Source organism: Microcebus murinus, chromosome 32 (genome assembly GCF_040939455.1).
Source record: "Microcebus murinus isolate Inina chromosome 32, M.murinus_Inina_mat1.0, whole genome shotgun sequence".
Classification (NCBI taxonomy): Eukaryota; Metazoa; Chordata; class Mammalia; order Primates; family Cheirogaleidae; genus Microcebus; species Microcebus murinus.
In genome coordinates this window covers 3,165,934-3,236,371 of record NC_134135.1, presented here as the reverse complement: position 1 = coordinate 3,236,371, position 70,438 = coordinate 3,165,934, and the positions used below count along the sequence as shown (strand labels likewise).

The 70,438-nt window shown below is 46.3% G+C and overlaps 3 protein-coding genes and 2 pseudogenes across 4 annotated transcripts; 4 read left to right on the top strand and 1 right to left on the bottom strand.

Moving 5' to 3' along the window:
- Positions 1-594: 594 nt before the first annotated feature.
- Positions 595-3,403, top strand: LOC105874732 (transformer-2 protein homolog beta pseudogene; annotated as a pseudogene).
- On the top strand, positions 595-13,910 carry ZNF331 (zinc finger protein 331). Of its 2 annotated transcripts, none has more exons than XM_075998920.1 (5): positions 595-663; positions 5,120-5,227; positions 5,626-5,674; positions 7,576-7,702; positions 10,191-13,910. In XM_075998920.1, exons 3-5 carry the CDS (start codon positions 5,666-5,668, stop codon positions 11,447-11,449), a joined length of 1,395 nt encoding a protein of 464 aa, XP_075855035.1. In that variant the 5' UTR covers positions 595-663; positions 5,120-5,227; positions 5,626-5,665; the 3' UTR covers positions 11,450-13,910. The 2 variants fall into 2 exon arrangements, with proteins under 2 accessions (XP_075855035.1, XP_012626310.1); XM_012770856.2 differs by having other exon boundaries at positions 5,594-5,674.
- A 9,425-nt stretch (positions 13,911-23,335) lies between these two features.
- Positions 23,336-24,102, top strand: LOC142865773 (DNA-directed RNA polymerase III subunit RPC7 pseudogene; annotated as a pseudogene).
- Positions 24,103-28,551: 4,449 nt separating this feature from the next.
- Positions 28,552-36,169, bottom strand: LOC105874730 (cationic amino acid transporter 3-like). Its single transcript, XM_075999039.1, has 11 exons — positions 35,797-36,169; positions 34,711-34,869; positions 33,866-34,043; positions 33,514-33,626; positions 32,762-32,984; positions 32,534-32,673; positions 31,311-31,413; positions 30,576-30,775; positions 29,880-30,046; positions 29,009-29,117; positions 28,552-28,848 (listed from the first exon to the last, which is right to left on the bottom strand). The coding sequence occupies exons 1-11, from the start codon at positions 36,167-36,169 to the stop codon at positions 28,727-28,729; spliced, it is 1,887 nt and encodes a 628-aa protein (XP_075855154.1). The 3' UTR covers positions 28,552-28,726.
- A 15,508-nt stretch (positions 36,170-51,677) lies between these two features.
- Positions 51,678-55,116, top strand: DPRX (divergent-paired related homeobox). Its single transcript, XM_075998983.1, has 3 exons — positions 51,678-51,705; positions 53,491-53,645; positions 54,691-55,116. The coding sequence occupies exons 1-3, from the start codon at positions 51,678-51,680 to the stop codon at positions 55,114-55,116; spliced, it is 609 nt and encodes a 202-aa protein (XP_075855098.1).
- Positions 55,117-70,438: the final 15,322 nt, after the last annotated feature.

The window sequence follows — 70,438 nt, the reverse complement described above, 5'->3', positions numbered from 1 at the left end:
GTGCGGTTGGCAGGGCAGGCGTGTGTTCGTGGCATTGTGTGTTTTCGCGAGGCCGTGAGGGGCGCAGGTTTGTGCTTGGGTGACCGAGCGACTAGGCGGACGGGCTTTTGTGTGAGCTCGGCTGCCTGCGGAGCTACAACCTGTGGCTCGAAAGTCTCTGCCGGTTTCTGTCCTCGCCTCGCGACCGCGCGGTACCTGCCTGAGACGAGTGGCTGCAAAGGGACGTGAGAGCCTGAATCCGGTGGTGAAAACGGTCAACAAGAAAGATACAGACATAGTCACCAGGGGACACTGTTACAGCCATGGAGCCACCTGCGTGACAGGAGGAAGTGGCCTCGGGTGGAATCCCTTTTGTAGGGAGAGAGGCCCCTGCGATGGGGGAGGTGGGAAGAAGGGGCAGCTACGCCTGTCGCAACCTCAGTTTCAGAGCTTAGTCTTCAGGAATCTCTCAGAGATTCGGGTCTTGTGGCCCTCTGACTTCTGATCTGGTTTAGATATGGCCTGGGGGCCAGTGTGGCTTAGAAGATATTCTAAGACTGCCTGTACTCCAGAAAGGCCCTATTGCATCATTTTTTATCTTCCTCTTTCCCTTAGGTCTGCATTCTTCAGAATAGGCACCTCTGCAGGGGAAGAATTGCTATACATCTTAAAATAGAGATACAGGTGAGTTTCCTTTTTTTTTTTTTTTTATGTGATTTGTGTTTATAGGACAACCCAGACTCAAGATGTAAATTACCAGGATTTCATTCCTATCTCTGCTTCTCGCTAGCTTATTGCACTCTCTGAAGAAGGGATTCAGATGTGAATGAAATGCATTACTAAATGTAAAACTCTTATAGAACAGTGCCCTGTAGCATAAGTGCTCAGTAAATGTTAGCTGTGGTTGTTAATGTCGCAAATCTGGATGCGTATACAGGAACAGCATACACACGAAGGTAGTTGTGATGGATATTTGCAAATTCACAAAATGAAGCTGAGTCTCAGTGGTCTACAACAGGAATATTTAACCTGAGGTCCTTTCTTTAACTCCATTTATTACTTTCCAAAAGAAATTGTATACACAGTTTATATGCCATGTGTGTTTTTTTATGTTTGTTTTTTTTTATTTTTAGTGAAGGGGTGCTCCATAATCGCAAGACATTAGAAGGGTGACATGCCATAATGAGATTTAGACCCATTAGTGTAAAATCAAAGATTATGTTACCTTAAGCACAGTTAGTGTTCAGGATGATGGAAATGTTTAAGTAATCATACCACATTTATTTTACGAGAACATGCAGGTACAAAGAAGTGTGTTTAGAGATAGTCATAAGAAATAAAAGTGCATGTGACATAATATTTAGCTCTACTAATGGTTGTTAACAGTAGCATCTGTGGAAAGTGTTTTAGTTACCTAGAAACCTCATTTAAGAATATATTTGGTGTATCACTCAAGGTCAGTCCCTAAAGAGCTATTATAGAAGAATCTCTAAATCTCTAAATTACCCATAATTGTAGCATCCAGGGATAATTACTGTTAACATTTTGGTGTGTATGTTTCCAGTCATGCTCTTTGCCTCCAAGCACGTGTGTTTTGTTTCTGGAGCATTGGATCTTGCTAATTAATCATGTAAAAGAGCCAAAGACTCTCTAAATCTTAGTTTATTAAAGGAATCGAACCCAGCCATGGATCACATTATACCTGTGTGCATTTTGGGAGGGCAAGGGCATGCCAGTGATCTTTGTCTTGCTTTGAAATGTCTCTCAAATATTTCTACTTTATAGGATTAGAGATGACACAGTAGAATCTAATCCATGCCAACAAATTATCAAGAAAGACAGCCTTTTAAAATTAGAGGCTAGGTGTGGAGGTTCACGCCTGTAATCCTAGCACTCTGGGAGGCCGAGGCAGGAAGTAGCTTGAGGCCAGGAGTTCAAGACCAGCCTGAGCAAGAGCAAGACTCCATCTCTACTAAAAACAGAAAGAAATTAGAGAGTTAGAGCCCGTGCGGAGGCGGCGCAGAGCGCTTCAGTTCTGAGCGGCTGGGAAACCTGTGCATCGTGTGAGGCTGTGGCGGAGCCTCTTTAAAGAAGGCACAACAGGTTGGCAGCTTCAATTGAAGCACATCGAGCGGCGACAGCAGCCAGAAGTCATGAGCAACAGCGGCGAACAGAACTACGGCGGCGAGCGGGAATCCTGTTATGCTTCCAGAAGTGGAAGTGCTCACGGATCGGGGAAATCTGCAAGGCATACCCCTGCAAGGTCTCGCTCCAAGGAAGATTCCAGGCGTTCCAGATCAAAGTCCAGGTCCAGATCTGAATCTAGGTCTAGGTCCAGAAGAAGCTCTCGAAGGCATACCAGGTCACGGTCTCGTTCCCGCTCCCATAGACGATCCCGGAGCAGGTCTTACAGTCACGATTATCGCAGACGGCACAGCCACAGTCATTCTCCCATGTCTACTCGCAGGCGTCATGTTGGGAATCGGGTGAATCCTGATCCCAACTGTTGTCTTGGAGTGTTTGGGTTGAGCTTGTACACCACAGAAAGAGATCTAAGAGAAGTGTTCTCTAAATACGGTACCATTGCGGATGTCTCTGTTGTATATCACCAGCAGTCTAGGCGTTCAAGAGGATTTGCCTTTGTATATTTTGAAAATGTAGATGATGCCAGGGAAGCTAGAGAACGTGCCAATGGAATGGAGCTTGATGGTCGGAGGATCAGAGTTGATTTCTCTATAACAAAAAGACCACATACCCCAACACCAGGAATTTACATGGGAAGGCCCACCTATGGCAGTTCACGCCGTCGGGATTATTATGACAGAGCATACGATCGAGGCCACGATGATCGGGACTACTATAGCAGATCATATAGAGGAGGAGGAAATGGAGGAGGAGGATGGAGAGCTGCTCAAGACAGGGATCAGATTTATAGAAGGCGGTCACCTTCCCCTTACTACAGTCGTGGAGGATACAGATCACGTTCCAGATCTTGATCATACTCACCTCGTTGCTATTAAAGCATGAAGTTGAAGACTTTCTGAAACCTGCCCTAGAGCTGGGATATTGTTTGTGGACAATATTTTTTTATTGTCTCGTTTAAAAAGTGAACAGTGCCTAGTGTAATTAGGTGACTTTTATACCTTTTATGACAACTACTTTTGGTGGAGTTGAAATGCTGTTTTCATTCTGTATTTGTGTAGTTCGGTGCTTTGTTCAAAGTTAAGTGTTTTCAGGAAAATATGTTTTGCATGTATTTCTTTACAGTCTAAATTTTGACTGCTAAGAAGTTTCTTTTGTACAAAACTTCATTTAAAGAGCTTTCTACTGAATCCAGGGTATTCTGAAGATTGAAGCCTATGTGTAAAATGCTACCAAATGGCAAAAAGCAACAATAAACAGTTTGATTTTAAAAAAAAAAAAATTAGTGGAACAACTCAATATATAGAAAAAATTAGCTGGGCATGGTGGTGCATGCCTGTAGTCCCCACTACTCTGGAGGCTGAGTCGGGAGGATCACTTGAGCCCAGGAGTTTGAGGTTGCTGTGAGCTAGGCTGATACCACGGCACTCTAACCTGGACAACAAAGTGAGACTGTGTCTCAAAAAAAAAAACTACTCTTTTCCAGGACTCAACACTTAGTCCTGTTCATGACTGATTTATTCCACTGTAAGGATACAAAGCAAAATTAGCAGATTTCGATGCATGGGACAAGTTGGGAGGAAACCAGGCTCAATCTTTCTCAGTCATTTCTCAGTGAAATCACACAGAATGTTCTTCATTCATCCAGCAATGCAATAAGACAACACCTGTTGCATGTTGCCTACCAGGGAAGCTCACCAATGTCTGGTGGTCCAAGGTTTTTATCAAGGTTCATTCAGTTACATACATACACTCTATTTAGCACAATCTGAACTTCTAGACTCCCAGAGGAAAGCAAGTATTCAGCATAAACCACATTATTTATACAAGCAGTTGAAGCACTGCAAGTCCCTCTTAAATTTTAAGGAATGGTGAGAACACTCTGGAATCTGATTCCCAGATGCCAAGGACCAGTTTGTGAATAGGCTTACAGAAAACATACTTAGTATGTTTTCTATGTAAGGGAAATACAACTTCCCAGACTGTTTCTTTCTGTTTCACTATTTCTGTTTTTATATCTGTTTTCTTTCTGCTGTTATCATATGGTTGGTTTGTCAGCATGTGTATGTCTGTCTGTGTCCTCCTCCCTCTCTTACTCCTTCCTTCCCTCCCTCCCTATCTCTTTCTCTCTCCATATACATACATGTATATGTGTGTATATACATATAAACATTTATAGTCATATATAGAATTTTACAAATGTATCCTGTTTGGGTAAGCTAACTTTTCTACTTACAGTGTATCTGAAATATGTCTCATGTCTTTAAGTATTTCTTTCAACTTAGAATTTGGTTACCATTTACTTTTTTACTTTGATATTCTACATGTAATTATGTAGTCAGCTTTTCTGGACTCAAGGGTACTGAACTCAGCCAGGGCAGTTCCTTTTCCACTCCATCCACCTGCTGTATTTTGAGTAACATCACTGCTCTAGAGGCAAGAGGAGGTCCAAGTTTGTATGATACAGACCCTCTTCACCCTGAAGGGTTATCTAGAGGGACCAGGATATGCTCAGAATGAGACTAAACATCCTAAGCACCCATTCTCAGATCTAGATCACAATCCCCCCTGCATACCGTTAGCTAATCTGCAAGATTTTAGGGTACCATCTCTACACAAGACCACAACAACAGCTGCTTGTTTGAAGGGTTCCCCAAACTACCCTCAGGTTCAACAGTTCACTAGAAGGACTCACAGAACCCTCACTGAGAGATGGTATACTCATGGTTATAGTCTGTTACGGGGAAAGGGTACAGATTAACAGCAGACAAGGAAAGAAGCACATCAGTTAAAGTCAAGCAGTATTCCAGACATGTAGTTTTTGGTGTCTTCCCCCTGTGGAATCAGGACTCGTTACTCTGCTGTGTGATGTGTGACAATAAGCACCAACTGTTGGCAACCAGGGAAGCGTACCCAAGTTCTGATGTCTAAATTTTTTATTGGGGCATCAACACACAAGCATGATTAATGGATTGATTGTCTACATGATGAATTTCAGACTCCACATCAGCTGCTAACCGCGTGACCCAAAGCCCTCAGCCTGAATCACCTGGTTGGTCTTTCTGGTGTGCTGAGCCCCCACCAAAAACGAAGACATTCCTATCAGGTATGATATGGATTACCTCTCAGAAGCTGAGGGCAAGGCCAGACCTCTTTTTGGACAAGTCCAAATTCTTTACTACATCCCATCCTCCAACTCTCAGTAGGTAGCTAGCCAGAAATCATCCTGCTGAAGTGTCTGGGTATGCCGTCAAGCCAAAAAGGGAAGGAAAAACAAAAGCCCCTCTGCTATAAGCAGCTGAGCTTCCTGGGGTTTTAGGAAGGTGTTTGGTTTTATCTAGAATCCTGTTAATCTTCCCCACATTTGTCATGTTTATGTTGGGAAGCCAAGATGGAGGAGCAAAAAGTCATATTAAGTCATTTTGGGAACCCAAGGTGCACCTGGTTTTAATGTCTGTTTTTCCATCCCTAGCTCTGGCCTCTTGGAATTTTTGTCTTCTGTAGGGACTCCAAGAAGACTGATCAATTCTTGAATTCTAAAACCATGGCCCAGGTAAGTGTGTATTTCTCTTTTTTTCTTGAAATGTGATTTTTGGGTTTTGTGGATATTTTTGTTAATTATACAAAGCCTTCTACCTAATCAAGCCCCATCTAATTACCATTTCCCCTTTCTTTCTATTCCAGTGAATGATAATGCCATTATAGACCAATGTCTATTTTTTTGGATAATGTTTACTTAATCATTGAGCACATTATTCAGTGTTACCTATTTGCTCACTTTTTTTTGTCAAGAGTAATGTTGGAGCAATGAAAGAACAAAGACCCTTGAGAGAAATATTTAAATTTGTTGTTTGATGAGTTAGATAAGTTGATTCTATTTGACCACATGAGAAAATAAATTTTCCACTGATGGTGTTTTCTAGCTAGATAAAAGGAAATGTTCCTACTTATTGGTCTCAGTGTGGTGAGACCTCAAGCATTATGGGCTTTTAGAATTGGATAAGGTTGTGATTAGGGCCTATGGACAGAGACCATGTTCTTGCTAGGGAAACTGGGGAATAAATTTTATTGTTGAATGAACAATAAAATTCCTGCCAGACCTCTGTGTGATTCTGAATCATTTGACAACCAATATCTTCTCAGTTATGAACAGGGAAAAGGCAGGAGTTATGAATAGTAACAAACACAAGGATCTTCTAGTATGGAAGCAGTAGGTGATCTTATACCTCCACTATTGGGGTTAACCTTAGATGCTTTGATCAACCTAAGTTTTTAATAGACTAAGAACATGCTTTTTTTCTCTTTTTTTTTTTTTTTTTTTGAGACACACACTCTGTTGCCCAGGCTAGAGTGCCATGGCATCAGCCTAGCTTACAGCAACCTCAAACTCCTGGGCTCAAGCAATCCTTTTGCCTTAGCCTCCTGAGTAGCTGGGACTACAAGCATGCACCACCAGCTAATTTTTTCTATATATTTTTAGTTGGCCAATTAATTTCTTTCTATTTTTAGTAGAGAGAGGATCTTGCTCTTGCTCAAGCTGGTTTCAAACTCCTGACCTTGAGCAATCCTCCCACCTTGGCCTCCCAGAGTTAGAACGTGTTTTTGTCATTACAAAGGAAAACAGCTTAAAGTGTAATTTGCCACATTGATGAACTTGAGGCTTGAAAATAGTCAAACATGCAAAACATGTTTTCTAAAATAAAATATATTAAACAAACAAAAATCTCAGGATTTTCTTTTCCCTTCAAAAAAAAAAAAGAGGCCCGGGTGCAGTGGCTCACGCCTGTAATCCTACCACTCTGGGAGGCCGAGGCTAGTGGATCATTTGAGCTCAGGAGTTCAAGACCAGCCTGAGCAAGAGCGAGACCCCATCTCTACTAAAAACAGAAAGAAATTACTTGGATAGTCAAAAGAAATATATAGAAAATATTAGCCAGGCATGGTGGCGCATGCCTGTAGTCCCAGCTACTTGGGAGGCAGAGGCAGAAGGATTGCTTGAGCCCAGGAGTTTGAGGTTGCAATGAGCTAGACTGACACCAAGGCACTCTAGCCCGGGGAACAAAGTGAGGCTCTGTGTCAAAAAAAAAAAAAAAAAAAAAGAATGCTATAGGAATCCATACTTGTTGAGAATTTGCAAGGCAGGCATGTAGCAGACTCTGTGCTTATAAACAAAAGGAAATGGTTGTTTTACCCACTTCCTGACAAGTCTGAATAATTAAGAATGCCACAGAGTGCAGGTCATTTTCTGTGCAGCAGTAGGGCTCTTCAGTAACATGTAGGTATTCTGCGTCAGTCACAGTTAAGATGTTCCCCCCTACCACCCTCTTCCCATATCACAGGCATTCGGTCTACTCACTGTATTTTTCTCTACCCAGATGGTAGCCTTTTGTCTTCTTTCCCTCATCTTGAAACTGTTTCCTTTCATCAGGAGTATGTGGATTTTTATGTTTTCAGGGTGTGGTGACATTCTCTGATGTAGCCATAGACTTCTCTCAGGAGGAATGGGCCTGTCTGACCTCTGCTCAGCGGGATCTGTACTGGGATGTGATGTTGGAGAACTACAGTAACTTGGTCTCACTGGGTAAGTTGTGTGCCTCAAATAACTTAGACTCTGCTTCCTGGAACATCAGCTCTCCACTGTGAATTCTGGCCCATCTTTCAAGAAACTCACTGAATTCCTTCTTCATGTTCCCACTATGGAAATGGGCATTACACACCTTCATCTCCCATCCATTAGTTGTCTTCCCACCTTTGTCTGGCCCTCCCTGTCATCATCTCTCTTCTTAGTGACTGAGGAATGAATTGGAATTCTGGGATATTTATTTCACAACCATCTTCAAAGAAACCAAGCCTCATCCTATGATACTATGTTTATATCCAAATTGCTATTGATGATCTGTGGTATTTTGGAGACCCACTGTTAGGGAAAACATCTGGACACATCACTCTGATTCGTTCCAATAAACCAGTTTGTGTGTTTGAAGTTTGTAAAAAACCAAAGTGAGCATATTTCATTTCTTACACACCATACCTGAAGTGAAGTTGACAGGTACAATCTATGAACTTTGAGTTAAACATTGAATGTTCAATCTGAGGAACAAGATTCTAAAAAAATAAAATAAAATAAATTTTTAAAATAACATTAAATGACAATATTTCATGTCTCAGGAAATTTTTTATTTTTCTCCTAGCAAAACAACAGTAATATTAGTAGCTAACATTATGCTTACTCTGTGCCATGCTCTGTTCTAAGCACTGTGTGTGTGTGTGTGTGTGTGTGTGTGTATAAAAATATTTAATTCTCACAAGTTGATGAGATAGGCACAATCATTGTCTATTTTGAAGATGGGTATACTGAGGCACAAAGTGATTTAGTTACAGGAGGCAGAAGCAAGAATTGAATCCAAAAATTCTGGCCCCCAGAATCCATCTGCAAACTACCATTTTATACTTGCCTCTGGGGATAATGCCTACAAAAATTTGAAATAAGACCTTTTCTTTACCTATCTGGTTTCTTGTTTGTTCTTTAATCATCCTTTCTGTTTATGAAGTCTCTATCACTATCATTTTGATTTTTAGGTTGGGTGCTGTTATGTTCTTCCATCATGAAGTACATAATATCTGGTTATGGCTTTCTCATGCTATTAGCAGTCATCGACACCCAGTGCCTACATTCATCATTTCATTGGGGGTTCAAAATGGTGCTAGTCTGTCATTGCTTCATTTATTAGCTATGATGATTTAAAGAGAAGCTTTGCTCTCTCTGCTAATTGCTTATGCAGTGGCTATTCAAATTGGATATAAAGGATAAAAACTTTGTTGTTTTTCTTTAATGATGGTTTTTATAATAAAGGACTGGTTTCCTAGCATGCTCCAAAGTTAGCCATTTAAAATTTTTTAGCATCATGAGCTCATAGATTTAATCGTTCTTCAGTCCTTTGCAATTAGTATCTTTATATTGATTGATGCTCAAGTTTTTCTAAAGTTTTCCTCGTAGCTCTTCTAAACTTTTTCACATTTTTTGTTAAATTAAGTCTTGCTTAATTTGCTTGCTAAATTTTGTTGCTTTTATCCAGAATTACTTTTTTTTTTTTTTCGGTTGGGGAGGAGACGGTCTCGCTGTGTTGTCCAGGACAGAGTGTAATAGTATCGTAGCTCACTACAACCTTGTGCTCCTGAGCTCAAGTGATCCTTCTGCCTCAGCCTCCTGAGGAACTGGGACTTACAGGTGTGCACCACCAGGGCCAGCTAATTTTTTCTATTTTTTGTAGAGATGGGGTCTTGCTCAGGCTCAGAATTACTTTTTTTTTTTTTTTTTGAGACAGAGTCTCACTTTGTTGCCCAGGCTAGAGTGAGTGCCGTGGCGTCAGCCTAGCTCACAGCAACCTCAAACTCCTGGGCTTAAGCAATCCTACTGCCTCAGCCTCCCGAGTAGCTGGGACTACAGGCACGTGCCACCATGCCCGGCTAATTTTTACATATATATATATTAGTTGGCCAATTAATTTCTTTCTATTTTTTTTTATAGTAGAGACGGGGTCTCGCTCAGGCTGGTTTTGAACTCCTGACCTTGAGCAATCCGCCCACCTCGGCCTCCCAGAGTGCTAGGATTACAAGCGTGAGCCACCTCGCCCGGCCTCAGAATTACTTTTAATTATATTATTAACATATACATTTCAGTCACAAAATATTCTTACTTACAGTAGTTATATATTTTCTTTAGTTTTCCAGGAATGTCATCATATCACCTACAGATTATATTTGTTTTCATCTTCATTTTTGAGATTTATCACCCTAATATCTTTTGGCTATTGTGTCAGCTGGTAGGAAATAATAGACTAATAGTTGGGACCTTTTTCATGTTTGACTTTAGAACAAATGCCTCCAATGTATCCTCATTAAGTATGTGATGCCAGAATTAAAATCTACATTTTAACAAGAACCCTAGGTGATTCACATTTATTCTACTGGAGACTTTTTATTTCTACTTGACAAGTTTTTGATTTGTGGCTAGGTTTGTTTGTTTTTGTTTCCCCTTAAAGGAAACAAAATATGTTATTTTTTTCCAGATTTGGAGTCATCATCATATGACCCTAAGGTTTTAGCGCCAGGAAGGAATATTCGTGAAAGAAATTTTCCCAAAAGGAAAGAAAACCGTGATGGAAAAAGTAAATCCCATAGCCTTAACCGGAGAAGTGAAGGTACACGTGAAGAACCACCACGCCCTCGAGTGAGATATATCAATCAAATGATAGTCACCTATGAAAAGAGGCCTAATAGAGAAGGTACACTTACTCGATCACATCACAGAATTCAAATTAAGGAGAGTTCCTTTGAATGTAAGGAATGTGGGAAGGCCTTTAGTCGAGGCTATCAACTTAGTCAACATCAGAAAATTCACACTGGCGAGAAACCTTATCAATGTAAAGAATGTAAGAAAGCCTTTCGCTGGGGTAATCAGCTTACTCAACATCAGAAAATTCATACTGGTGAGAAGCCTTATGAATGTAAAGACTGTGGGAAGGCCTTTCGATGGGGCTCAAGCCTTGTTATTCATAAGAGAATTCATACTGGTGAAAAACCCTATGAATGCAAAGACTGTGGAAAAGCCTTTAGACGTGGTGATGAACTCACTCAGCATCAGAGATTTCATACTGGTGAGAAAGACTATGAATGTAAAGACTGTGGGAAAACCTTTAGTCGTGTGTATAAACTTATTCAACATAAGAGAATTCATAGTGGGGAGAAACCTTATGAATGTAAAGACTGTGGGAAGGCCTTTATTTGTGGTTCAAGCCTCATTCAACATAAGCGAATTCACACAGGTGAGAAACCCTATGAATGTCAAGAGTGTGGGAAGGCTTTTACTCGAGTCAATTATCTTACTCAACATCAGAAAATTCATACTGGTGAAAAACCTCATGAATGTAAGGAGTGTGGGAAGGCCTTTCGTTGGGGTTCAAGCCTAGTTAAGCATGAGAGAATTCATACGGGTGAGAAGCCGTATAAATGTAACGAATGTGGGAAGGCCTTTAATTGTGGCTATCACCTTACTCAACATGAGAGAATTCACACTGGTGAAACCCCTTATAAATGTAAGGAATGTGGGAAGGCCTTTATTTATGGGTCAAGCCTTGTTAAACATGAGAGAATTCATACAGGGGAAAAACCCCATAGATGTAAAGAATGTGGGAAGTCCTTTAGCCATGGCCATCAGCTGACACAGCATCAGAAAACTCATTCCAAATCCTATGAGTGTAAGGAATGTGGAAAGAAATTTAATCATGTGAACCTTCTTAGAGAGCATCAGAAGACTCATAACAGTTGAAAAACCTTCTGAATACGATAGTCCCCTCTTACCAGGGGTTTCACTTTCCACAGTTTGAGTTACTTGCAGTCAACCGCAGTTTGAAAATATTAAATGGAAAATTACAGAAATAAACAATTTGTAAGTTTTAAACAGTTGAAAAACCTTTTGAATACGATAGTCCCCTCTTACTGGGGCTTTCACTTTCCACAGTTTGAGTTACCTGCGGTCAATTGCAGTTTGAAAATATTAAATGGAAAATTACAGAAACAAACAATTTGTAAGTTTTAAACAGTTGAAAAACCTTTTGAATACAGTAGTCCCCTCTTACTGAGGGTTTCGCATTCCACAGTTTGAGTTACCTGTGGTCAACCGCAGTTTGAAAATATTAAGTGGAAAATTCCAGAAATAAACAATTTGTAAGTTTTAAACAGTTGAAAAAACTTTTGAATATGATAGTCCCCTCTTACTGAGGGTTTCGCTTTCCACAGTTTGAGTTACCTGCGGTCAACCGCAGTTTGAAAATATTAAGTGGAAAATTCCAGAAATAAACAATTTGTAAATTTTAAACAGTTGAAAAATCTTTTGAATACGATAGTCCCCTCTTACTGAGGGTTTCGCTTTCCACAGTTTGAGTTACCTGCGGTCAACCGCAGTTTGAAAATATTAAGTGGAAAATTCCAGAAATAAAAAATTTGTGAGTTTTAAATTGCGCGCCCTTCTGAGTAGCATGATGAAATCTCATGAATCTCATGCTGTCCTGCTCCAACCAGCTGGGGACGTGCATCATCCCTTGGTCCGGCACATCCATCCTGTGCACTACCTGCCCTGTAGACTACCTGCCCCATTAATACTTAGTAGCCGTCTTGGTTATCGTTGTTGTGGTAGCACAGTGCTTGTGTTCAAGTAACCCTTATTTTACTTAATAGTCCCAAAGTGCAAGAGCAGTAATGCTGGCAAATCAAATATGCCAAAGAGAAGCCGTACAGTGCTTTTAAATGAAAAGGTAAAAGTTCTCAACTTAACAAAGGGAAAAAAATATGCTGAGGTTACTAAGGTCTACATTACAATAAGATATTTTGAGAGAGAGACTATGTTCACATAATTTTATTACAGTATATTGTTATAATTGTTCTATTTTATTAGTTATTGTTGGTAATCTCTTACTGTGCCTAATTTATAAATTAAACTTTAGATATGTATGTACAGGAAAAAACATAGTATATAGTATATATGTGCAAGAAAAAACTTAGTACTGCTATCCAGGGTTTCAAGCATCCACCAGGAGTCTGGGAACGTATCCCCCTCAGATAAAGGGACAGCTGTACAAAGAATGTATGAAGGCCTCTAAACTACATTCATTCCTTCCTCAGCATGAGAATTCATGATACAGTTTAACACAAGAAAGCCTTTAATAGTATTCTGCTTAAAAAATATCAAAAGTCATACTAGAGGCAAATTTGGAGAGTAGAAAAATCACTTTTTCTGAACAGTCATGACATTCTCAGTGTAAAAGTTTTACTGCATAGGTTAGTTTAACGGATGCATAGAACCCTACCAATACCATTCCATCTTTATCACATTACACATTCCTTCTAGGGAATAACCCTGCTAATATAAGTGTGGGAAAGCCTTTAGTCCTGGCACATACCCTACCAACTGTCATCACTGTCCCACTGCTTTACTCCTTGTGAGACACTGAGCAGACTGCTTATTACCTCTGTGCGTTCTCAAATGTACATTATGCGTGTTATTTGTACATAGGGATAATCACATCTACCTAAGATTGCTATTGTGGAAATTAAATGTTTGGTACATGTGTTTGAAAGTGTAACTGGAATATTGTGTAAGCTAAATAAATATTAGCTATTGTTCTTATGATCATTACCATTAGTGTTACTATTAGTGAACTATTACAAGAAAACCAGCTATGGATACAATGAGTTAGAAAAGATTATTGAATTTCTAGAAGAAAACATAGGAGATTATTGTCACAACCTTGGGATAGACACTGATTTCTTAGTACATAAAAGAAAAGGTCAAGTTAGATTTTATCCAAAAGTTCAAAGTTTTGCTCATCAAATGATACCATTAAGATATGGAAAAGGTAGGCTGGGTGTGGTGGTTCACGCCTGTAATCCTAGCACTCTGGGAAGCCAAGGCGGGCGGATTGCTCGAGGTCAGGAGTTCAAAACCAGCCTGAGCAAGAGCGAGACCCCGTCTCTACTATAAATAGAAAGAAATTAATTGGCCAACCAATATATAGAGAAAAAATTAGCCGGGCATGGTGGCGCATGCCTGTAGTCCCAGCTACTCGGGAGGCTGAGGCAGGAGGATCGCTTGAACCCAGGAGTTTGAGGTTGCTGTGAGCTAAGCTGACACCACAGCACTCACTCTAGTCTGGGCAACAAAGCGAGACCCTATCTCAAAAAAAAAAAAAAAAAAGATATGGTAAAAAAAAAGCAGACTGGAAGAAAATATTCACTTCACGTACATCTAACAAAGGAACTCACATAGAAAATGCAAAGAATTCTACAAGTTAATAAAATAGATCAATTAAAAGGAGGAAAGACTTAAGAACATTAAAAGAGGAGATCACCAAGTGGCCAATAGGAAGTGAAAATGTGTTGAACGCCATTACTCATCAAGGAAATGCAGAGTAAAACCACAATGTGCCGTTGTCACTAGACAGTCACCAGAATGGCTAAAATGAAAATCACAGAGTAAATTTCAGGTGTCTCACCGCAAAAAGTGAGGTGATGGTTATGTTAATTAGTTTGATTTAATCATTCCACATTGTGTACGTGTGTCAAAACATCAAATTGTATAAAGCGTTGATAGGTGTGATACAATTATTTGTCAATTTACTTAAAAATATTAATAAAGAAATAAAATCACATATGAGCTTGACTATTTGAACATTCAGACATGGCCTGTTCAGGACCTGGGCCAGCAAACTGGACCACTGCCAAATCCTGGAGGTCTTCCCCGGGAGGGACAGGGAAGAAGGGAAGCCCTTGGAGAAGGGGCAGGGCCAGGGAAGCACCCCAGGAGAGTTGAGGGCACAGTTAGACTCACAGGAGGGACCTGAGCTATCTTAAGATGGTTGTGGAGTGAGGGGAGGGTTATCTTAGGAAAAGGACTAGAGCCCATAGTAGGAATCTGAGAATACGGATGGGGGAGGGCTAGAGTCCATGGGAGTGAGTTTGGAAAAGGTGGAGGAGGGCTGATGGGCGCAGGAGGGCCTGGTGCATGGAAAGGAATGGCTGCAGCTCAGGGACATGTTCTGGGAGACTGAAGGAAGGGATGGAGTCCAGCACGGGAGCCTTTGGGAGCTGGGGTAGGGTTGACGTGCTCATGAGGACAGCCGTGGAGATGCAGGGCTGACGCTAAAGCCAGCGGGAGAGCCTCTGGCACGGGACAGCGACGTAGTTAGAGCCCGGAGTGACCCACAAAGCTGTGGTCCCCGCCTAACAGGAACCAGACCACAGCGGAAGGCTAGTGGCGGGGGTCACCGCGTCGCGGCTGGAGCCCCGTCCCGCCTACGCGGGCCAGGTCAGCGGCGGCATCAGACCCTCCCAGGAGCGCGGAGCCCGCTGCAAACTGCGCACGCGCGGGAGAACCCAACGCGGACGCCCTGGGGCGCGGCTGAGGCGGCGACCCCTCCGGCCCCAGAATGTGGAAAAACTGGCTCCCGCAAAACCGGTCGCTGGCGTCAAAAAGGTTGGGGACCGCTGCTATGAAGGCTGGCAAAGGATGCACAGTATCAGTTTGAAGTGGGGCTTTTGTTCGATTTACCTCAGAGGTAGGGCGACATCCCAGAGAAAGCCACTTTCCTCCAGTTACACACGCCTTAGCCTTAGCTTAAGAACTCAGATCTTCTGGGGAAGGAAGTCAGAGGACATGTTAGGGGAAGGAGTGCCAGACCCAGGTTTCAGGTCTGAGTATCTTTCTGGACTAGGCTTCAGTTCCTTTTTTTTTTTTTTTTTTTCCTGAGGCATGGTGTCACTCTGTCGCCCAGGCTGAAGTGCAGCGGCACAATCATAGCTCACTGTGACTCCGAACTGCTGGGCTCAAGCAGTTCTCCCACGTCAGCCTCCCAAATAGCTGGGACTACAGGTGCACGCCACCATCCCTGGCTAATTATTTTTATTTTTTATAGAGATAAGGTCGTCTTGCTACATTGCCCAAGCAAGTCTTGAACTCCTGGTCCCAAGTGATGATCCCATCTCGGCCTCCCAAAGTGCTGGGATGACAGGCATGAGCCGAACCAGGCCTTCAATATCCTCAATAATCATCCCCAGGCCCGGCGCGGTGGCTCACGCCTGTCGTCCCAGCACTCTGGGAGGTTGAAGCGGGAGGATCGTTTGAGCTCAGGAGTTGGAGACCAAACAGAGCAAGAGTGAGACCCCATTTCTACTAAAAAAAAAATAGAAATTAGCTGGACAACTAAAAAAAAATATATATATATATATATATATAAGAAAAATTAGCCAGCCATGGTGGCTCATGCCTGTAGTCCCAGCTACTTAGGAGGCTGAGGCAGGAGGATTGCTTGAGCCCAGGAGTTTGAGGTTGCTGTGAGCTGGGCTGATGCCACGGCACTCACTCTAGCCTGGACAACAGAGTGAGACTCTGTCTCAAAAATAATAATAATAATAATTCCCATAGGGCCAGGTGCAGTGGCTCACACCTATAATCTCAGCACTTCTGGAGGCCAAGGTGGGAGGATCCCATGAGACTAGGAATTTGAGACCAGCCTGGGCAACATAGTGAGACCGTTTCTACTTTAAAAAATTAAAAATAAAAGAGCACTCCGGGAGGCCAAGGCGGGCAGATTGTTTGAGCTCAGGAGTTTGAGACCAGCCTGAGCAAGATCAAGACCCCGTCTCTACTAAAAATAGAAAGAAAATAGCCAAGCAATTTAAAATAGAAAAAATTAGCTGGGCACGGTGGCATGTGTCTATAGTCCAAGCTACCCAGGAGGCCGAGACAGGAGGATCCCTTGAGCCCAGGAGTTTGAGGTTGCTGTGAGCTAAGCTGACGCCACAGCACTCTAGCCCGGGCAACAGAGCCAGACTATGTCTCAAGACAAAACAAAACAAAAATCAGAAAAAAAAAAAAAATTAGGCGTGGTGGCATGGGTCTGTAGTCCCAGCTACTCAGGAAGCTGAGGCAGGAGGATCGCTTGAGCCCACGAGTTCAAAGCTGTAGTGAGCTGTGATTGCACCACAGCGCTCCAGTCTGGGTGACAGAGCAAGACCCATCTCCAAAAAGTCATCTTCCTCATAGGAGTTGTCATCCTTACTGCCCCCTTCTCCTGTGGACCGCGTGCCGACATCAGCAGGAGAGACGCAGGGTCCCTTCCTCACAGCAAGAGCAGCAAGCGTGGGTGGCCACTGCCCTTCCGGACGTCCCTGCATAGACAGAGGAGATGGGAGGGGCAGGGAAGCCAGGGACAAGGCAGGGGAATGAGATGGGCGGAGAGCGAAGTGCGAGGAGGAGGAGGGACTGGAAGATTAGTGCCAGGAGGGGGAGAAGGCCCGTACAGGGGATGACAAGTGTGAGGAGGACTGTGGTGGAGACGGTGCTGAGCAATAGGAGAGCAGTGTAGACATGCAGTCCTGGGCAGGGCTCAGGTGACACAGCGCAGACGCCGGAAGACAGCCCAGACGGACGAGGGTAGCTGACAGAAAGAAATGCAGGAAGAATGGTATTAGGACTTTCCCAGAGCTGTTACTGGCGTTAGCCCCAGGAGGTCCAGGGCTGACACAAAACGTCAAGACGAGCCTTGAGTGGTGGCTCTGCTTTCTTACGAGGAACTTTTAGACTGGGGCTGCACTGAAGGGTCCGGTCACACAGAGCGTGAAGAAAAGAAACGTCCCTTAACATGTGCACAGATTTTTTACATAATGAGGTGTCCCTGGCCAAGTGGTGCAAGAGTCCATCCTGAAATCTGTCCCCATGGCGAGCTGGATTCAGTTCGTCTGAGGGGCCAGCCAAGCCTTATGACCACCTTGGAATCAACTGAGGCTACAGAGGCTGGAGCTGGGGTGTTTTTGAACAAAACATTGAACAAAACATTTCCAGATACCGGACGTGCAGAAGCAGCGCTATCCACCGCAGAGCAGGAGCCAGAACACTAACTCGGGTGAAACGAGGGCGTGCTTTCAGAAGGGGCTGCCACCACCCGGGAGGGTGTAGGATGGGACGAGGGTCTGAGACAGTGAAGGACAACATATTGAACCTCCCTGTTCTTTCTCACTTTTTTTTCTGAGACAGAGTCTCACCTTGTAGCCCCAGCTAGAGTGCTGTGTCATCAGCCTAGCTCACAGCAACCTCAAACTCCTGGTCTCAAGCGATCCTCCTGCCTCAGCCTCCCGGGTAGCTGGGACTACAGGCAGGAGCCACCATGCCCAGCTAATTTTTTCTATATATATTTAGTTGGCCAATTAATTTTTTTCTATTTATAGTAGAGATGGGTTCTCACTCTTGTCTCAGGCTGGTTTCGAACTCCTGACCTTGAGCAATCCACCCTCCTCGCCTCCCAGAGTGCTAGGATTGCAGGCCTGAGCCACCGTGCCTGGCCTCTTTTTCACTTTTTAAAGTCATACCCTTATGGCTGGGCACGGTGGCTCACACCGGTAATCCTAGCACTCTGGGAGGCTGAGTCGGGAGGATCGCTTGAGCTCATGAGTTTGAGACCAGCCTGCGCCAAGAGCGAGACCCGTCTCTACTAAAAAATAAAAAGAGGCCGGGTGTGGTGGCTCACGCCTGTAATCCTAGCTCTCTGGGAGGCTGAGGCGGGCGGATTGCTCAAGATCAGGAGTTTGAAACCAGCCTGAGCAAGAACGAGACCCTGTCTCTACTATAAGTAGAAAGAAATTAATTGGCCAACTAATATATATAGAAAAAATTAGCTGGGCATGGTGGCACATGCCTGTAGTCCCAGCTACTCAGAAGACTGAGGCAGGAGGGTTGCTAGAACCTAGGAGTTTGAGGTTGCTGTGAGCTAGGCTGACACCATGGCACTCTAGCCTGGACAACAAAGTGAAACTGTCTCAAAAAAAAAAAAAATAGCTGAACAACTAAAAATATATAGAAAAAATTAGCTGGGCATGGTGGCGCATGCCTATAGTCCCAGCTAATTGGGAGGCTGAGGCAGGAGGATCGCTTGAGCCCAGGAGTTTGAGGTTGCTGTGAGCTAGGCTGATGCCACAGCACTCTAGCCCAGAGAACAGAGCGAGACTCTGCCCCCCCCCATCCAAATGATACTCTTACAAAGAGAAATAAAATCCTGGATGGGGTAAAGGGTGGCCAAGAAATCAAAGAGAGCTTTGTTAATATAAGTCGTAAGTGACAAGTTTCAACCTGGCCTGGCTTGCAGGGTCTTGCTTTGTCACCCTAGGCTGGAGTATAGTGTGCAGTCACAGCTCTCTGTGACCTCCAGCTCTCAGGCTCAAGTGATCATCCTTGCTCAACTTAGTAGCTAGGACTAAGGACTTCAGGCATGCACCACCATGCCTGGCCAGTGAACAGATAACAATATCTGTTTTTAAAATATTTTGTGGAGATAGGGTCTCACCATATTGCCCAGGCTGGTCTTGAACTCCAGGCCTGAAGTGATCCTCCAGCTTAAGCTTCCCAAATGCTGGGGTTATAGACATGAGCTGCCACCATGCCCCACCTGCCATTTTAACAATTATTGTTATCTGTTTACTAGTGCTCAGAAATTTGTCATAAAAATTCTCTGAAACCACTTTTTTTTTTGAGACAGAGTCCCACTCTGTTGCCCAGGCTAGAGTGCCGTGGCGTCAGCCTAGCTCACAGCAACCTCAAACTCTTGGGCTCAAGCAATCCTCCTGCCTCAGCCTCCTGGGTAGCTACAACTACAGGCATACGCCATGATGTCGGGCTAATTTTTTCTATTTTTGGTAGAGATGGGATCTCACTCTTGCTCAGGCTGGTCTCGAACTCCTGAGCTCAAGCAATCCTCCCACCTCGACCTCCCAGAGTGCTAGGATTATGGCCATGAGCCACTGTGCTGAGCCAGAAACCACATTTTTATAAAACAATTCATCTGTTCTCTGTTATTTGATCAAAAAGGAGTATTTTCTACTCTGATACCATGTATAATTTCTAATGCAAGACTTTATACCTATGTTTTAAGTGTCTGGGCCCCATTTCTAGGGCTTCACCGTGTTACACTATGTCATTGGCATTCTATGCAAAATTCAGACCATTTTTTGAATTGCGGTTTTACTCTATTGCTCAGACAGGGGTGCAGTGGCTATTCACAGATGCAATCATAACTCACTGCATCCTCCAATTCCTGGGCTCAAGCAATCCTCCCCCCAACAGCCTCCTGAGTAGCTGGGACTACAGGCACCTGCCACCACCCTGGCTGAATTCAGATTCTTTCCTCCAGTACTTTGTGTTGCTTCCCGGGCCATCGTTGTGGTGTCCAGTGCCGCGCTGCACGGCCAGTGCTGCACCTCTCCCATGGCAGCCAGCCCCTCCCCCCCCCGCCCCCACCCCCCACTCCCCCTGCATTTCTCCCCCACACCTCCCCGCCCTTACCAGAAACGTTCCCTTTGTTCCACAATTTAAAAATGTAAGACCTTCTATTAGTAACTCTGCTGTCTTTGCATGATCATCTTAATCTTCCAATTTTGAATAAATGGCAACCACACTCTAGTATCAGAGCAGTTCTGGTAAGTTCCTTCTCACTGCCCAAGAAAGCTCCAGCACATAATCCTTGTTTCAGGTTTCACGTTTGAGAGAGTAAGGCTGAGGTCACCTCCATGCAGTTCTCCCTGTCACATCACTGTCTATTTGCTTCTGGTGCATTTGTCAAAACTGAAATTTCTGTTTTTTACTGTTATCTGTGTACTCCATTGTAGTGTGAGGATATTGAATCCTGTGGCCTTTTTAGGCTTGCTCACTTCTGCATCCTGACCCCTCAAAATAGTACCTTGTACATTGTAGGCAGCCGAGAAATGTCCGTCACATAAATGAATTGTATCGAAACACCGATTCTAATGATCAGTATACCAGCATAGAATACTTTTTCATATTTATATTATGTTTTATATTTTATACATTTAAGGTGCTCAAAGAAAAAAGCTATCAGCCCAACAATTATATATCTGGCAAAACTATCCTTCAAAAAAGAAATTAAGGTATTCCCAGATAAATAAAAAGTGAGGCAGTTCATTCCTAGCAGATATCCCTTACCACCAATGCTAAAGGGAGTCCTCCAGGATGAAATGAAAAAATACTAGACAGTAACCTGAAGCAAGACAAAGAATCGGTAAGTACCTAGGTAAATATGCTATAGTATTTTTTATCTCTGTTTTTTATTTTCTTTTTTTTTTATTTTTTATGCTTTCTTTTTTAATATTTTTATTTCTTTTTTTTTTTGCCTCAGTGAAGAATCAACATTAGTCAGAATCTGCTTTTTATTTGCTATGTTTAAAAAGATAAATATATTAAAAATCATAAATCTATGTTAATAGACATGAGATATAAAGATGTAATTTGTGACAAAAATACAACGGGTAAAACTATATAAGAATTAAGTTTTTATAACCATTAATAAAATATCTAAAATATATACACAAAAGGAAATCAAAACAGTTCACTACAAAAAATCTGTTAAACACAAAAGAAGGCAGTTAATAGAGGAAATGAAGAGCAACCAAAAAGTATGACATACAGAAAACAAATCTCGAAATGGCAGAACTCCTTTCTCATCAGTAATTATTTTAAGTGTAAACAGATGAAACTCCTCAACCAAAACAAAGAATGACACAGTGGATTTTTAAAAAAAAAAAAAACTTTAATCAGTAGGATGACTGTGGTTAATAATCTATTATATATTTCAAAATTGCTAGAAGAGAATAATTTGAATGTTTCTAGCATAGAGAAAAAATAAATATTTATGGTGATGGATATGTCAATTACCCTGATTTGATTTTGAAACATTATATGAATGTATCAAAATATCACATGTACCCCCAAAATATGTACATCTGTTATGTATCAATTTAAAACATTCCAAAAATTCCAGCTATATGCTGCCTACAAGATACTTTAGATTCAAAGACACAAATTGGTTGAAAGTGAAAGGATGGAAAAAGATATTCTATGCAAATGTAACTCAAAAAAAGGGGGCTGAGATAGCTATAATGACAACAGACAAAATAAGCTTTCAATTAGAAACCACTGCAAGAGACATATATTGATGAAAGGGGTCAATTCATTCAAGAAGATATAGGCTGGTCCAGGTGCAGTGATGTTTATAACTAATTGATCACAACCAGTGACAGATTCCTTTGTTCCTTCTCCACCCCCACTGCTCCTCTTGACTAGCCTTTAAAAAACTTTAAAAAATACAACATAGGCCGGGCACGGTGGCTCACGCCTGTAATCCCAGCACTCTGGGAGGCCGAGGCAGGCGGATCGCTCAAGGTCAGGAGTTCGAAACCAGCCTGAGCAAGAGTGAGACCCTGTCTCTACTATAAATAGAAAGAAATTAATTGGCCAACTAATACATATAGAAAAAATTAGCCGGGCATGGTGGTGTATGCCTGTAGTCCCAGCTACTCGGGAGGCTGAGGCAGCAGGATTGCTTGAGCCCAGGAGTTTGAGGTTGCTGTGAGCTAGGCTGATGCCAGGGCACTCACTCTAGCCTGGGCAACAAAGTGAGACTCTGTCTCAAAAATAAATAAATAAATAAAAAATGAAACATAGACATGACGTGGTGGCTCACGCCTGTAATCCTAGCACTCTGGGAGGCCGAGGAGGGCGGATTGCTCTAGGTTGGGAGTTCAAAAGCAACCTGAGATGTCGTCTCTACTAAAAATAGAAAGAAATTAATTGACCAACTAAAAAAATATATAGAAAAAATTAGCTGGGAATGGTGGTGCATGCCTGTAGTCCCAGCTACTCGGGAGGCTGAGGCAGGAGGATTGGCTGAGGCAGGAAGATTGAAGTTGCTGTGAGCTAGGCTGACGCCACGGCACTCACTCTAGCCTGGGCAACAAAGCAAGACTCTGTCTCAAAAAAAAAAAAAAAAAAAAAGAGTTTATAAAGAAGTCCCCAAAGGCAAGCACAGCAGAAACAAAAATAGATAAATGGGACATGATCAAGCTAAAAAGCTTCTGCACAGCCAAAGAAACAGTCATGAAAGTAAACAGACAACCTACAGAATGGGAGAAAATTTTTGCATCCTACGAATCTGATAAGGGGCTGATAACTAGAATAGACTTAGAACTCACGAAAATCAGCAAGAAAAAATCAAATAACCCTATTAAAAAGTGGGCGGGGGGAAAGGGCATTTAATGAAACCTTAAAATCTGTACCCCCATAATATGCCAAAATAAAAAAAAAAAAGTGGGCAAAGGACTTGAACAGAAACTTTTCTAAAGAAGACAGAAGAATGGCCAACAAACATATGAAAAAAATGCTCAACATCTCTAATCATCAGGGAAATGCAAATCAAAACCACAATGAGGTATCACTTAACTCCAGTGAGAATGGCCTTTATCAAAAAGTCTCCAAACAATAAATGCTGGCGTGGATGCGGAGAGAGAGGAACACTCCTACACTGCTGGTGGGACTGCAAACTAGTTCAACCTCTGTGGAAAGCAATATGGAGATACCTTAAAGTGATACAAGTGAATCTACCATTTGATCCAGCAATCCCATTGCTGGGCATCTACCCAAAAGATCCAATGACACTCTACAAAAAAGACACCTGCACTCGAATGTTTATAGCAGCACAATTCATAATTGCAAGGCTGTGGAAACAGCCCAGGTGCCCATCAATCCAAGAATGGATTAGTAAAATGGGGTATAGGAGCGGGGCTCTGGAGCCACGTGGAGGGCGGCGCGGTCTGCCAGCACCCCTTCCCCGCCGGCCGGCACGTGGGCTGCACACTTTTGCCCAAGCCACGAGACTAAGTGAGCAGAATTTGCCTGCTCTTCGAGTGTAACTAGTTCCGATGGCTGGGAATAAAGGAAGAGGACGTGCTGCTTATACCTTCAATATTGAGGCCGTTGGATTTAGCAGAGGAGATAAATTACCCGATGTAGTATTGAAACCACCCCCACTGTTTCCTGATACAGATTATAAGCCAGTGCCACTGAAAACTGGAGAAAGTGAAGATTATGTGCTGGCCTTGAAACAGGAGTTGAGAGAAACAATGAAAAGAATGCCTTATTTTATTGAAACACCAGAAGAAAAACAAGATATTGAAAGGTATAGTAAAAGATATAGGAAGGTCTACAAAGAAGAGTGGATACCAGATTGGAGAAGACTTCCAAGAGAGTTGATGCCAAGGAAAAAATGCAAAAAAGCAGGCCCAAAATCCAAACAGGCAAAAGATACAGGCAAAGGCACTCCCCTCACTAACACTGCAGATGTGTTGAAAAAAATCAAGGAATTGGAAAAGCCAGGTGATGGGGGAAAATCATATGAGGAAAATGAAGAGAAAGAAGGAAGCAAAGAGAAAAGTAAAGAAGGTGATGACAATGACGATGATGCTGCAGAACAGGACTATGATGAAGAAGAGCAAGAGGAGGAAAATGACTACATTCACTCATTCTTTGAAGATGGAGATGATTTTGGCGAAGACAGTGATGACAACATGGATGAAGCAACCTATTAGGCATGAAATTTCTCAAAAAATATTTCTATGATGCAACTTCTGAGCATTTGGACAGATTTACTTTCTATTTTATTTCTGATAAGGAATGAGTATTTTTTTTTTTTTTTTGAGACAGAGTCTCACTTTGTTGCCCAGGGTAGAGTGAGTGCCATGGCGTCAGCCTAGCTCACAGCAACCTCAAACTCCTGGGCTCAAGTGATCCTCCTGCCTCGGCCTCCCAAGTAGCTGGGACTACAGGCATGCACCACCATGCCTGGCTAATTTTTTTTGTATATATATTTTTAGTTGGTCAATTAATTTCTATTTTTTTTTTTTTGGTAGAGACGGGGTCTTGCTCAGGCTGGTTTCGAACTCCCGACCTCGAGCAATCCGCCCACCTCGGCCTCCCAGAGTGCTAGGATTACAGGCGTGAGCCACTGCACAGGGCCCCGAGTATTTTATTTTTGTTCCTGTTTTGTTGGACAAATATTTGTTACCTAAACACTCAGAACCACTTTGAGTTTACATACCAGTTACCTTACAAATTAGTCTCTGACATTCTGACATTCCTTCTAAACACCTCCGCTATCCCTCTTAGATGCTTTAGTCGTTGATTTTTTGTTTTTTTGGGGGTTTTTCTTTTTGTACCATTTGGATTTGAATGTGCCTAAAGAATTTTTGCATCTCGGTCTGTATATTCATACTTGAAAAAATCATTCTTCTTTAACTGCTGACCTTTTGTAAAACTATTACTAGTCATTAGTCATGGATTTCTATAATCTGAAACTTGATTTAATATAGCACATGGAGCACTTTAAATGCAAAAAAACTTGAAAATAATTTTATTTTTTACTTTTACATGGTATGTTCTATAGTACTACATTATGACTACATAAACCTACTTGAGCTCTTACAAGTGCAAATTTATGAAATTAGAGGTTTTGTGATCAAAAACATACAGGGAAAAAAGGCCTAACTGAGCTATATAAATTTCACAACTCACATCTCAACCAGTACAAAGAAACATTCATGTGGGATGAATATTATAAATACTTGAATTTGGGGCTAACCTAGTACATACAGTAGCTGAGTTAATGATCCCACTGTAATAAGCTTGAGTTCTTCAGATAGTTGGACTTATGAAAAATTAGGCCGAGACATCTTATTTTTGTACTTCACATAAGTATAGAATAAGTGGAATAGGTTCTGGTCATATAAATATCGTTGCAGAAGGCATGTGTGTGAGCTCTGTGAGTTGTATCAGCCTCTATTTCAGAGTACTCATAAGCTGTACAATTGATTTATATGATCATGTAGAATAAACTCATGTCATTTTGAACTTAAGAGTAATCTTTTTTGTTTAACTTAAAAGCTAGCTCCCCTGCCTCTTTATATTTTGGGGGAAAAATACCTAAAAACCTCAGCCTACAAAGACTCTCACAAATGCCAAAGATTTTTTTTTTTTTTTTTTTTGAGACAGAGTCTCGCTTTGTTGTCCAGGCCAGAGTGAGTGCCGTGGCGTCAGCCTAGCTCACAGCAACCTCAAACTCCTGGGCTCGAGTGATCCTCCTGCCTCAGCCTCCCGAGTAGCTGGGACTACAGGCATGCGCCACCATGCCCGGCTAATTTTTTATATATATATCAGTTGGCCAATTAATTTCTTTCGATTTATAGTAGAGACGGGGTCTCGCTCTTGCTCAGGCTGGTTTTGAACTCCTGACCTTGAGCAATCCGCCCGCCTCGGCCTCCCAAGAGCTAGGATTACAGGCGTGAGCCACAGCGCCCGGCCTTCAAAGATTTTTAAGAAAATTCATATTATATATTTCAAAAATTATGTGTTAATATTATCCACCAGAATAAGAAATTTTGTTTTTCCCCTTTGAGAAGATTTTGCCCATGACCCTCTAACCTGGGAATCAGATTCCTAGACTCTATTTCTACTTGTACTATTAAACTCAACCTTGAAACTGAGATTGGTTAAGTTTCTGTGCCTTAGTTTATCCACTTGTAAACAATTTCCTATAAAAATTGTTTAAACACCAACCAAAATTTACCATATGTATTCATTGTCTTACAGAAACAATCATTTCTTAATTTAAATTAAAAAACTTTCCAAACTAAAAAACTGTAGTTTGGAAAGTAACTGAAAATACACTTTTGAGAAACAAACATGTTTTCCTCACAAAATATATTGTAATCTGATTTTCCCATCTTGTTCTTTGTGGGGAAAATTGGAGATAATCTGTATTTTCTTGTCCCGTTCTATAACATGACATTTTCAGGAAAAAACCACTTTCAATGGCAATACTTCCTCAAATAATTCAAGATGAGTGCGAGGACCCATCTTATACATGAATCAGTCTACTACTTTAAAGAATCAATCTACTATACTCTGAATAGAAACCTCCTATAAAGTTGTCATTTGAGATTGATAATTAACCATAGATGTTTTATTCTCTCCCTTTAGTACCAAAGGCAAATAAATGCCATATAGTTCTTAGAAATCTTACCTCTACTGTTTTATTTCCTTTGGGGAGAACCACTTGAATCAGGCAAATACACTGAAGGTAAAGGTATATTCTTTTCCTAGCTTTTAATTTGTCTGACCATTTTAATCCTGCACATACTAGGGCAGCCCCTTTGGGCAAGGATTTACTCTGGGAAGCCCCAGCCATCTCCTTTAAGCACATTCTTTCCCAAACCCTTTGGAATACCTTTTTACAATTTTAAAGTATACTAATTGTGACAACAAACAGTATCTACAGATTGCTTTACCAGCATGAATCTTATTATCCTGGCTTAAAATCTGAGACTGTGAAGTTATTCTACAGGAAGCTAAATGTTACTTTGCAGAGATAGCCTCATAGATTCATATATATATATATATATATATATATATATATATATGTATATATATAAAAAATGTACTTGGAAGTGTCTTTAAAATTGCTGTAACAAGCAAAACTGTTTCGTTGCTATGTTTATTTTTCTGTGTTTACACATTAAATTCTTACAAAACTGTGAAAATAAATAAATAAATAAAATAAAATGTGGTATATTGTATACCATGGAGTACTATTCAGCTCTAAGAAACAACGGTGATATAGCACATCTTATATTTTCCTGGTTAGAGCTGGAACCCATACTACTAAGTGAAGTTTCCCAAGAATGGAAAAACAAGCACCACATATACTCACCAGCAAACTGGTATTAACTGAGCAGCACCTAAGTGGACACATAGGAACTACAGTAATAGGGTATTGGGCAGGTGGGAGGAGGTGGGGGCGGGTATATATATACATAATGAGTGAGATGTGCACCATCTGGGGGATGGTCATGCTGGAAACTCAGACTTGTGGAGTGAGGGGGGGAAAGGGCATTTATCGAAACCTTAAAATTTGTACCCCCATAATATACCGAAATAAAAAAAAAATACAACAAATTGGATAAACTCTAATAAATTAAAAAAAAAAAAATGAAGCTAAGAGGGACAGGCACAATGGCTCAAGCCTATATTCCTAGCATTCTGGGAGACTGAAGTAGGAGAATAATTTGAGGTGAGGAGTTCAAAACCAGCCTGAGCAAGAGCGAGACCCCGTCTTTACTAAAAATAGAAAAATATAGCCGGGGGTGGGGGCCCCTGCTCCTGTAGTCCCAGCTACTCGGGAGGCTGAGCAAAGGGGATCACTAGAGTAATCCTCACAGGAGGTTGAGGTTGCAGTGAGCTATGATGACTGCCACTGCACTCTAGCCCGGGCAACAGAGCGACACCAGGTCTCAAACAGGCCAAAAACATTCATCTTGCAGTAAACTTATGAAGTACGCACTTTTCTGTACGTACTTGTAAAGGTTTACTTTAAAACTGCAAAACATCAGCCAGGCAGGTGGCTCACGCCTATAATGATCCCTGCATTCTGGAAGGCCAAACCAGGAGGATTGCTTGAGCCTGGGAGTTCGAGGCTGCCATGGGCTATCATCTTGCCCCTGCACTCCAGCCTGGGTGACAGAGTAAGCTATAAAACATCAAGATGTGCTACATTCTAACTTTAAAAAACTATACAACATCAAAGGCATAGTCACTGTGTTGTACAATAGGTCTCCTGAATTTATTCCATTTGTCTAACAGAAGTTTTGTACCCTTTGGCCAATATCCAGCCCCTGCCCTTGGTAACCACCACTCGGCTCTCTGCTTCTCAATTCAACTTTTTGATTCTACATGGAAATGAGATCATGCAATACTTATCTTTCTGTGCCTAGGTTATTTCACTTCAGGTAAAGTCCTGCAAGTTCATCCATGTCGTCACAAAAAAACAACATTATAGCACGCTTGAAAATTGCTAAGAAATAGATTTTAAATGTTTCCCCACAAAAAATAAGTGAGGTAATAGATATGTTAGCTTGATGGAGCCATTCCAAAATATGTGTGTGTGTGTGTATGTATATAAACATGTTGTACACCGTACACATATACAATTTTTATTTGTCAATTAAAAAAATAAATTTAAAAAAGATGTTTAAGGCACTTTGCTGACTGGCAATCGATACAAGGCCCCAAATGCATCCCACCTTCACCCTCCATAGAGGTTCAAACTTTCCCTCGATCCAAAAGGCACCTCCAACATGCTTGAGCATCTGTTTTCTGTAGTTAAAGTATTTCATCCTCACAGATGTTCTCATCGAGAGTTTGGGGGCTTGAGACGGGCGGCTGTTGATCGGTCTTCTCCTTCAAGCTGTGTCGGATCCCATATCCAAAATATATAGCAAATCCTAGGGGGGAGAGGCCTTGAGTGGAGACCTGGTGGCCCTTCCGCTCAGAAATCCCACAGGGCTTGCTCCTGGGGTCTCTGAGACCGTTTCGGGGAAGGCGGCAGGAAGCGCGCTGGGCTCAGTCACCCGAGAGGCCTCATTGTTCCAGAAACGCACTCACCGATCACCATCCACACTGCAAACCGGGCCCACGTCTCGGCGGTCAGCTGCATCATCAGGTTGACGTTCACGCCGATGCTCAGCAGTGGGAGGACAGGCAACGCCGGGACCTGCGGGCACAGCCGGTGACTCCCGGGCACACACTGCAGTCCGGAAGAGACCCCGCCGCGCCGCACGGAACTCCAGCCCGCCCCGGCCGCGCACTCCAAGCCTGTCCACACTGAGTGTCCCGTGGGATGTCGCAGAAGACATCGGTATGGAGAGATGCAACTACCGTGTTTCCCCGAAAATGAGACAGGGTCTTATATTCAATTTTCCTCAAGAAGACACCCTAGGGCTTATTTTCAGGGCATGTGTTTTAAGTATGGTACAATAATCTACATTGATTCAAATATAGTGAAGTCGTCTTCTTCTGGAACATCATCATCACTCTCCAAACCCTGAATTCCATCCTGAATTTCTTGCCACTCTATTTCCTTTAGAACCACCGGCCCCGATCTCTCACGTGGAGCCACAGAGCTGTCACAGGGCAGAGGAGAAGGGCTGCTCGTGTTCTTTCCCGCTCCGCGACGACACGCTTGGGCTGTGCAGACGCGCTGGTGGCCACGCCCGTCACTAGGGCTCATTTTCAGGTTGAGGCTTCTATTGCGCAAATGCTTAGACATCTGCTAGGGCTTATTTTATGGGTAGGCCTTATTTGTGGGGAAACACGGTAGCAAAGTGCTGATATGGGGTGTTGGGGTCACCCGTGAATGATCCACGGCTTTTAGCCACTCCCCGTTTTCTTCGCTGTGCAGCAAAGAGTGTTTAGACCTCGAGGCATGCAGAGGTCATTCACTCAGGGCGGGGACTTGGGGACCCAGGTCACCTACCTTGAAGTAAAGAGGAGTGTTGCTCTGGGGCTGTCTCCAAATGATGAACGTGATGCCCACAATGAGCGCCAGCAGCAACACGGTCACGGCCGCACACGCCGGGTCTCCGGAGAACAGCAGTGCGGGCCACTGGGCCAGGATGAGGCTCAGGATCGTCAGCAGGAAAACTGAAAACAGGTCCCGTGGAGGGAGAACAGGTCCAACTCCAGAAATTAAATAAGACTTCGGGCCACCCTGAAAACTGCCCATTTCGATGGGATCCACTATATCTTCAAGACTCCTGCTCAGGCTGGGCGCAGGGGCTCACGCCTGTAATCCTAGCACTCTGGGAGGCCGAGGCGGGAGGACTGCTCAAGGTCAGGAGTTCAAGACCAACCTGAGCAAGAGCGAGACCCCATCCCTACTAAAAATATAGAAAGAAATTGGCTGGACAACTAAAAATATATAGAAAAAATTAGCCGGGCATAGTGGCGCATGCCTGTAGTCCCAGCTACCCGGGAGGCTGAGGCAGGAGGATTGCTTGAGCCAGGAGTTTGAGGTTGCTGTGAGCTAGGCTGACGCCACGGCACCCTAGCCCAGGCAACAGAGTGAGACTCTCTCAAAAAAAAGAAAAGGAAAAAGACTCCTGCTCAGCTGCCGCAGACACTCGCCCAGCCCGTGCCGTTACTGTCACACGATCCCAAATGCCACGCTCACCGAGCAGCAAGGCACAGCCGTACACGGTGCGGCCTGATCTCGGGGTGGGACGGGAGTCGACAGGGTGACACAGACTCCTGAGAGTCGCCGCGGGTCCTGCCACAGGAACAGGTTCCGGCGACCTTGCTTCAGGCACAGGCTTCATCTCAAGTTCCCCCTCCGCTGCCTCATTCTTGCGGGGATTCTGGTCTGGCTGGTACCTGAATCAGAGACGCGGGGACAATAGTAACCCCGCCCCTCCTCATCTCCGTCAGACACCTGACACACCTGTGGCAGCGCGCCCTTAGCCATGGTTTCGCTCTCCATGGTTTCAGTTACCCGCGTCCACCGCGCCCTAGAAATATTCAATGGAATATTCCAGAAATGAACATATGTACCACTCTGAGCAGCATGATGGGCCGCATGCCATGCCCCGCTCCACCCGCCCAGGACGTGAATTGTCCCTTTGTCCAGCATGCTCCTACCGTGCGTGCTCCCCTGCCGTTATGACAGTCACTCAGCAGGCCTCAGGTTACCAGGTGGGAACAAAACAGTACATGGAGGGTCTGGCACGACCCGTGGGTTCCGACATTCCGTGAGGATCTTAGAACACGTCCCTATGTATAAGGGGGACTCTGTGCCCCCTCCCCCGAGTGTAGAAGGACACTTAGGGGCCGGGACAAAGGCAGAAGAGGACTGTCACCTCTTCCACCCTCGTGTGCCCACGACCCCTGCCAAGGTGCAATGGAGTCTCACCTGAGGACAAGAACGCAGAAGGACACCAAGGAGTAAGTGAGCAGGGTCCCGATTGATGTGAGGTCCACGAGATCACTGAGCTCAAAGAGGAATGCCATGAATGCTACAAGCAGGTCACAGAAAAGGATGAGTTAGTTCCAGCGTTCTGCGGCACCACAGCGTGACTATACTAACTTGTATATTTTCAAATAGCTCAAGAATGGGTTTTCAGGATTCCTAACACAAAGAAAATATAAATTTTTTGTTTTTGTTTCTCTTGAGACAGAGTCTCACTCTGTTGCCCAGGCTACATGCTGTGGCGTCAGCCTAGCTCACAGCAACCTCAAACTCCTGGGCTCAAGCGATCCTCCCGCCTCAGCCTCCCGAGTAGCTGGGACTACAGGCATGCACCACCATGCCTGGCTGATTTTTGCTATATATTTTTAGTTGGCCAATTAATTTGTTCCTATTTTTAGTAGACACGGGTTCTCGCTCTTGCTCAGGCTGGTCTCAAACTCCTGACCTTGAGCGATCTGTCCGCCTGGGCTTCCCAGAGTGCTAGGATTACAGGCGTGAGCCACTGTGCACGGCCTATAATTAATTTTTTAAGGCTGGTCAAGTGAAGCAGTCTAAATGGAAGTGGACAAGGAACAAAGGAATCTGTAAATGGTTGTGATCAATTACTTGTAAACAAGATAAATGTTTGATCATCACACATTGCATAGATTTATCAAAATATCACATTATGCCCCATAAATATGTACAATTATTATGTGTGGATTAATAAAAAGGATGAAAGTCGAGAGTTGTGGCTCACGCCTGTAGTCCTACCACTCTGGGAGGCCAAGGAAGGCATATCCTCTCAGCTCAGGAGTTTGAGACCAGCCTGAGCAAGAGCGAGACCCAGTCTCTACTAAATATAGAAAGAAATTAATTGGCCAACTAAAAATATATGGAAAAAACTCGCCAGGCGTGGTGGCGCATGCCTGTAGTCCGAGCTACTTGGGAGGCTGAGACAGGAGGATCGCTTGAGCCCAGGAGTTTGAGGTTGCTGTGAGCTAGGCTGACGCCACGGCACTCACTCTAGCCGGGGCAAGAGAGTGAGGCTCTGTCTGAAAAAAATAATAATAATGATGAAAGCAAACAAAAAAAGAAAGAAAGAAAAGAAGAGAAACAGATGGAAACGGGAGGATGAGAAAGCAGCCAGCGGAAACACCAGGCGAGGACCAGGCTGGGCGGCTCACCTGCGAAGAGCCCGGACAGGACGGTGGCGGCCGCGGGCGTGCCGGTGCGCGGGTGCACGCGGGCCAGGCGGCGGAAGAGGAGCCCGTCCTGGGCCATGTTGTAGACGACGCGCGGCACGGGGAACATGGCGCCCAGGAGGCTGGGGGACAAGAGCGGCGCGTGGGGACACGGGAGCCCCACGCGGGAGCCGGGGACCTGCGGGCGGGCGGGGCCACGCCGGCGCTGACCTGGACGACAGGGCGCAGAGCGTGCCCACGGCCACCGCGAAGCGCACGGGCGCCCAGCCCGCGCGGACGAAGGCCTGCGGCAGGGGGCTGTCCCGGCGGATCTCGTAGTAGGGCACCATGAGCGTGAGCGCGGCCGCCACGCCGCAGTAGGCCAGGAAGCAGACGGAGAGCGTGAGCGCGATGCCCAGCGGGATGGCGCGCTGCGGCCGGCGGGCCTCCTCCCCTGCGGGGCGGCGGGGTCAGGAACCCGGGGGGCGGCGGGCCTCCTCCCCTGCGGGGCGGCGGGGTCAGGACCCCGGGAGGCCACGGGCCTCCTCCCCTGCGGGGCGGCGGGGTCAGGACCCCGGGAGGCCACGGGCCTCCTCCCCTGCGGGGCGGCGGGGTCAGGACCCCCGGGAGGCCGCGTGCCTCCTCCCCTGCGGGGCGGCGGGGTCGGGACCCCGGGAGGTGGCGGGCCTCCTCCCCTGCGGGGCGGCGGGGTCGGGACCCCGGGAGGCCACGGGCCTCCTCCCCTGCGGGGCGGCGGGGTCGGGACCCCGGGAGGCCACGTGCCTCCTCCCCTGCGGGGCGGCGGGGTCGGGACCCCGGGAGGCCATGGGCCTCCTCCCCTGCGGGGCGGCGGGGGCCTCCTCCCCTGCGGGGCGGCGGGGTCGGGACCCCGGGAGGCCGACCCCCCTCCCCCGCCAGCGCCCGCGCCCAGGGCCGGCCCAGGCGGCACCCGCCCGGCCCCCGTGGCCAGGAGCCCGCGCTACCGGTGGTGGCGATGGAGTCAAAGCCCACGAAGGCGAAGAAGCAGGGCGCTGCTCCGCGGAGAATCCCTCTGACGCCAAAAGGCACAAACCCTCCGGAGCCGAGGGGGCCCAAGCTAGGGCGACAGAGGAAGACGGTCAGCGGTGGGCGGCGCTCAGCCAGCTCTGGGCGCCAGGCCGTGCCTGCCCGTCCCGTCCCGCCCGCGCCCCGCGCAGCCCCGTCCCGTCCCGTCCCGTCCCCGCCCCGCGCAGCCCCGTCCCGTCCCGTCCCGTCCCCGCCCCGCGCAGCCCCGACCCGTCCCGTCCCCGCCCCGCGCAGTCCCGTCCCGTCCCCGCCCCGCGCAGCCCCGCGCACCTGTGCGAGCCGTTGGGCCCGGCCGTGGCCCGCGTGTAGTCCCGCTCCGTGAGCCTCCAGTTGTGCAGGTCCCCCTTGATGAAGCCGGACACGGTGACCCCGCTCAGAACCAGAAGGTTCACACTCGTGAATATTTTGGTGGCCAGGGCCGACTCCCGAGCTCCCAGGGCCAGCAAGCCTGGGGGAAGGAGGAAATCTCCAGAACCAACACAGCCCAAGAGACAGAGAGCACATGAGTGGCGGCCCGGCGACACGGGGACTGAGGAAAGGCTGCTTAAAGGGCGCAGGGCTTCCTCCTGCGGTGATGGAAATGTGGGAAGCGTTTTGGATCTAGATCGAGGGGCGTGCACAGCCCTGCGAATATACTAAATGTCACGGAACTGTACACTTTATGTAGTTTCATTTTATTTTATTTTTACTGTTTTGAGACAGAGTCTCGCTTTGTTGCCCAGGCTAGAGTGAGTGCTGTGGCATCAGCCTAGCTCACAGCAACCTCAAACTCCTGGGCTCAAGCGATCCTCCTGCCTCAGCCTCCCGAGTAGCTGGGACCACAGGCATGCGCCACCATGCCCGGCTGATTTTATATATATATACATTTGTCTTTTAGTTGGTCATTTAATTTCTTTCTATTTTTAGTAGAGACGGGGTCTCTTGCTCAGGCTGGTCTCGAACTCCTGACCTCGAGCACTCCACCCGCCTCCATCTCCCAGAGTGCTAGGATCACAGGCGTGAGCCCAGCCCAGTCCTCGGTTCTCACCCGCTCCGCAGTGGCCTCCCCAGCCTCTCCCACGCCCCTTCCCGCCCCTCCGGCTGCTCCCACTCGCCCCTGCCGCGGCCAGCCCTACCAGTGAGGAGCAGCACCAGGCCCAGCGCGAAGAAATCCGGGTACTTGGCCAGCACTCGGGGCACGTGGAGCGACAGGGCGCCCTGCAGGGCGCGGGAGATGTGGTTCCCAGTCAGGTTGTCGAAGGCGAAGCTCCAGGCCCGGGCCACGCTCGCGGCCCCTGCAGCGGCGGAGGAGGGACGTTCAGTCCCCAGCGTCCACTGACCCATCCGCGCCGCGCTCAGTTTATAAAGAAAAAGAAAAAAGCCCTAATCTCAAAGAGCTTGTTTCCCCGGGAGGAGGGGGCGGGCACGGATGACGGACACCCGAGCAGGGAGCCGCTTCACAGCAGTGATGAGCGGGGACAGCCCTGCGCCAGCACGCGGCCACACCCCGCCGTCCCGTTTTCCAGTGTTCCACTGCCTGCAGGGTGACTGCACTTCACGATAAGAGGCGGGCGGTGGCTCAGCCTGTAATCCTAGCACTCTGGGAGGCCGAGGCGGGAGGATCGCTCAACGTCAGGAGTTCGAAACCAGCCTGAGCAAGAGCGAGACCCCGTCTCTACCACAAATAGAAAGAAATTAATTGGCCAGCTAATATGTATAGAAAAAATTAGCCGGGCATGGTGGCGCATGCCTGTAGTCCCAGCTACTTGGGAGGCTGAGGCAGGAGGATGGCTTGAGCCCAGGAGTTTGAGGTTGCTGTGAGCTAGGCTGACGCCACGGCACTCACTCTAGCCTGGGCAACACAGTGAGACTCTGTCTCAAAAAAAACCCAAAAAACAAAGGAGTGGTCAGAGGAAATCTCACACCGGTGGCAGCTGAGGGAAGGCTTCACAACGGTGGGGACAGGCTTGGGGACCTGTCTGCCCCGCATGTACAAGAGCTCTTCCCACACCCTACACTCCCTTTCTTCTTGGTTTGTTCTTCAGTCGTTGAAGGGAAGCCGAATGGAGCTGAGGAGAATGACATTCCGAGGTCTCCCTCCCGCCATCCCCACTCCCCCCATGGTGGACTGCAAAATGAGGGTGAAGGCCACTCCGTCCCCCTCATTCTGGCCCTGCGTCCCTCATTTTTCCCGCCCCTCCATCCCTGCCCCATCGTCTCACCAATGACATAGGAGAGAATGAGGTTCCAGCCGGTGACAAAAGCCACTAGCTGGCCCACGGTGACATAGCTGTAGAGATAGGCAGAACCGGAGCACGGCACCCGGGCCCCGAACTCGGCATAGCAGAGTCCAGACAGCACGGAAGACAGGGCGGCCACCAAGAAGCAGATGACGATGGCCGGGCCCGCATTGTCTCTGGCCACTTCCCCGGCCAGGACGTACACGCCTGCTCCCAGGGTGCTGCCCACACCCAGGGCCACCAGGTCCAGGGTGCTGAGACAGCGGGACAGGCGGCTCGCAGCCCCTGCGCTCGGCTCCAGGGGCCGCCTGCGCACGAGCTTCCGGCCCCACCGGCGGACGCCCTCACAGCCCATCTCCGGTGGAGTTGGGGACGATGCCGCCAGCTGCTGAGAAGCAAGACGGAAAAGCACCGAGAGTGATCACTCGCCCTGGCTATGGGGGTGGGACGTAAGATCACCCCCAGGAGGGGCGCGGTGGCTCACGCCTGTCACCCCAGCACTCTGGGAGGCCCAGACGGGTGGACGTTTGAGCTCAGGAGTTCTAAACCAGCCTGGGCAAGAGCGAGACCCCGTCCCTACCCAAAATAGAAAGAAGTTAATTGGACAGCCAAAATATATAGAGAGAAAATTAGCCAGGCATGGTGGCACCTACCTGTAGTCCCAGCTACTGGGGAGGCTGAGGCAGGAGGATTGCTCGAGCCTAGGAGTTTGAGGTTGCTGTGAGCTAGGCTGATGCCACGGCACTCTATCCCGCAACAGAGTGAGACCCTGTCTCAAAACAAACAAACAAAATCAACTCAAAGTGGATCAAAGATCTAAATGTGGCTGGCCATGAAAATTTTAAATGTGACTGGCTATGAGGGCTCACACCTGTGATCCTGGTACTCTGGGAGGTGGAGGCAGGAGGATCACTTAAGCTCAGAAGGTTGAGACTAGCCTGAACAAGAGTCAGACCCTATCTCTACTGAAAAATAGAAGAAATTTGGCTGGTCAACTGAAAATATAAAAAATTAACTGGGCGTGGTGGCGCATGCCAGCAGTCCCAGCTACTCGGGAGGCTGAGGCAGGAGGATTGCTTGAGCCCAGGAGTTTGAGGTTGCTGTGAGCTAGGCTGACGCCACAGCACTCTAGTCTGGGCAACAGAGTGAGACTCTGTCTCAAAATAAATAAATAAATAAATAAATAATAAATGAAGAAATGATCTGAACCAACATTTCTTACAAATGACCAAAAAGTATATGAAAAAATGCTCAACATTACTAATCATCAGGAAAATGCAAGTCAAAACCACAGTGAGACAGCATCTCGCCCTAAATAGGATGGATATTATCAGAAGACGAAAAATAGCAAATGCTGGCAACGATGCTCAGAAAAGTGGACTCTTACACACTGTTAGTGGGAACGCAACTAGTACGGTTGCTACGGAGAACAAAACCCCCCAAAACTACAAATAGAACTACCACATGACCCACATCCCTCCTACTGACAATTTATACAAAGTAAAGGCAATCATACTGAAGAGACATCTGCTCCCCCATGTTTACTGCAGCACTGTTTATAATGGCCCAACTATGGAATCAACCTTGGTGTCCAGAAACAGAGAACAGGTAAAAGAAAATGTGGTATATAATATTATATACATAGTGGAATACTATGCAGTCACGAAAAAGAATGGAATCCTGTCATTCAGGGATCAATGGATTCATCCATCCATTCATGAATGGAACTGGAGGACATTGTGTTAACTGAAATAAGCCAGAAACAATAAGTTAAACACCACATGTTCTCATTCATATGTTCAAGCTAAAAGAAAGTTGATGTCATAGAGGTAAAAAGTAGAGTATGCTGGAGGCTGGGAAAAACAGGGGAAGAGAGGATAAGGAGAGATTTCTTTAAAGGATACAAAATTACAGGTAGGTAGGAGAAATTCTAGTGTTCTATACCACTGTAGGATGACTATAGTTAACAATATATTATGTCGTTTGAAATAGCTAGAAGGAGGATGTTGAATATTCCCAACATAATGTCTGAGATGATGGATATACTAATTTCCCTGATCTGATCACTGTGCATCATACATACAGAAACATCATTATGTACACCATGAATATGTACAATTATTATTTTTCAATTTAAAAAACTAAAATAAACTTTTTACAAATCAACATTCAAAAAATCAGTAGCTTTTCTAGACACAAATATTAACAATTCGAAAAAGAAATCAAGAAAGCGATCCCATTTACAATAGCTACCAAAAATAAAACCCAGAAATAAATTTAACCAACAAAGTGAAAGATCTCTACAATCAAAACTATAAAACACTGCTGGGTGCGATGGCTCACTCCCAGTGAGGAGGCTGAGATAGGAGAATCACTTAAGTTCAGGAGTTTGAGACAAGACTGGGCAACAATGAGACTCCATTTCTTTTCTTTCTTTCTTTTTTTTGAGACAGAGTCTCACTCTGTCACCCAGGCTAGAGTGAGTGCCGTGGCGTCACCCTAGCTCACAGCAACCTCAAACTCCTGGGCTCAAGCGATCCTCCTGCCTCAGCCTCCGGAGTAGCTGGGACTACAGGCATGCGCCACCATGCCCGGCTAATTTTTTCTCTTTTTGGTAGAGATCGGATCTTGCTATTCCTCAGGCTGGTCTTGAACTCCTGAGTTCAAATGAGCCTCCCACCTCGGCCTCCCAGAGGGCTAGGATTGCAGGCGTGAGCCACCGCGCCTGGCCCATGGTAAGAATTATTAAAGTCTTGTGGCTCAATTAGGCTGGAAGCAGGATTATGAGGAGAGCAAAGTCTAATTAAAGTCTGAGGCGTACCTTTATGCCGGTGGCTCTCTGGAGACGTGGGCTTGACTACCACAGTGGAGATCCGGGTGACAGGTGAGGTGGCCCACACCAGAGGGCAATGCCGGCCCTGGGAGCAAGGCTTTGGAGATTAGCGCCAAGGCTACCGGGCCAAGGCCCTCTGGCAGCCAGAGCTTCCCTGTGGCCCTGTCACAGCCTATAAGCCAGGGAGGCGTGTGGAGGCCAAGGGGAAATTTCCCTTCGCCCTTTTTCTTTTTCTTTCAGCCTGCCTCACAGCAACCTCAAATTCCTGGGCTCAAGCCATCCTCTTGCCTCAGCCTCCCGAGTAGCTGGGACTACAGGTGCGCGCCACAATGCCTGGCTAACTTTTTCTGTTTTTAGTAGAGACAAGGTGTCACTCTTGCCTTGCTCAGGCTGGTCTCAATCTCCTGGCCTCAAGCAATCCTCCCACCTCGGCCTCCCACAGTGCTAGGATTGCAGGTGCGAGCCACCGCGCCCGGCCCCCTTTTGCCCTCTGAGGGTTCCCAGAAAGTCAACTGGAAAAAGCCAGCTTCACAGGAGAAAGGCAAAAGACTCACTGAATCACAGTTTTACCTGACATGGGAGCCTTCAGCATGGAAATCCAAAGATACAGGGAAACTCGTGATTTTTATGCTTAGGTTCAACAAATTATGGACAGTCGTGTAGAAATATGATTGGACAGAAAGGGGGAAAGGGCATGATCCACTGCTGCAGACTGAGTGGGGAAGCCCAGCCAGGCCTGTCTGTCTAGATTCTTCCTGGTCCCTCTGTGCAGCATTCCTCCCTTCCGGGTATGGGGCAGAAGGCTCTGGAAGGGGGGCCTATGAGCTACAGTCAAACATGGTAGCTGTGAGAACTTCTTTATTGCCAGTTTTTACACAGAGAGTTGGGGAAAAGTTAAAGTAACATGGCTGGGTTTGTGGAAAAGAGGTTCTGGTTTCTATGAACGACCGTGGGGAACAGGGATTCTATAATAGCTTCTATAGCCACCCTGAGGGAGACAGGAGGGCAGAAGGGAGCCTTTGCTTACGGGGCCCTCAATTTGCACTACTATTTTCTGCACCCCAACACTAGCCTGCCACAGCCCAAGCTCTCAAACTGTCTGTCAAACTCTTGTGTTTTTAATGTATCTTAAAGTACCGGCGCAATGGCTCACATATATAATCCTAGCGCTCTAGGAGGCTGAGGTGGGAGGATTGCTTGAGGTCAGGAGTTCAAGACCAGCCTGAGCAAGGGTGAGACCCCACTTCTACAAAAATTAAGAAAAATTACCCGGGTGTGGTGGTGCATGCCTATAGTCCCAGCTACTCGGGAGGCTGAGGCAGGAGGATCGCTTGAGCCCAGGAGTTTGAGGTTGCTGTGAGCTAGGCTGACGCCACGGCACTCATTCTAGCCTGGTCAACAAGCGAGACTCTGTCTCAAAAAAAAAAAAAAAAAAAAAAAAAAAAGAAGTCCTGGAAGAGTACAGGGGCTCACGCCTGTCATCGTAACACTTTAGGAGACTAAGGTGGGAGGATCACTTGAGGTCAGGAGTTCAAGACCAGCCTGAGGAAGAGCAAGACCGTGTCTCTACAAAATATAAAAAAATTACCCAGGCCTGGTGGCGCATGCCTGTAGTCCCAGCTATTCGGGAGGCTGAGGTAGGAGGATCGCTTGAGCCCAGGAGTTTGAGGTGCTGTGAGCTGTAATGACTACGTTGCACTCTAGCTGGGGCAACAGAGTCCCGGGAAACAGAATGAGACCCTATCTCAAAATAAATAAATGAATAAAAATAAAAACATTAAATCTCAAAACAGTAGAATATCTTAAAAAATAGAGAGGGGAAAAAAATAAGTCCTCAATTTTTACATAGTCTAATAATGACTTTTTTCTTCATTGTAAGTTTTGTGTCCTGTTTAGTAAATCTTAGCCTACTCTCAGATCATAAAAATATTCTTCTACATTGTCTTTTTAAAAAATTGTTTTACCCTCTGATTTTATTATTTATGTATGTACGTATGTATTGTGATAAGATTCTGTGGGGTATACCCTCTGATTTTATTTTACATTTTTTTTTTTTTTTGAGACAGAGTCTCGCATTGTTGCCCAGGCTAGAGTGAGTGCCATGGTGTCAGCCTAGCTCACAGCAACCTCAAACTCCTGGGCTCAAGCAATCCTCCTGCCTCAGCCTCCCGAGTAGCTGGGACTACAGACATGCACCACCATGCCCGGCTAATTTTTTTTTCTATATATATTAGTTGGCCAATTAATTTCTTTCTATTTATAGTAGAGATGGGGTCTCGCTCTTGCTCAGGCTGGTTTCGAACTCCTGACCTTGAGCAATCCGCCCGCCTCGGCCTCCCAGAGTGCTAGGATTACAGGCGTGAGCCACCGAGCCCGGCCTACCCTCTGATTTTAAATGTGCAATTCATTTGTATTTGATTTTTGTGCCTGGGATTAAGTAGGGTTAAGAAAATTTGTGATGCTGTTGTCACGTGTGTAAGAAATGGAAATTATGAGAAAAACTCAGAGCTAACAGCTTGCTTGCTTACAATAGATAGCTTAAGTGAAGCCATGACAGGCTTCAGCGGAGGCTGGGCCTCAAAAGGCGGTAACCGCAGGTCATTTCCTGGTAAGAGGTTGAAAAGCCCCGGGGCGGGACCGGGAGAGGGGCCAAACAAATGCTGAAATAAAATGCAGAGGAAAAGCCCTAATGCCAGAACCAATCAGCTGGTGAGAGGAACCAACCAGAGCCAACCAGAAAAGGGATGAAATAAACTGCTGAAGAAGACTGCAGGAGGAGGAGGGAGAAAACTACTTAAGGGATACCTGTAACCCAAGGGGGGTCCTTGTCACAATAGAGGCCACTGCGTTGGCGCTCTGAGACTCGGCCCTAGCTCGAGCTAGTCAATAAAACTCCTTTTGATGATTTCAGCCTCAGTGACTGTCTCTTTGTCCTGTGGTACCTGGGTTTCCTGCTCCAACACGTGCAGTGGGTAATTTCCTTTGTTCTTCTGTTGTCCTGTCCAGTTTTAGAGGACAGATACAGAGATTCAGATTTAGGTGTCTGCCATTATGCTACGGGGAATCTTTTCTTAGAGTCTTCTGATTAATATAAATCCTTAATTTTAATATAATAAAATGTTTCAATCTTCTCTTTTATGGTATTTTTCCATTCTTTTTATTTTATTTTATTTTATTTTATTTTATTTTATTTTATTTTATTTTATTTTATTTATTTTTTTTTTTTTTTGAGACAGAGTCTCACTTTGTTGTCCAGGCTAGAGAGAGTGCTGTGGCGTCAGCCTAGCTCACAGCAACCTCAAACTCCTGGGCTTGAGTGATCCTTCTGCCTCAGCCTCCCGAGTAGCTGGGACTACAGGCATGTGCCACCATGCCCGGCTAATTTTTTATATATATATCAGTTGGCCAATTAATTTCTTTCTATTTATAGTAGAGACGGGGTCTCGCTCTTGCTCAGGCTGGTTTCGAACTCCTGACCTCGAGCAATCCGCCCGCCTCGGCCTCCCAAGAGCTAGGATTACAGGCGTGAGCCACAGCACCCGGCCCCATTCTTTTTAAAGAGGTATTTTTCCCTAGACTGAAGTTATAAAGCTCTTCTATACGCTTTATATTTCTACCTTTCATATTTAAATCTACACCCCTCTAGACTGAATCTTATGTTTACACAGCATGAAGTGGAGGGCAAACATCTTTTTTTTTCTTATATGGATATTCACTTGTCTCAGCTCAATGTATTGAAAAGACTGTCTTTCCCCCATGTCAGCAGTGTTTTGCAAATACAGAAAATGACAAATTAGTGGATCATAAAAGCAGTGTATTAGTTTTTTTTCCAATTTTTTTTTATTTTTATTTTAGCGTATTATGGGGGTACAAGTGTTAAAGCTACATATTGCCCATGCCCCCCACCCCCCTATTACTTTTAATCAGATAAAAAAAAAAACGGAGTAGACAAAAATAGGTTAGGAAATATCAAAGTGCACTGTACAAGGTTTTAGTTATAGGATGTGCGTATACGGGGTGATGGTGGAAAACCTGTGTCCTATTATGAGACACAGGTAACAGAATCAGAACGCCAGAGACGCTCCTAGGACGCGCCAGTCGTGTGCTCTGTCCCTTCCTTGTAACTGTTCCGCCAGTGTTTCCAACTGCCAAGCGCTTTTGAATGAAGACCTCATCCCCCCTTTGGGTCTATCAGATGCACTTTTAACCCCATCCCAGGAATTTTCCTCAGGGTCTCTAAGGACCAAAAACCTTTTAGGGCCTGGGCGCAGTGGCTCACACCTGTAACCCTAGCTCTCTGGGAGGCCAAGGCAGGCAGATTGCTCGAGGTCAGGAGTTCGAAACCAGCCTGAGCAAGAGCGAGACCCGTCTCTACTATAAATAGAAAGAAATTAATTGGACAACTAAAAATATATAGAAAAAATTAGCCGGGCATGGTGGCTCATGCCTGTAGTCCCAGCTACTTGGGAGGCTGAGGCAGGAGGATCGCTTGAGCCCAGGAGTTTGAGGTTGCTGTGAGCTAGGCTGACGCCACGGCACTCTAACCTGGGCAACAGAGTGAGACTCTGTCTCAAAAAAAAAAAAAAAAAAAAAAAAAATCATGTTTTACACCTTCAATATCTACAATAAATTTTTTAAAATAAAATAAATAAAATAGCTTGAGATCAGGGCCAGGGACAACCCTAACCCTGGTTCTTCCTGACCCAAACTGCAGAGTAACCCTACTGAACTCCACAAAAGATCCTCTGGGACAGACTCATGTATCTTTTCACGCTCCTTTAGAGTTTTTAATTCCATCCCCACCCCCTTGCTTGTAATTATTTTTATTACCATCTCAGTTCTCCTTTATTTTCTCCATAAACAGGCTACATGAATAATGAAGGCAAAAGAAATGGATGGAAAAGGCAATTATACTAACTCATTTCTTTCCATTTTCCGTCTCTGGGTCTTTTGTATTCTATTTTATCCTTGTAATTGTCTTTTTAGGGGAACGGAGATGTTACTGTCATATTGTTTCCATGTCTTGCATCTCTTCCCCATTACGTTTACCAAAATGACACTGCCTAAACTTGAGGTCCCCAAGGCAGGGCCTCACACAAAGGCTTGAGTTCCAGAGGTTTATTTGGAAAGTGATCCTAAAAGTCAGAGGGAGGCAGCAGGAAGAGTAAGTCCAGGAAGGGAAGGAACCCAATATCCTGTAAAAGGACAAGTTATTGAAGTCCAGGAGGTGGGCAACAAGCACGTGCTGCCTTGGGAACCTACTGAGATTGCATGTGACACCTCACTTAATCTCCTGCCAGAAAGATGGGAGGCTGGGGCACAAACGTGCCAAATTTCACCCCTCATTGACTGAGGGCTTCTTCCAAAGGCATTGACTTCCTGCAGTTCTGGAATGTTCTTTTCTTTTCCTAGAGAGACAGAGTCTTGCTCTGTCACCATCTTGGACTACAGCGACATCATGGCTCACTGCAGCTTTGAATTCCTGGGCTTCAAGAGATCCTCCCACTTCAGCCTCTGGAGTAGCTGGGACTACAGGCACGTGACACTACATTTGGCTAATGGAATGTTGGTTTTTTTCTTTCTTGCTTGCTTTTTTTTTTTTTTTTTTTTTTTTGAGACAGAGTCTCACTTTGTCGCCCAGGCTAGAGTGAGTGCCGTGGCGTCAGCCTAGCTCACAGCAACCTCAATCTCCAGGGCTCAGCGATCCTTCTGCCTCAGCCTCCCAAGTAACTGGGACTACAGGCATGCGCCACCATGCTCGGCTAATTTTTTTTTGTATATATATTTTTAGTTGGTCAATTAATTTATTTCTATTTTTGGTAGAGACAGGGTCTCACTCAGGCTGGTTTTGAACTCCTGACCTTGAGCAATCCGCCCGCCTCGGCCTCCCAAGAGCTAGGATTACAGGCGTGAGCCACAGCGCCCGGCCTCATGTAATCCTCGTCTCAGCCTCCCGAGTAGCCAGGCCCCCAAGTGTGTGGTCCCGGTTTTAGATGTCCCCTGTGTGTCCGGGCTCTGTAGCGTGCCAGGAACTGCTTTACGACAGGGAGGGGGTCTCTGCTGCAGAAGGCATGGCCTTGCTCCAGAACTCCAGCATTGCAACGTGACTCTATAAAAGAGGCTTGACACAGGCTCTTGAGAGCACTGTCCATGACCACAGACACCGCTAGCCGCCACTGGAAGCGCTGGAATCTACGGCCAGCCTGCCCTGGGTCCTGCTCAGGATGTGTTAGGGACCGACCTTCCACAGCCCCACCGGACAGAAAAGCAGAGACATCGAGGATGCAATCACACAAGAGGAGGTTTATTTTCTGGCTAGCCAGGGTGCAAGCCCCAGAGCACCAGCGCAGTGGCCACTCTCGCAGGCAAGGACCCCTACGGGAACAACGGCATGCCTTTTATCCCCAGGGTACACAAGCTGCGCACAAGCCGACTACGCATGATCCATGCGTAGACCTTTAAAATGATTGGTTGCCCACTGTTGCCTTTTGAAATAATTGGCGGGTTGGTTGCCCTCTATTGCCTGATGGGCCAGTCGCCCGTGCTTCAATGACCTCATCCCATAATTCCCCATACAGCGGTGTAGCAAGCAAGCAATGGCCAGAAGCAAAGGTTTGCGGTTAGCTCATTGCCCCACCCAAGTAAATTCCCGACAATTGGAAGAATTCCTCTGCCCTTCCTCTGTCCTACAAATTCCTCTGCCCTACAGATGGGCAGCCTTTGTGTCGCCCAGCAAATGACCTGCAGGAGACTTTCCAAATCTACCTGCCTCAAGTGGTCCTTTGGGTTCGAATTATTTGGGAGAGATTAGCACATCGTATGTACATCAGGAACTCCTCTGCCAATCAGGTGCTCTAGGTCACTTTATCACACTTAATTGTCTTCATCACTCATCACTGCCTAAAAATATGTCTGTCTGTTTACTAATTTATCATTAGAGCTCCCACTAGGGGAGGGAGGAAACCTTCTATGAAGGTGGTGACTTTATCTCGGCTTTTGTTGCTTTTGTTTTTGTTTCTTTTTTGGAGACAGTCAATGTTTAGCTTCATTCATCCCCACCTTCTTTTTTTTTTGTTGTTTTCTTTTTTGAGACAGAGTCTCGCTTTGTTGTCCAGGCTAGAGTGAGTGCCGTGGCGTCAGCCTAGCTCACAGCAACCTCAAACTCCTGGGCTCAAGCAATCCTCTTGCCTCAGCCTCCCGAGTAGCTGGGACTACAGGCATGCGCCACCATGCCCGGCTAATTTTTTCCCTATATATTAGTTGGCCAATTAATTTCTTTCTATTTATAGTAGAGACGGGGTCTCACTCTTGCTCAGGCTGGTTTCGAACTCGTGACCTCGAGCAATCCGCCCGCCTCGGCCTCCCAGACATCCCTGTCTTCTATTCACTAGATGCCACTAGCATGAGCTGCCTCCCCGGTTGTGACAACCAAACACGTCTCCAGACACTGCCAAATGTCTGCTGAGCAGCCACATGTCCTCTGGCAAAGAGCCACTGGTCTGAGCCCGCAGTGGGAACCGCCTCACTGCAGGTGGCTCAAAGGATCTGGATTTAAGAAGGAGGGTGAACACGGGCCAGGGTTCAGCGCCAAAGCACAGTGAGGCGGCTGCACACCCCACCCCGCAGCGGGATGCAGATGCACGCGATGCACGGGATGCAGATGCACGCGCCGCCCCTTCTCCTGGCAAGGAAAATCGTGTCCGCAGGCAGTCTGCGGTGAGAGGCTCAAGATTAGTCAAAGACCAGATAGTACCTGCGGGATAATGGAGCCACTGACTCCCGCAGGCATGGGGAAGTGGCTTACAGGTAAGGATGGGGAGGAGACTGAAAGCTTTTAGAGATATTGTAAGATCACAGATTGTGACTGAGACACTAAGTAGTAGTAAGCCCCGTGACATTTTGGGAGTGGTGGCCAGCTCCTTACTGGGCTGGTCTGGGCAGGCAGTGTTAGCTCCAAGGTCAAGAACTCCTTGGGAAGCTAATTCAATCCCCCTCAAAATGTTGACAAGAGCTGGCAGTGTCTAACCCTACCTACCTCCTGGACTAGAAAGATTTCTTACAAATCCTAAAATACCTGGGCCCCACCTACAGAGATTTTAAGTTCACTGACCCTACCATGGAGCTCCAGGCATTTTCTGTAACTCCCATGAGAATGATAATATACTGTCAAGGTTGAATACGGCCGCTAAGACTTGTAAATTTTACTGTGCCAGATCTCTTTTTCTCCCCTTGGATGATGCCTTATCCTTGACCCGTGCTCTTTCAGAGGCCCGTGAGCACTTCTGAGAACAGTTCATTAAAATGACAAGGACTCCCAAAAGGGAAAAGACATCATCAGCTATCTGGAGAAAGACTTGGAACGAAGAGATTTTTTTTCTTAACAGAAAAATGTTTCTATAGCACTTATAGCTGTTCTGAGGTGACCCTACAGTAGCTGGTCATGTCTTCAACCTCAAAATACAGGAAAAAATTGTGCCCAAAGAGAGAAATGTGCATTTAACACCTTGGACCGGGCTGATGGTAGCAGCTTGAGGAAAAGCAGGTCTTTGTACCTCTGATAACCAAACTTTGACACTTCTTAGTGTTTCCATGGTTTGTTTTTACCCATAACATAAAATTAACCATTTTAAAATGAGCAATTCAATGGTATTTAGTATATTCACAATATTGTGCAACCACCACCACCTCTAAGTAGTTCCAAAATGTTGTCATCAATCCAAAATGAAGCCCATTCAGTGTCAAGGACTCAATATAAAAAAACAAAAAAAAACAAAATGAAGCCCCTTAAGCAGGTACTCCCCATTCCTCCTGCCCTAGCCTGCACATCAACACGTGAACAAACAGATATACAGTTAATATGAAATGAAGCATTGGCCGGGCGCGGTGGCTCACGCCTGTAACCTAGCACTCTGGCAGGCTGAGGCGGGTGGATTGCTCGAGGTCAGGAGTTCGAAACCAGCCTGAGCAAGAATGAGACCCCGTCTCTACTATAAATATTAATAGAAAAGGCCGGGCACAGTGGCTCACGTCTGTAATCCTAGCACTCTGGGAGGCCAAGGCAGGCGGATCGCTTAAGGTCAGGAGTTCAAAACCAGCCTGAGCGAGACCCCATCTCTACTAAAAATAGAAAGAAATTACTGGCTACCCTTGGGGAAAGAGGATCTAGGACCCAGTTGATGCAGTTGTATGGCTTGTCCCTATATATACGTTTTAAAATTATTATTTAAATAGATAATCTAGGCATGCAGATTCAAAGGAAACCTTAAATGACACAAAAAAAGATTTGTCTCGTTTTTAATCAAAAAGATACTGTTATCAGTACCAATTAAAAATTTCTTCATTTGAATATCATAAAAAAAAAAAGAAATTAATTGAAAACTGAAAAATACATATACAAAAAATTAGCTGGGCATGGTGGGGCGTGCCTGTAGTCCCAGCGACTCGGGAGGCTGAGGCAGGAGGATCGCTTGAGCCCAGGAGTTTGAGGTTGCTGTGAGCTAGGCTGATGCCACGGCACTCACTCTAGCCTTTTTCTCACTCTCTTTTTTTTTTTTTTTTTTTCATTTTTCTGCCCTTGGACATTAGGAAAAAAATTATTTTTCTAAATAAAAAATTAAAAACACAAAAGGCAAGGAAGAAGCCTGCCTGTGCAAAGGCTAGTAGCCACTGTCACAGGAACGCAGGCAGATGTACTGAACTGAGATTCGAAGGGACAAGGTGGCCAGAAAAGCTGGCAGCTTCGTGGTCCAGAAAAAGGGTGTTACAGCTTCTTCACTGTTCCCATATCTTCAAGGGTACTGTTAGTGAGCTGACTGGGGCTTCGGGTGACATGCTGAGGACTGTGAAACAATGTACAGCATTACATGTGGATACCTGAACTTCAAGTCCCTCGATGAGCTGTGACAGGCTTGCTTACGGCAAGATCAGTACGGAGTGAACTGCTTCCCCAGGTGCCACCGTTACCCCAATCTCTAGGCAAACGCGGCGCCACCTTCCTGCAGGATCTGGTTCATGAGGTCTACACTGTGGGAAAACACTCCGAAGAAGCAAACAGCTTCCTGTAGCTCTTCCATGGAACAGAATGAAGAAAAGCACAACCCATTTTGTAGAAGGGGGGATGCTGGCCACGAGGAAGACTAACTACACCAACAGGCTTATTGTTGTCGTTGTTTTGAGACAGAGTCTTGCTCTGTTGCCCAGGCTAGAGTGCCGTGGCGTCAGCCTAGCTCACAGCAACCTCAGACTCCTGGGCTCAAGCAATCCTCCTGCCTCAGCCTCCTGAGTAGCTGGGATGACCGGCATGCACCCACCGCCATGCCCAGCTAATTTTTTCTGTATATTTCTAGTTGTCCAGCTAATTTCTTTCTATTTTTATTAGTAGAGACAGGGGTCTCGCTCTTGCTCAGGCTGCTTTTGAACTCCTGAGCTCAAACAATCCACCCACCTTGGCCTCCCAGAGTACTAGGATCACAGGTGTGAGACACTGCGCCTGCCTCCTGCCTGGAGTACTAGTTGTGGGACATTGGCAAAACCAATTAAACTCTCTTTTTAAAAAACTCAGTTTCCAGCTGGTCCAAAGCCAGCTGGTGTTCACAGTCAGATATAGATTGAACTCTTTGTTCTACTCCTTTCCTCCTCATTACTTTGCTTGTCTAATAAAAAACAGTGAGTTTCCTCATCTATAAAATAAGAAGATTGTTGAGTGAATTAAATAACTCAGCATCTGCAGGTGCTTAGAACAATGCCAGGCATATACTAGCCACTAAAGAATATGTAGTAAGTCCCTGCAAGCTACCTACTGACATAGGGCCAGACTTACCAGGGACACGTACATTCCCAGTCCCCACTGCAGAGCACCAGCACGTGGGCACCTGTTGGGGACGTCAGTGCTCAGGCCCCACTCCAGCCCAAGCCCTCCAGGTGATCCTGGTGGCCCTGAGACATGGAGACCCACAGATGCACCGCTGCATTCCTCAGTCTCCCTGGTGTCTTTTTAAAATTTGAATTCAGACTCAGAAGGTCTGGAGTGGACCAAGATTCTGCATTTTAAGAAAATCCCAGGAGATGCCAATGGGGCTGGTTTGAGTTATAAGGTGAGTCCAGGCTCAATAAATATTAGGTAATTGACAGAATCCGGGGAAATCTAGGGGTTTGAGAAGATTCCAGAACCAGATTAGCGGACTGGGAAGAAAGGTGGGGAGGGTGGAGCTTGGGTGTGGTTGTCGTAGGATGTACTTAAGTCCCGGTGCCTCTTTTTGGCCCTTGTCACTGATCTCATGGAAGGTGAAGGTGTGGATCCGAAGATGGCAGGCTGCGAGGAGCTTCCGCAAGGTAAGCCAGAGGGGTGGGAACCGAAGCCGGGACAGGTGAAGATGCCGAGAGCGGCTGCCCTGTGGGATCCAGGCAGAGGGACCAGGTGGCCGCAGCCCACGCCTCACCCACGTGTGCGGCGGGCGGCGTGGCCACTGCCACCCAACAGCAGACGTGAGCGGGAAACCACAGACTAATGTCTCCAGTTCTCAGTCTTCCCCTTCTTACCGTGTCATAAGCCCTCCGATCCTCGGGGCTTGGCTCTGGAGCAAAAGGGAACCTGATCCCTATTAGGATGAGAAAGTCATGGATTACAGGCTTAATCGGGCTGGAAATCCATCGGCCAGTGAGCTTCTGCCGCACTCCAGGGCTGGTGTCAGACCATTTTCAGCCGTGATCTGATCCAACAATCAATGCCTTTCAAAGCCGAGTGACTAGGCAGAAGTCTCGGTTCTATACAGTGGTTGAGATGAGATGGAATGCTCAGCCCCGGCTCACGCGGCAAGTGAGCCCAAGGCCCGGGACCAGCCGTTGCTAATGCGGGAGCCCAGTTCAGTAAACGCCTACAGCGTCAGGCACGTGTTCTCACGGCCCCGCAGAGGTGACACATAGCCTGGCATCCGCTAAGCGCCCTGTGCCGTGGCTTCCTCATCCGTCCCCACCACGTGGGCAATAATGAGACATGCATGGGCTGATGTTTGCAAAACACTTAGAACAGTGCCTGGCATAGAGCTGGGCTTCTGCGAAATTCTAAGAATATAAAACTGATATATATCTATATCATAATGTGATATATATAAATAAATATATGTTTTATATATATATAAAACATAAAAACAGTATATTTTATAAAAAATGTTTTATTTAAAAATATATTAAAATGCATATATTTGCAAGTTGGATCCAAGAGCCAATCCATACGGTATACTCAGCAAATGCTAAATCTCTGTCACATGGTGCATATAGCTTGTTAAGGAACTGGCAGCATCCTACTCAAGAGAGGAGACTGGGCCGGAGCGGTGGCTCACGCCTGTAATCCTAGCACTCTGGGAGGCCGAGGCGGGCAGATCGCTCGAGGTCAGGAGTTCGAGACCAGCCTGAGCAAGAGCGAGACCCCGTCTCTACTATAAATAGAAAGAAATTAATTGGCCAACTAATATATATAGAGAAAAAAAAATTAGCTGGGTACGGTGGCGCATTCCTGTAATCCTAGCTACTCAGGAGACTAAGGCAGGAGGCTGACGCCATGGCTCTCTAGCCCAGGCAACAAAGTGAGACTGTCTCAAAAAAAAAAAAAGAGCGAAAGGAGACTGTCTAGATCTCCAGGGGGCCACATGTGCAGTCTTGGAAAAGATTGAATGTTGATCCGTCTAGGTCTGTAGTGCTGGTTTTGTTCTATTTACTAATTATCCAGGTCTTACTAGACACTGGGCATCTTTCCAAGTGCACGGCCAATGTTAAGTCATTCGGTCGTCACGAGCACACTACGTGGTGTGCACCATTTTACAGATGGGGAAAGCTGAGGCAAGGATTAAGTAACTTGCTCAAGGCCGCATGTCTGCGTGGCTCAATCAGTCACTCACTGGGGCATGTGGACAGTCCTGCGCAAGTTTGGAATTTCCAGCTCTGGCTGCTCCCCTGGAGCTGAAATACCCTGCTTGACAACCACGCAGGCGGTGACACCAAATTAGCTATCACTCACCCACCTGCTCCTCCGAAAATGAAACGGCCCAAGTGGACCGAAGGGAGTAGGGAGTAAAAACAAAGTCTGTCAGGAAGTAGACAGATAGATGGGTACATAGACAGATGACAGACACGACCCCAGGGGGAAAGAAAGGATCCCCCCAAAATAAGGTGTTCAAATGGTTAGAAGCTTCTATTTTTCCGTCACATGTGGAAGAGTGGGTTTGCTTCTCAGCAGTATTGCTTGGCTATAATGTACTCAATATACCATGTGTTCCCTATAACCGTTTGCTCTTTGTGTCTAATGTCGCAATCCTTCACTTATTCAGGGGTAACAAAGATAATCTCTGGAATTGTCCTCTTGTAGCTTTAGTGTTTTGCCTTTCTTATCTAAGACCCCAACATTTCTCACACACCTAATGTCCTTAATACATTTCAGGGGTTTTTCTCATCAACATTATAATGAAACTTGGAAGGAAACATTTTTGTCGTTGTTGTTGTTTTTGACAGAGTCTCACTCTGTTGCCCAGGCTAGAGTGCCGTGGCGTCAGCCTTGCCCACCTCAGACTCCTGCCTCAAGCGATCCTCCTGCCTCAGCCTCCCAAGTAGCTGGGACTACAGGCATGCGCCACCATGCCTGGCTAATTTTTTCTATATATATTAGTTGGCCAATTAATTTCTTTCTATTTATAGTAGACACAGGGTCTCGCTGTTGCTCAGGCTGGTTTCGAACTCCTGACCTTGAGTGATCCTCCTGCCTCGGACTGCTAGGATTACAGGTGTGAGCCACTGCACCAGCCGGAAGGCAACATTTTCTTAATACTTCTATACTCCAACCATACTCATCTCGTGATCATTCCCAGGCATTTTGTACTTACTCCCTGTCTGAAATCCCCTTTCTGCATATATGCACATGGCTCACTCTCTCACCTCCTCCAGGCAGCCTTCCATGACTCAATGGTCATTAAAACTCAAATTCCTTCTCCCCCTTCCCTAATTTTATTCTCTATACAGTACTTAACATTATCTAACTTAATGTATATTTTAATATTTTTAGTCTGTGTGTGTCTCCTTTAAAATTTGATATCCATGAGAGCAGTGATTTTATTTTTCCATTGACTTCCTTGCTATACTCCTTAAATGTACTCAGTAGCCAGGCATGGTGGCTCTCTCCTCTAGGCCCAGCTGCTCTGGAGGCTGAGGCAGGAGGATCCCTTGAGCCCAGAAGTTCCAGGCTGCAGTGAGCTGTGGTCGCACCACTGCACTCCAGCTTGGGTGACAATGTAAGACCCTGTCTCTCAAAAACAAATAAAAAATTGAAAAATTTTTTAAAGTATAGAGAGGACACAGATACTCAATAAGTCTAGGCCGGGCGCGGTGGCTCATGCCTGTAATCCTAGCACTCTGGGAGGCCGAGGTGGGAGGATCCTTTGAGCTCGGGAGTTCGAGACCAGCCTGAACAAAAGTGAGACCCAGCCTCTACTATAAATAGAAAGAAATTAATTGCCCAACTAAAAATATATATAGGAAAAATTAGCCGGGCATGGTGGCGCATGCCTATAGTCCCAGCTACTCAGGAGGCTGAGGCAGGAGGATTGCTTGAGCCCAGGAGTTTGAGGTTGCTGTGAGCTAGGCTGACGCCATGGCACTCTAGCCTGGGCAACAGAGCCAAGATTCTATCTCAAAAAATAAATAAATAAATGGAAAATAAAAACTAAAAGAAAAAATGCTGAGCCCCTCAGTCAGTGGACTGCCGGGCTTTACCTCTGCGCAGAGGCAGGGGCCGCTCGGGGTTTCGAGAACAGAGCTGTTGGCCGTTTCCCACCTGGGCCTTTCTCTCCTTTCTCCAGGCACGCACCAGGTGCATCCGCACAGAAAGCGAACCATGTTCACCGAGAAGCAACTGGAAGCTTTGAACATGCTGTTCAATGAGAACCCATACCCAAACCCCAGCCTTCAGAGAGAGATGGCCTCAAAAATTGACATACACCCGACGGTTCTGCAGGTGGGAAAGTCATGCCGCACTCGCTGAGCCCCTCCCCGACCCCCAGCATAACTCCTGAGAGCGGACACCACTCTAATCCCCTCAGACTCCAATCCCCACCCCATGATCCCGTCTACCAGCCCGCAGGGCAAAGACGAGCAGATTTTTTCGGTAAAGGACCACAGAGTAAATAGCCTCGGCTCTGTGGGTCGAGCTGTCTCTCTGACAACTCTTCCACTCTGCCGTCATGGTGCAAAAGCAGCCACGGATGTGCAAACAAGCGGGGTCTACCTTTGCTCCCATAAAATTTTATGGACACAGATTTGAAGTTCATAAGATTTTCACACCACAAAATAGTATTCTTATTGTGTTTGTTTTGTTTGTTTGTTTTTTGCAACCATTTAAAAATATAAACTCTAGGCCGGGTGCGGTGGCTCACGCCTGTAATCCTAGCACTCTGGGAGGCCGAGGAGGGTGGATCGCTTAAGGTCAGGAGTTCGAAACCAGCCTGAACAAAAGCGAGACCCAGCCTCTACTATAAATAGAAAGAAATTAATTGGCCAACTAATATATATAGAACAAATTAGCCGGGCATGGTGGCGCATGCCTGTAGTCCCAGCTACTCGGGAGGCTGAGGCAGGAGGATCGCTTGAGCCCAGGCGTTTGAGGTTGCCGTGAGCTAGGCTGACGCCACAGCATTCACTCTATCCCAGGAAACATAGTGAGACTCTGTCTCAAAAAAAACATTATATATATATATAAATGGAGCCCACGAACCTCCCTTTCCTGACCTCAGCCCTCGGGCATCCCCGGGACTGACCCCTTTGCTCTCCAGTCCCCTGCTCTAGAGTTTCTGGTCCCCGCCTCAGTTTCTGTCCCCACAATCTTACTTCCGCTCCTTCCTGAGACTAGGTTGGGGAGAGAGTCCCGCAATTTGGATATAAAAGGCCAAGCTGTGGAGCCAGCTCTTCCCACCTAGAAGCACCCAGCTGTTGAGCAGAATGCAAACTCTCCCAGAATCTCAGCCCGCTCACTGACCCACAGCGTTCCCCTCTTCTCTCCGCAGGTTTGGTTCAAGAACCACAGAGCAAAACTGAAGAAAGCAAAGAGCAAGACGGTGCAGCCGAAGCAAGCCCCTCCTCCACAGCCACCGGCACCTGAGGCTGCAAACAAGACCACTCCCAGCCAGGGTACTGTGGACCCGCAGCCCAGGCCCCCGAACCCCACCTATCCTGTAGGCCTCGTCTACAGAGGCCACCAGGCTCCGGCATACCATCTGAGCCTATACCCCAGCGTCAAGGGCCCTGTGGATGTCTTCCTTGGCCACAGAATAGTCCACTTTGGCTGCTGCCACGACCCTAACATTTACTGCCTGTATCCCATTGTGGAATCCCAGGCGGGCTCCGCACGCCTCGGCCCTCATGTCGTCGGCTGTTCACTTCTACGGAGCAGGGAGAGGCAGGCGCCAGACGTGAAAGGCCACAGGCCATGATTCCCAGGCAGGAGAACGCAAGGGGCAGACAGGCTTGCAGTAGAGGCCAGGGGTTTCAGAAGCATTTGTACCCCCATAATATGCTGAAGTAAACTAAATAAAAAGAAAACTACATAATGAAATTAGTAAGAACTGGTTTGTTTTTTTTCCTCCCTGCTACTTTTTGGTTTGATTTTTAGTTTGCTCAGCTACTGAGATTTAGTCACTGTCAACAAATGGGCTTATTTTTCTTGTCATCTCCTTGGCCATCATTTTCTAGGCCCTGAGTTACCTGAATGACCTCATCAATCTACCCTCATTTCTTTTGGCTTCTGCTTAATGTGTTCTTCAAATAGTAACCAGGATTAACTCCACTATTATTTTAGAAATTTTGCGGCCGGGCGCGGTGGCTCTAGCCTATAATCCTAGCACTCTGGGAGGCTGACGAGGGAGGATTGCTCAAGGTCAGGAGTTCGAAACCAGCCTGAGCAAGAGCGAGACCCCCGTCTCTACTATAAATAAGAAAAGAAATTAATTGGCCAACTAATATATATAGAAAAAATTAGCCGGGCATGGTGGCGCATGCCTGTAGTCCCAGCTACTCGGGAAACTGAGGCAGCAGGATCGCTTGAGCCCAGGAGATTGGGGTTGCTGTGAGCTAGCCTGGACAACAAAAGGAGACTGTCTCAACAACAACAGAAAAACAAAAAACGCTGAAAGCTGGGCGTTGTGGCTCACGCCTGTAATCCTAGAGCTCTGGGAGGCTGAGGCGAGCAGATCGCTCAAGGTCAGGAGTTCCAAACCAGCCTGAGCAAGAGACCCCGTCTCTACTATAAATAGAAAGAAATTAATTGGCCAACTAATATATATATATAGAAAAATTAGCCGGACACGGTGGCCCAAGCCTGTAGTCCGAGCTACTCGGGAGGCTGAGGCAGGAGGATCGCTTGAGCCCAGGAGATTGGGGTTGCTGTGAGCTAGGCTGATGCCATGGCATGTAGCCTGAGTAACAAAGTGAGATTCTGTCTCAAAAAAAATTTTTAGAAATTTTGCATCATTTCACTGCTTAAAGTCCTTCCAATTTCCAGGTGCAGTGGCTCACAGCTCTAGCCCCAGCTCCTTGGGAGGCTGAGTCGGGAAGGTCCCCCTTTTTTTCTGGAGACAGAGTCTCACTTTATTGCCAGGGCTAGAGTGCCCTGGCATCTGCCTAGCTCACAGCAACCTCCAACTCCTGGGCTCAAGCGATCCTCCTGCCTCAGCCTCCCGAGTACCTGGGACTACAGGCATGCGCCACCATGCCCAGCTAATTTTTTCTATATATTTTTAGTTGTCCAGCTAATTACTTTCTATTTTTTTTTTTTTTTTTAGTAGAGACAAGGTCTTGCCCTTGCTCAGGCTTGTCTCAAACTCCTGAGCTCAAGCAATTCTCCCACCTCAGTCAGCCTCCCAGAGTGCTAGGATTACAGGAGTGAGCTACCGGGCCGATCAGGGACAATCCCTTGAGTCCAGGAGTTTAAGACCAACCTGGGGCCTTTTTTTTTTTTAATCAAAACAAAGGGTCAATTTTTCTCACTCTAAAATCCTATCTTCCTCTCCTCAATAAACTTCATATTTGTGCTTATCTTGCAAAAAAACCCAAAACTACTAAGACTAGATTTTTTTTTTTCTTTTTTTGAGACAGAGTCTGGCTTTGTCAGGCAGGCTAGAGTGAGTGCCGTGGCGTCAGCCTAGCTCACAGCAACCTCAAACTCCTGGGCTCAAGCGATCCTCCTGCCTCAGCCTCCCGAGTAGCTGGGACTACAGGCATGTGCCACCATGCCTGGCTAATTGCTTCTATATATATTAGTTGGCCAATTAATTTCTTTTCTTATTTATAGTAGACATGGGGTCTCGCTCTTGCTCAGGCTGGTTTTGAACTCCTGACCTTGAGCAATCCGCCCGCCTCGGCCTCCCAGAGTGCTAGGATTACAGGCGTGAGCCACCGCTCCGAGCCTCAAAATATATTTTTGAAAGAAAAAGAAAGGGAGAGCAAGCCGGGCGCGGTGGCTCACGCCTGTAATCCTAGCACTCTGGGAGGCTGAGGCGGGCGTATTGCTCGAGGTCAGGAGTTCAAAACCAGCCTGAGCAAGAGTGAGACCCCGTCTCTACTATAAATAGAAAGAAATTAATTGGCCAACTAATATATATATATATAAAATTAGCCGGGCATGGTGGCACATGCCTGTAGTCCCAGCTACTCGGGAGGCTGAGGCAGAAGGATCCCTTGAGCCCAGGAGATTGAGGTTGCTGTGAGCTAGGCTGACGCCACGGCACTCACTCTAGCCTGGGCAACAAGGGAGACTCTGTCTAAAAAAAAAAGAAAGGGAGAGCAAACACACAAGCCAGAGATCGACTCAAAGAAAGGCTCCCCAGGGCCTTAGGAGAAGGGCTTTGGTTACATCAAATCGGCCTCCTCCCTCTCGCCACCTTCCAGCCCACAGTTCCCAAACTTGATGAGGAAGGTCAGATCTCCTGGGCAGCTGTGAAAACCCGATTCTCCACTGAAGGCGTGGTTCCCAGGAGGGGCCATTTCCCCTGCGGCTGTACTTAACAAAGGTGAGTGCCAGGAGGCAGAACCAGAACCTGGATTCCCCCCACCCTTCTGGGAGAAGGTAAAAGGAGACACGCTCAGAGGAAGTTCTCAGGGTGAGCCTGAGGGAGGAGGTGAAGGGTGTGTAGGGTGGCTGAGAGCTGGATCCACCCGGCGGAGTGTGAATCCCGGTCCCCAGACTCTGGGGGGCTTAGTGCTCGGCGTGGGTTCGAGTCCCGAGGGTGGGAACACCAGGAGAACCCAAAGCTGGGCTTGCATCCTGCCTCCTCCCCCAGTGAACTGGTGACTTAAGCGCCACATCCCCTCCTCCCACCCTGGGCCCTGCTTCCTCAGCTTGTAGGTGGGGACAAAACTCTCCCCTGTGTGTTGTTATAAAATGAGCCCTTAGGGCTTCTATATCTCCCCAGAATGAATCATCTTGTCTTGTAGCCATGGATTAGTTTTGCCTGTTGTTGAACTTGAGAGAAACTGAGTCACAGCATGTGAACTCTTCCTTGGCTTCTTTCACTGACCATTTCATTAGTGAATTCACATAGAAGGTGATATTGAAATTTCTGTGAAAATCCCAAAGTACCTTCTTGGTTAAACCAACATCTGAGTAAGATCACCTCATCAGGGCTCACAAAGGCAAGTTAGCCAATTCCATCATTCCTTCCACAACTGTTAGGTATCTTTGCTTGTAAGAACTTTCCCTCATCAATTATCACTAAGAAAATGCTGAGGCCAGGCGCTGTGGCTCACACCTGTAATCCTAGCACTCTGGGAGGCCGAGGCAGGCAGATTGCTCATGTCAGGAGTTTGAAACCAGCCTGAGCAAGAGTGAGACCCCGTCTCCACTATAAATAGAAAGAAATTAATTGGCCAACTAATATATGTAGAAAAAATTAGCCGGGCATGGTGGCCCATGCCTGTAGTCCCAGGTACTCAGGAGGCTGAGGCAGGAGGATCGCTTGAGCCAGGAGTTTGAGGTTGCTGTGAGCTAGGCTGATGCCAGGGCACTCACTCTAGCCTGGGCAACAAAGTGAGACTCTGTTTCAAAAAAAAACAAAAAATAAGATACAGTAGAGATGGGGTCTGGCTCTTGCTCAGGCTGGTTTCAAACCTCTGACCTTGAGCAATCCGCCCACCTTGGGCTCCCAGACTGCTAGGATTCTAGGCATGAGCCAGGCACCCATCCTAATTTTTTCTATATATGTTACCCAATTAATTTTTTTTTATTTTAAAATAATCTTTCTCTTTTATTTTCTTTTTTTTTTATTTCAACAAAGCCTCCAGATAAAATTTATTTATTTCTATTCATTGTAGAGATGGGGTCTAGCTCTTGCTCAGGCTGGTTTTGAACTCCTGACATTGAGCAATCCGCCAGCCTCGGCCTCCCAGAGTGCTGGTATTCTTATCAGCCCTGATAAGGCCAAAACTACCCCCCTCCCTTATCTCTGCAGGTTGAGATGGACTCAAGGGTTGCAGAAGTTGGTTTTTTGAAAAGAATTTGAGTACAGCATCGGTTCTGGCCCAAGTACTCGCTCCCCCCAGGGAGAAACCCTCTGTAGAACCCCAGGGTCTCCCTTCCCTCGAGGTGGCCCCCACCCATCTACACCCAGATGCTCAAAATAAACAGCATTTTGCTACGCCTCACACTTCCTGTGTCTCCCTCTTGGCTCCAGACCTAACAGTTTCAATACAAATAATGTCTGGCGATTAGATCAGGGTGATTAGCATGTCCATAATCAAATATTCACTTTTGTGTTGGGAATATTCAATATCTTCCTTCTAGCTATTTGAAGGTATACTGTTAACTACAGTAATCCTACAGTGATATAGAATACTAGAACTTATTTCCTCCTATCTAGCTGTAATTTTGTATCCTTCGACAAATCTCTCCTTATCCCTCCATTCCCAACGTTCAATAACCTCTTCTCAGCCGGGCGCGGTGGCTCACGCCTGTAATCCTAGCTCTTGGGAGGCCGAGGCGGGCGGATTGCTCAAGGTCAGGAGTTCAAAACCAGCCTGAGCAAGAGCGAGACACCCGTCTCTACTATAAATAGAAAGAAATTAATTGGCCAACTGATATATATATATATAAAAAAAAAATTAGCCGGGCATGGTGGCGCATGCCTGTAGTCCCAGCTACTCGGGAGGCTGAGGCAGAAGGATCGCTCGAGCCCAGGAGTTTGAGGTTGCTGTGAGCTAGGCTGACGCCACGGCACTCACTCTAGCCTGGACAACAAAGCGAGACTCTGTCTCAAAAAAAAATAAAATAAAATAAAAAAATAACCTCTTCTCTACACTGTACTCAATGAGATCAGCTTTTTTGAGCTTCCACATATGAGTGAGAATATGCAGTGTTTAACTATCTGTTTCTGGCCTATTTCACTTGGCATAATGTCCTCCAATTCCATGCATGTTGCTGTGAATGACAAGATTTCATTCTTTTTTATGGATAAATAGTATTCCATGGTGTATACAGACCACTTTTTTTTTTTTGAGACAGAGTCTCGCTGGGGAGACGTGGGGACCCCGGCGGACAACTCGGCGCTCCTTACCTGCCCAGGTCCACGCGGCCAGCGAGGTCCGGAGACGGCGACTCCTCCATGCTAACCCCGACGGGCTGGGCCTCTCCGCTCTGTCCCTGACAACGGGTCCACCTGCCACCCCCACGACCCATGGCCCCAGTCTCCACAGACTGGCGCCCCAGGGTCTAGATGCCAGTGCCTGATAGCGCGCCAGCCGCCCCCACCAGGTCCCCACCCTGGCGCATGCGTGTGCGCATGCGTTCGCGTCTCCGACTGTGCACGCCCAGCCGGCTATGCACACTGGGGCCGGGGACCTTGGATCCCTTTGAGGGATGTCCTTCTTTAATTGGAGAATGGCACCATTTGGGCTAAGGCTTGAAGTGTGTGATTATGTCCCATGGCCCCGTTGTCTATGTGTCCCCTTAGTCGCGTGACGAGTGCTGAGGTCCATCCAACAGGGTTCCCACGGATGGACATCCTGTGGGCCCCGCGCACCTGACTCTGAGCAGGGCTGGCTCAGCTTGTCCATCCGGGGTAATGGTGTTTTTTGACATAGCTTTGCTAGAGTGATGTTTTGGGTTTTTTTTGAGACCGAGTCTCACTTTTGTTACCCAGGCTAGAGTGAGTGCCGTGGCGTCAGCCTAGCTCACAGCAACCTCAAACTCCTGGGCTCAAGCGATCCTCCTGCCTCAGCTTCCCGAGTAGCTGGGACTACAGGCATGCGCCACCATGCCCGGCTAATTGTTTCTATATATATTAGTTGGCCAATTTCTTTCTATTTATAGTAGAGACGGGGTCTCGCTCTTGCTCAGGCTGCTTTCGAACTCCTGACCTGGAGCAATCCACAGGCCTCGGCCTCCCACAGTGCTAGGATTACAGGCATGAGCCACCGTACTGGCCAAGACCCTGTCTCTTTAACAACAATAAAACGAAGGACAAGGATAAGAATGGTTAAAGCATTCAGAAAGATACTCTTTTTCTACATCAGGTTAAAAAAATAAAATCCCAGAGTAAGTCAAGTAAGTAGGAAGAAAAGGAAGGGTTCAGGATATAGAGGAGACCAAAGCAGAAGACAGAGAGGTTACATGTGAAACTTTGAGCCTATGCTTGGGGCTCGGTGCTGGGTCCAGAGAGGCGGGGACCCTGGGAGAACACTGAACCCAGTTGGCACCCAGCTTCCTCTGTTGGTGACCTATTGACTTGAGCAGTTGATCTGACCTTGATTTCCCCACCTCATGAAGAGGCACAGTGGATCCTTGTGGGAGGAATTGTATTGTAAAACAGCGTAGCACACTCTTAGCAAAGAGATAGTTTAGTGCGTTACCTCATCAAATAGAGATCCCCAGGCCGGGTGCGGTGGCTCACGCCTGTAATCCTAGCTCTCTGGGAGGCCGAGCCGGGCGGATCGTTTGAGTTCAGGAGTTCGAAACCAACCTGAGCAAGAGCAAGACCCCGTCTCTACTATAAATAGAAAAATTAATTGGCCAACTAATATATATAGAAAAAATTAGCCGGGCATGGTGGCGCATGCCTGTAGTCCCAGCTACTCGGGAGGCTGAGGCAGGAGGATCGCTTGAGGCCAGGAGTTTGAGGTTGCTGTGAGCTAGGCTGATGCCATGGCACTCACTCTAGCCTGGGCAACAAAGCGAGACTCTGTCTCAAAAAAAAAAAAAAAAAAAAAAGAGAAATAGAGATCCCCATCTCCTTTTCCAAGAAGAGGGAAACTGAGGCAAGCATGAAATCAGGGCCGTGTGAAGGTAGAGAGATGTCTCACTGGATTGCTCACAGTCAGTTACAGATGGAACTCCTTGTTCCACTCTTTGCCCCCTTTTCACTACTGCACTTGACTATTCTTTACAAAATCTAAATAAATAAATAAATAAAAAGAAGAATGAAATCACTTGTGCAAAATTCCTCAGCTGATCGGCTGACCCCGGGGAAGAGCAAGGGGGTCTGGCTTCACAAACTCCCCCCACCTCGCCTTTGTTACATGAAATCCATCCCACAGGGGCGCCTGTCACAGCATGCCCCTTTCCTGAAAACACGCACCCCATCCTGCCGCTGCCCACACCCCGGGTAGCCCACACCTCACCGCCTCTGCATTGTACCCCCGAGCACGGCCTGGTAGCTGCAGTGGCCGCCACCTCCCACACAGGCGCTGTCCCCTCCCAAAGTCTTGAAAACTATCTACAAAAGGGAAGCACTGGGTTTTTTTTGTTTTAATCCTTACAAGAAAATCCACACAGAAATGCCTCTTCTGGGGTCTGACAAAGAGCAGAAAGTATAGGAAGAAATATTGTTATGAACTATCTGCCTCAATGTTCTCATCTGAAACTAGTAATAATAATAGTGGGAATAATAGAATAATAGTCCTGGACCAGAGTGAGATGGGCCGAGGGCTTAGGATGTTGACAGGCACGGGGTAGAAACTTGCGAAGTCTTAGCAATTTTTCCCCCCAATTTCTTTTTCTTTTTTTTTTTTTTTTAAGAGATGAGGTCTTGCTGCCCACCAGAGAAGGTCCCTTCCAGGACCGGAAGACGATAGGAACAGATGTGTGGACACTGCAGGTGGCCCCGTGGACCCGTGAAATGACAGCCATGCAGAGGGGGACTGCATCCGGGCAGTGCTGCTCCCGTGAGTGTTTCTCTGACATCGCCCAAGACCTCCAGGCACCTGCAGGTGTCCAGATCATTGTTTGTCCTTCGGCCACGCGGGAGCTTCAGTTCACTTACCAAATGTCCCCCTCGAGTGGGGACATTCTCTCGCTCAAAGTCCCAGCAGTCGTCACTGGGAGGTGCTCACGGGCTTTTGCCACAAGCCTCAGTAAAGGCTCCCAGAAGCACAATCAAGTAGAGATCCTGGCCAGGTGTGGTGGCTCACACCTGTCATTCCAGCACTGTGGGAGGCCGAGGTGGGCGGATAGTTTGAGCTCAGGAGTTGAAGACCAGCTTGTGCAAGAGCGAGACCCCGTCTCTACTAAAAAAATACAAAACACTTCTGCTTGTAAGAACATTTCTTAAAAAGACAACTAAATATATATATATATATATATATATATATATATATATATATAAACATACATACATACATATATATATATATATATATATATATATATATATATATATATATATATATATATATAACCAGGCATGGTGGCGAATGCCTGTAGTCCCAGCTACTCAGGAGGCTGAGGCAGGAGGATCGCTTGAGTCCAGGAATTTGAGGTTGCTATGAGCTAGGCTGACGCCACGGCACTCTAGCCCAGGCAACACGGTGACACTCTGTCTCAAAAATAAAATGAAATAAATAAATAAATTAAATAAATAATAAACATACGCCAGGCACAGTGGCTCATGCCTATAGCCCTAGCTTGAGGTCTGGAGTTCAAGAACAGCCTGAGAAAGAATGAGACATGCCCCACCCCATATATACTAGAAACAGAAAAAATAAGGTGACATGCGCCTTGTACTCCCAGCTACTTGGGAGGCTGAGGCAGGAGGATCACTTGAGCCCAGCAATTTAAGGCTGCCATTAGCTAGGCTGACCCCACTGCACTCTAGCCCAGGCAATAGAGCAAAACTCCATCTCATAAAAGAAAAATTAAAAAATGTGGCCGAGCGCAGTGGCTCACGCCTGTAATCCTAGCACTCTGGGAGGCTGAGGTGGGCGGATTGCTCGAGGTCAGGAGTTCGAAACCAGCCTGAGCAAGAGCAAGACCCCGTCTCTACCAAAAATAGAAATTAATTGGCCAACTAAAAATAAAAAATAAAAATTAATTTAAAAAAATCCTTGCCCTCATTTGGATGATATTCATTAATTTCCACAAACCTAACTGATAGGCCGTATTTAAATGTCTCTGGTTGTCTCAAAATACCTTCTCCACTTTGGTTGTTTGAAACAGCAGCCGAGCAATTTCTACGCATAAGGAGTTAGAAATGGAGATGTTACCTAATTGAGCTATTCCTTCCACAGTTATCAGATAGACACTTCTGCTTCTAAGAATATTTCTTTTTTTTTTTTGGGACAGAGTCTCACTTTGTTGCCCAGGCTACAGTGAGTGCCGTGGTGTCAGCCTCGCTCACAGCAACCTCAATCTCCTGGGCTCAAGCGATCCTCCTGCCTCAGCCTCCCGAGTAGCTGGGACCACAGGCATGCGCCACCATACCCGGCTAATTTTTTCTATATATATTAGTTGGCCAATTAATTTCTTTCTATTTATAGTAGAGACGGGGTCTCGCTCTTGCTCAGGCTGGTTTCCAACTCCTGACCTTGAGTAATCCACCCACCTGGACTTAGAACATTTCTTCATCAATGCCAAATCATAAATGAAATAGTGGTAGTTGGTAAAAATATAAAAATCCATGCAGGAAACATAGGCTAAAAACTTAAGCCTGCCTTGAGCAGGGTGAACTTATGTTCTTGTTTATTCCAACTATGAAAAATTAGCTCGTGTTGGGGGGGGTGTACTTTTTTTTTCAGTTTCATTTGAAATGGAAGGATTTTCATATAGTTGTTGAGTGCAGAGTGTTTATTGATTGCCTGGAACCTCAATCCTTAAAGTATACACGGGCTTCTCATGATCCCTGCTAGGTCCTGTTTCCAGAACAGTGCCTGTCACAAGATCAGTTTTCAAAATATGAATATTTTTGTTTTGTTTTGAGAGACAGGGTCTTGCTCTGTTGCCCAGGCTGTAGTGCAATCATAGCTCACTGCAATCTTGAATTCCTGGACTCAAGGGATCCTCCCAAGTAGCTGGGACTACAGGTGCACAGTGCACTAGGCTAAAAAAAAAAATATATATATATATATATATTTTTTTTTTTTTTTTTTTTTTTTTTTTGAAAAGAGTCTTACTCTATTGCCTGGCATCAGCCTGGCTCACAGCAACCTCAAACTCCTAGGCTCAAGCGATCCTCCTGCCTCAGCCTCCTGAGTAGCTGGGACTACAGGCATGCACCACCATGCCCAGTTAATCGTTTCTATATATATTTTTAGTTGGTCAATTAATTCTTTCTATTTTTAGTAGAGACAGGGTCTCACTCTTGCACAGACTGTTTTTTTTTTTTTTTTTTTTTTTGAGACAGAGTCTCGCTTTGTTGTCCAGGCTGGAGTGAGTGCCGTGGCGTCAGCCTAGCTCACAGCAACCTCAAACTCCTGGGCTCAAGCCATCCTTCTGCCTCAGCCTCCCGGGTAGCTGGGACTACAGGCATGCGCCACCATGCCCGGCTAATTTTTTCTATATATATTAGTTGGCCAATTAATTTCTTTCTATTTATAGTAGAGACGGGGTCTCGCTCTTGCTCAGGCTGGTTTCCAACTCCTGACCTTGAGTAATCCACCCACCTGGACTTAGAACATTTCTTCATCAATGCCAAATCATAAATGAAATAGTGGTAGTTGGTAAAAATATAAAAATCCATGCAGGAAACATAGGCTAAAAACTTAAGCCTGCCTTGAGCAGGGTGAACTTATGTTCTTGTTTATTCCAACTATGAAAAATTAGCTCGTGTTGGGGGGGGTGTACTTTTTTTTTCAGTTTCATTTGAAATGGAAGGATTTTCATATAGTTGTTGAGTGCAGAGTGTTTATTGATTGCCTGGAACCTCAATCCTTAAAGTATACACAGGCTTCTCATGATCCCTGCTAGGTCCTGTTTCCAGAACAGTGCCTGTCACAAGATCAGTTTTCAAAATATGAATATTTTTGTTTTGTTTTGAGAGACAGGGTCTTGCTCTGTTGCCCAGGCTGTAGTGCAATCATAGCTCACTGCAATCTTGAATTCCTGGACTCAAGGGATCCTCCCAAGTAGCTGGGACTACAGGTGCACAGTGCACTAGGCTAAAAAAAATATATATATATATATATATTATTTTTTTTTTTTTTTTGAAAAGAGTCTTACTCTATTGCCTGGCATCAGCCTGGCTCACAGCAACCTCAAACTCCTAGGCTCAAGCGATCCTCCTGCCTCAGCCTCCTGAGTAGCTGGGACTACAGGCATGCACCACCATGCCCAGTTAATCGTTTCTATATATATTTTTAGTTGGTCAATTAATTATTTCTATTTTTAGTAGAGACAGGGTCTCACTCTTGCACAGACTGGTTTTTTTTTGTTTTGTTTTTTTTTTTTGAGACAGAGTCTCACTTTGTTGCCCAGGCTAGAGTGAGTGCCATGGCGTCAGCCTAGCTCACAGCAACCTCAATCTCCGGGGCTCAGCGATCCTACTGCCTCAGCCTCCCGAGTAGCTGGGACTACAGGCATGCGCCACCATGCCCAGCTAATTTAATTTTTTTTGTATATATATATTTTTAGTTGGTCAATTAATTTATTTCTATTTTTGGTAGAGACGAGGTCTCGCTCAGGCTGGTTTCGAACTCCTGACCTTGAGCAATCCGCCCGCCTCGGCCTCCCAAAGTGCTAGGATTACAAGCGTGAGCCACCACACCGGGCTACAGACTGGTTTTGAATGCTGACCTTGAGCGATCCTCCCACCTCTGCCTCCCAGAGTGCTAGGATTTCAGGCGTGTGCCACCTCTCCCAGCTTCAAAATATATAACTCCTGGGCTCGAGCGATCCTTCTGCCTCAGCCTCCCGAGTAGCTGGGACTACAGGCATGCGCCATCATGCCTGGCTAATTTTTTTTTTATATATATATCAGTTGGCCAATTAATTTCTTTCTATTTATAGTAGAGACGGGGTCTCGCTCTTGCTCAGGCTGGTTTTGAACTCCTGACCTTGAGCAATCCGCCCGCCTCGGCCTCCCAGAGAGCTAGGATTACAGGCAAGAGCCACCACGCCCAGCCCAAAATATATTTTTGAAAGAAAAAGAAAGGGAGAGGAAAGGGTAAGAAGAGGGAGGGGAGAAGGGAACAAACAAGGCAGAGATTGACTCAAAGGAAGGCTCCCCAGGGCCTTAGGAGAAGGGCATTGGTTACATGAAATCGGCCTCCTCCCTCTCGCCACCTTCCAGCCCACAGTTCCCAAACTTGATGAGGAAGGTCAGATCTCCTGGGCAGCTGTGAAAACCCGATTCTCCACTGAAGGCGTGGTTCCCAGGAGGGGCCATTTCCCCTGGGGCTGTACTTAACAAAGGTGAGTGCCAGGAGGCAGAACCAGAACCTGGATGCCCCCCACCCTTCTGGGAGAAGGTAAAAGGAGACACGCCCAGAGGAAGTTCTCAGGGTGAGCCTGAGGGAGGAGGTGAAGGGTGTGTAGGGTGGCTGAGGGCTGGATCCAGCCCTGTGGGGTGTGAGTCCCGGTGACCCAGACTCTGGGGGGCTTAGTGCTGGGCGTGGGTTAGGGTTCTGGCCACATCCTCAATCCTCCCTGTCTCCCTCTGAGGATGACTCCTTTTTGTCTGCTCCAAGGAGAGTCGGGCTATTGAGGCTTCATGTGGGGCTTGTTCTTTGGCCCCAGTTTAAAGACAGAGTCTCACTCTGTTGCTTGAGATAGAGTGCTGTGGCGTCAGCCTAGCTCACAGCAACCTCAATCTCCTGGGCTCAAGCAATCCTCCCGCCTCAGCCTCCCAAGCAGCTGGGGCTACAGGCATGCAATGCCACGCCTGGCTAATTATTTCTATTTCTAGTAGAGACAGGCTCTCCCTCTTGCTCAGGCTGGTCTCGGAAGTCCTGACCTCAAGCAATCCTCCAGCTTCAGCTGTCCTAGGATTATGGATGTGAGCTGCCTCACCCAGCCCAGGATGCAGGATTTTCTGTGCCAGGAAAGTGTCAAAATGGTAGGAGTTGGTTACCCTATCTAAATGAGATGAGAAAATTTATCTTCCATGTGGGCACCCATCAAAGTCCAAAAGAGGCTGGGAAGGGTGAATCCTTGTTTTGTGACTTCTCTGCCTCCATTTCTTAATCTGGAATTGGGAATAATAATAGTGTCTAGTCTCTGAGTTTGTTGCAATAGTTTTTAAGTGAGGCGATGTATGGGAAGGGTGTAGGATCGCACCTTCATGTTGTAAGAACTAAAAAATGCTAGCTAGCCAGCTACGCAGGCAGCTGAGGAGGGAGGATTGCTTGACCTGGGAGTTCAAATCCAGCCTGGGCAACGTAATATAAGACTAAGATGGTGTTTCACAAAAAAAAAATAAAGGAAAAAGTGCTTGCTAGTACTGTTATTTTTTTCATTTGAATTGAGGGCAGAGGGAGGCTGGATACATTGGTTCAGAGTTTCCTCTTATGTCAGTGGGTACTTTCTGTGACCCAGCAGGAAGAAAGGCAGACACTAGGACAAATGAGATTCAGCTTGCAATGCAGTGTCAGTTCTAGTACTAGGGTCTCCTGGGCTCAAGCCCCAAGAAAAGACAAGGTGCACCATGTGCAATGGCTCATACCTGTCATTCTAGCACTTTGGAAGGCTAAAGTAGACGATGGTTTGAGGCTAGGAGTTTGAAACTAGCCTGAACAACACAGTGAGACCTCTATCTCTATAAAAAACAAAAAAAATTAGGTGGGCAGTAGCTCACACCTGTAACCCTAGCAGTCTGGGAAGCCAAAGCAATGCAGGAGGATCCCTTGAGCTCATGAGTTCAAGACCAGCCTGAGCAAGACCCAGACCGCATGTCTACTAAAAATAGAAAGAAATTAACAGGGCAACTGAAAAGACAGAAAAAATCAGCCAGGTGTGGTAGCAAACGCCTGTGGTCCCAGATGCTCAGAAGGCCACGGCAGGAGGATTGCTTGAGCCCAGGAGTTTGAGGTTACAGTGAGCTATAATGACACCATTGCACTGCACTGACCTCGGGACATAGAGGGGGACCCTGCCTAAAAAAAAAATGGCAGATCATGAATTTTGCATGGTTCTAAGCCAGCTTTTTTAAATTGTGTTTTAATTTTGTTCTTGTTTTTTGAGACTATGTCATTCAGTCGCTTTGGCTGGAATGCAGTGGAAGCACATGCAGTAACTCACTCACTGCAGCCTTCAACTCCCCAGCTCCTGGTCCTCTGCCTCAGCCTCCCAAGTAGCTGGCACTATGGCACCTTTTTATTTGTTTGTTTGCAGAGATGAGGTCTGGAACTCCTAGTCTTTTTTTTTTTTTTTTTTGAGAAAAGGTCTCTGTCACCCAGGCTAGAGTACAGTGTCATCATCATAGCTCACTACAACTTCAAACTCCTGGCCTCAAGCAAACTTCTTCCCTAAGCCTCCCAAGGTACTAGGATTATAGGTGTGAGCCCCTGTGTAGCCCAAAATTTGTTTTTCCTGTGTCTCTTGAGATGATTATACACTTTTCTTAAATCTCTTAGTGAAGTTATTTATTTATTTTGAGACAAAGTCTTGCATGTTGCCCAAGCTAGAGTGAGTGCCAGGGTATCAGCCTAGCTCACAGCAACCTCCAACTCCTGGGCTCAAGCAATCCTCCTGCCTCAGCCTCCCAAGTAGCTGGGACTACAGGCATGCGCCACCATGCCCAGCTAATTTTTCTATATATATTAGTTGGCCAATTAATTTCTTTTCTTTCTATTTATAGTTGAGATGGAGTCTCGCTCTTGCTCAGGCTGGTTTTGAACTCCTGACCTCGAGCAATCCTCCCGCCTCGGCCTCCCAGAGTGCTAGGATTACAGGCGTGAGCCACCGCAACTGGCCTCTTAGTGAGGTTATTAAACAGTGTGGTTTAAACACAATCTCAACTTACAGGTGGAATCTAAAAAAGACCTGCTTGTGGAAGCAGGGAGCAGAAAAGTGGTGGGGGGGTGGGGGGTGAGAGACATTGGTCACGGTGTGTTTCAGTGCCACAGGAGGAGTAAGTTCCAGAGATCTAGGCCGGGCACGGTGGCTCACGCCTGTAATCCTAGGTTTCTGGGAGGCCGAGGCAGGCGGATTGCTCGAGGTCAGGAGTTCAAATCAGCCTGAAAAAATTAGCCGGGCATGGTGGCCATGCCTGTAGGCCCAGCTGCTCGGGAGGCTGAGGCAGGAGGATTGCTTGAGCCCAGGAGTTTGAGGTTGCTGTGAGCTAGGCTGACGCCACTGCACTCACTCTAGCCTGGGCAACAAAGCGAGACTCTGTCTCAAAAAAAAAAAGTTATCTGCTCTACATCATGCTGACTTAGTTTGTAACAATGTATATACTTGAAAATTGCTAAGAGAATAGATATTTAAGTTTTTCTACCATACATAAATGGTTAAGTATGTAATGTTAGAAAAATAATATTGTGACCAGTGTGGTGGCTCACGCCTGTCATCCTAGCACTCTGGGAGGCCGAGGCGGGAGGATTGCTTGAGCTAAGGAGTTC

What these genes read in the sequence shown, in the direction of transcription:
- ZNF331 (XM_075998920.1), top strand. An exon ending in CAGTAACTTGGTCTCACTGG is followed by an intron (nt 7,703 to 10,190) that starts GTAAGTTGTGTG and finishes ATTTTTTTCCAG; the next exon opens with ATTTGGAGTCATCATCATAT.
- LOC105874730 (XM_075999039.1), bottom strand. Translation starts at nt 36,169, where the DNA reads ATGGGCTGTGAGGGCGTCCGCCGGTGGGGCCGGAAGCTCGTGCGCAGG. An exon ending in CGGCTGTGCCTTGCTGCTCG is followed by an intron (nt 30,047 to 30,575) that starts GTGAGCGTGGCA and finishes ACCTGTTTTCAG; the next exon opens with TTTTCCTGCTGACGATCCTG. An exon ending in ACACTCCTCTTTACTTCAAG is followed by an intron (nt 29,118 to 29,879) that starts GTAGGTGACCTG and finishes CTGTGCCCGCAG; the next exon opens with GTCCCGGCGTTGCCTGTCCT.
- DPRX (XM_075998983.1), top strand. Translation starts at nt 51,678, where the DNA reads ATGAAACGGCCCAAGTGGACCGAAGGGA. An exon ending in GCCCAAGTGGACCGAAGGGA is followed by an intron (nt 51,706 to 53,490) that starts GTAGGGAGTAAA and finishes TCCTTTCTCCAG; the next exon opens with GCACGCACCAGGTGCATCCG. An exon ending in TACACCCGACGGTTCTGCAG is followed by an intron (nt 53,646 to 54,690) that starts GTGGGAAAGTCA and finishes TTCTCTCCGCAG; the next exon opens with GTTTGGTTCAAGAACCACAG.